The 72089-nt window shown below is 33.2% G+C and overlaps 1 protein-coding gene and 1 pseudogene across 1 annotated transcript; both read right to left on the bottom strand.

Moving 5' to 3' along the window:
* Positions 1–9489: 9489 nt before the first annotated feature.
* LOC117921293 lies at positions 9490–10156 on the bottom strand (annotated as a pseudogene).
* A 3373-nt stretch (positions 10157–13529) lies between these two features.
* LOC117920365 (ubiquitin carboxyl-terminal hydrolase 8-like) lies at positions 13530–45122 on the bottom strand. Its single transcript, XM_034837836.1, has 13 exons — positions 44727–45122; positions 43819–44055; positions 40283–40424; positions 28246–28305; positions 28023–28115; positions 24802–25158; positions 24523–24663; positions 24213–24383; positions 23648–23905; positions 23171–23328; positions 16821–17375; positions 14812–15085; positions 13530–14169 (listed from the first exon to the last, which is right to left on the bottom strand). Exons 1-13 carry the CDS (start codon positions 45035–45037, stop codon positions 14044–14046), a joined length of 2883 nt encoding a protein of 960 aa, XP_034693727.1. The 5' UTR covers positions 45038–45122; the 3' UTR covers positions 13530–14043.
* Between the last annotated feature and the right edge of the window lie 26967 nt (positions 45123–72089).

Here is a 72089-nt window from a genome sequence, read left to right as displayed (position 1 = left end):
GGGAAGAAAAATGGAACTTGAAAAAGAATCAGAGAAATTTGAATAAATCATTGTGAGTAAGGACAATGATAAATCTACTAATCCTTTGTCATTTCCCATAGCACTTGAAAAATAGAGAGTGGGGGATAAGACCTCAGAAATATTGGAAGTGCTAAAGCACATTAAGATAAAGATCCATCTCCTCGATATGATCAAGTAAGTTCTCGCTTATGCAAAGTTCTTTAAGGACTTATGCACAGTAAAGAGAAGGATTAAGTTAAGTAAGAGGGCATTCCCTACTGAACAAGTAATCATTGGGAATAAAGCTCCAGTGAAATACAAAGATCCTGGGTGTCCCATTGTTTCAGTGCAAATAGGGGATACATAAGTGGAGAAAGCTTTACTTGATTTGAGAGCCAATGTCAATCTCCTACCATACTCCATCTACAAGCAACTAAGGTTAGGAGAGCTCAAGGCCATTACTATGACTTTGTCTTTGGCTGATTGATCTATCAAAGTACTTAGAGGAATAGTAGAGGATGTGTTGGTATGAGTTGACCAGTTCTACTATCCTGTAGATTTCATGGTATTAGACACTGAGCCATTATGTAAGGGAGTAACTTCTATGTCTATCATTCTTGGAAGACCCTTTCTAGCAACAACAAATGCCCTTATCAATTGTCAAAATGGGGTAATGCATTTTTCTCTTAGCAATATGATATTGGAGCTTAATGTATTTAACTTGAGTCATCAACAAATTGACCATGAGGAAGAAGAGAGTGAAGCAGCATGCCGAATTGAAACTCTCATTCAAAGACCCACTAACCAAATCTTGCAAAATATGGAACCAATAGTTGATTCAATTTCATTAATTGAATCAGTGCAAAGAAGAAAGTTTTTGAAAATTCCTAAGGAATGTAACATGGAATGAATGGGAAGATTAACTTAGGTGTTTTGGAGGAAGAACTATATGAAAAGTGGATGAAAGAAAGAGATAAGTTGAAATTTCATCATGGTAAAAGGAACAAACGAGAAAGTTCAAACCAAATAAGAGACAAGTTCCTATTTTTGGCCCCATCACCCTACTCAATCCCAAAATTAGTCATAAGTTTAAGGTGAAGACCATTGTCTCAAGTCCCTTAAAGAACAAGTGTGGCCACAGAAGGAAACTTTCTATCTTGTTGATGGAAAGATTCCAAATGGATGACGCATTTTCCTTTATCCAGTAGGTAAAATTAGGTTTTGGTTGTTTTTTGGTTATTGTTTTTGTTTTTTTTTTTTCATTTATTCATGTTTAGGTATTTCTAGTTTATTTCTCCATTAAGACTTTTAGGATTTGAATTGTTAAGCTTTGTTTTCTTGTCTTTTCTTTTCTTATTTAGGATATTTTATTATTTTTTATTTCTTGGTAGCTTTCTAATATTGTTTCCCATATGATTGGTTGATACAGGATTCATTTTTCTTACTTGTCATTCCGATTCTATGATCGTGAGATAACATTTCCACCCTCTTCTTTTCACTCGTTCTATATATTGGGGACATTGTGTAATTTAGGTTGAGGGGGGAAGGTATATTAGCCCTATTTTTTTTCAAAAGTTTGCATGTTATCTTTGGTTAGTTAATGAGATTCTTGATTTGCCTCAGTGACTCATGGTTTATTTTGCATGAGAATGCTTTAAGTAGCATTATTTCTTTAGAATTTGAGAAGAAATACAATTAGAGCTAGAGTAGTAATTCACTTACCTTTTCTTCAGATACCTTCAAGTACAAAAATAGTTAGGTTGAATCCTTGGGATACCTTCAAGTTTTATTTGATGGTTAATTTTTATTTAAGACTCAAAGAACACACAAAGCACATGTACCCTTATGGTATATTGATTAAGATAATTTTCTTTAGCTTAAAAGGAGGAAATAAAAAATATATGTGTAATAAAAATATGAATTTTTTTTTTTTTTGAAAATGACAGATTTAAGCTTGAGCAATTATCCGAGGGAGTAACAGTCTTGTGCCTTCAAGCCTTGGTGCCCAAAATCAATTGGTTAGAAGTCATTGATATCTTGCTCGTTACACATGCTAAACTTAGTTTTGAAAAAAAAAAAAAAAAAAAGAATAAGGGCATGTTTGGTTGGTGTTTTTGAAAACTGTTTTGGAAAATAGTTTTTAAGAACAATTTTTTGTGTTATCAGATACAAAATTGCGTTTGGGAATTGAATTTTGAAAAACAGTTTTTTTTTCTCAAAACCCCAAAAAAATATGTTTGGTTGAGTTAAGAAAAAAAGTGTTTTAGAACAAATAAAATAAAAAACATGTTTGAAAGTTGGTTTTTTTTTAATTGAATGTTTTTTTTTGTAACTCCTCTCGATTAATGAAAAAAGATATAAATAATAAAATTCAACAAAAGATAATAATAATTGGTTTTGTTTTTTAAAGTTGAGTATTTTCTTTAACTAATTGATATTGTAAATATATAAATAATTTTTACATTCACACTTTTTAAAAAATAAAAATGTTTCATTTTGAAAATTTTATGCATTAGTTTTGATTTTTTTTCAAATAAAGGATTATTTTGTAAACATTTCTAAATATGTTTGATTTCAATAATTGATATATTATATGATCAAAATATCATAAATTGGTAAATAGTAATTATTGGATTTTATGAATATATCAAATAGTAATGCATTATACTTAGAAATAGATGATGTATTTTTTTTCTATTTTAAATGTAATTAATAATATAAAAATTAATTAATAATGATATATTTATGATAATTTTTTGTTAAAAATATTTTATAATTTTATTTAAAATTAAAATTTATTTTATATTTAATAATTATATAAAAGATTAAAAAAATTAAATTAAATCAAACTAATTTATTTATAAAAATTTATTAATTTTCACTATTTTACTTATTTTACATATATATAGGGATTGAAACCCTGTTCTCTTTTCTCTCCTTCTTCTTCTTTCCTCTGTTTCTCTTCCTCTCCCATTCTTTATTTCTCTTTCCCTCTTGTCTTTGTTTTTCTTCACATCCAAACTTTTATTCACGACAATTGAACTATTTCTCTCTTCAAAGATCAAAACATTACTCACTAAGGCCAAAATCCAAATTGTGGTTGTTGTAAAGATTCCTGTGTGGGGTTTCAATTTTTGTTTTAATTTTTTCTGTTCTTTTTTTTTTAATTTTTTTTGCATTCTTGGTCTTTTGTGTTATTGTTTATGTTTTGTTTGGTTTCTGGGAAATCCTAGAATTTATGGAGGTTTTGGCTTTCAAATGCATCTGAAAAATCATATGGGGATAAATCTTGAAATACCTGAAAAATATTGAAACGGAAATGACTAAAAAAAATTATCGGATAATGTTGAGTTTTTGGTTGAATTTTTGTTAGATCGATTTTTTTATTTTTTTTATTTTCCCATTTTCTGATTTTTCCCTCGTAGTGTAAAAATTTTCCTTCACAATGAAGAGATGAGAAAGCCCAAGAACACTGATTGAAAACACAAAGAACATCTTATTTCTTTTTCTTCTTAGAACAATGGCAAAAACACGAAAAACGCCATTTTTTTATTCTCTAAAAACTGGGCTTTAGCAAACACGGGAACACATGGGAACAAAAAACACTCTCTTATCAAACACATTTTGGGTGTTTTTTGTTCTAAAAAACAGAAAACTATTTTTGAAAACACTAACCAAACAAGCCTTAAATGTTTAGGAAATTCAACCTTGTTCTTTTTTGAGCTAGGGTGATGTCTGAGGGATAAGTGGCTTATAAAGGTCCTCAATACCTGGTACCTTGGGTGAAAACACAGGAGTTATTGATGGATCCCTATTGAGCCATATAAGAGATTTCCTAAACTAAGAAAGAAAAATCAAAATAAATTTTGTTCCTTCTTTAACTTAAAGAATGATGAAATTTGAGTTTGAGATAAAGTCTTAAGAAGAATACTATGAGGGGACACAAAAATCAAGAGACACTAAGGGGAATGATAAACATGGATGCATGTTTACATATACAAAGATAAGGTGAGAAAACTAAGAAATTACATATCTTGTGTCATCTTGCTCAATTCTAGGAAATTTGACTACTTGTGTATCTTGTGTGTGAAACATGTTATGTTGAGTCACTATGGTTTCATGAATCTCATTACATATTTTTCATTCTTTTTGGTACTCTTTTCATTTGCTAGGGACTAGCAAAGTTTAGGTTGAGGGGGATGATTAAAGCCAAAATATGTGCTCTAATGGCACATATTCGATCTGATTTGTGCACTAAAGAACACTCAAATCACCCAACTTGGCCTAAATTGATGCTAAGGACCTATCCATGATTTTAACTTGCATTTTGGAGATTTATCTCAGGTTCAAGGGAAGAAAATGGTGCAAGTTGAATCACTTTAGATTTTGAAAGATCAAGAAAAGGTTAAATGAGGAAATAAGTAAGTCAAGACTCATGAATCATGAGGAAAGGAAAAATAAGGATATCGTGAGTTTGGAAGATGAGAAATGACCATTATGGAGTAAGAAAGAAGGCAAGAAAAAATGGGAAATAAGGCATGAAGCAAGATTCAGCTACATGGAAATTTAGAACTCAAAATCTTATGGTAGCATATACTCTGACTTTGAGGACAAATTTGGACCACTTTACAAGTCTATTTTATACATACTATATATCATTTTGAATCGTAGGAAGTCAGGAGTCCAAAAATTCAAACAGTTTGCAAATTGGAGTTGAACTGAAGAAGTTATGGTCAATTGAAGACAACTGCGCAAAGCTAAAGGGTCATTTCAAAATGATTTCGAAATTCAACTTATGAATTCAAAATTCAATTTGAAATAACCCCAATTTTGAATTCACTCATTACCACTTTGATGTTTTGCCTCCTCTACCTCGGGAATTGCATCTAGAGCACTCCATCCACACTAAGTGGGCCCCACACGAGTAGAAATCAATATTTTATTATTTTTTTAGTTATTTTAGGCAATTATTTTGTAATAAGTGACCAATGAGAGCGTGTCACATGTTAGGTAATTGATGATATTATATAAATTCTCTTAGTTCTAGGTTTTAGAAATCTTGAATCTTTTTCCGAAGAGTTTGACATTGAATGTGGAAGAAGACAAGAACTTTGGTTTGTTTTCTTTTTCTTCTTTATTAAATATATTGTTTTTAGTTTCTTTTTATTCAAATTATGGATTTTTACCCTATTATGGATTGTGAATGTGACATCACCCCCATGAGAGGCTAAGAAGCCAACTTGGGGCTTGAAACATGAAAACCTAAGGGCTAGGAAACCTATAGGGACAATGTGTAAATTACTATAACAATGAGATTAATTATTGGTTAGGTGACAATTTATCATTTTTTTTTATCCTATCCTTGTTAATTAGTTTAGGGAATGATACGGTAGGTTTCTACCCGATACTACTGATTCTTGGTAATTCTTGATCATTAGGTATCTTGGTCTTCTCTATCGTTATTTGCCCCAAAACAAAGCTATAAGGAGTAGGAAGGGTTAAAAAGCCAAATCTTAAACTGGTAATCAATTTCATTCATTTTATAGTTTTAGTAATCTATTTAAAAAGGAAAAATTAGGTTTCAGATGCAATTTTGAGTTATAGAACTCAAGTTGATCGCAAGCAGCCAAGGATCCCAAAACCCTAAGATCAATTTACTTAAGAAACCCTTGTTATCTCTATTTCTATACCTTAAGTTGGATTGTGGAAAGCCCCAAACTTGAATTGATTGAATTAAAAATCAATTTTTTATTATTTTTAATTCAATTCTTTTCCTTAGTTTCACTTCATTCACATATTATTTTTCATTTTAGGATTTTTAAAAAAAGTACAATTCATTTATTCTAGTATTGATAATTTCCACAAGCTAATCCCTGAGGACGATACCCGAAGTACTACAAAAGTCGTAGTGACTCTTTCTCTAGTTTTTCTTTACTAGAGTTGCTACGTAAAAAGGCTAAGTATTTTGATACATAAGAGAACTTTGGTCATAAACCACCTTCCTTTTTCATCACTTCTGATTCTTGAAAAAGTTTCTCAACCAAGTCATAAAATTAGTCCACAATAGAGTTTCAACTTTCAATAGTCTTCCTTTTGTAATCAATTTAGAAAGACACATTAAACTCCCTATTTTTAAATAATGCATGTGAAGTATCTTCCATCTAATTTTTCCAAATATTTTAACCTAAGCACTACTTGTTAACTTTGAACTTCTAAGAATGTTGAAGAGCTAATGGAAAACTTGGTAATTTTTGAAGCTTAAAGATCTGAATGAGACAAGTACATATGTAGGTAGGGATGACAATGGGGCGGGTTTTTTTGGGTACTAGCCCCGCCTCGCCCCTAATGGGACAGGGTTTAAATTTAATAAACGGGTTTGGGATGGGTATGAGATTTTTTTTAAAACCCGGGACGAGTTCGGGTATTGCCCCATCCCGCCCCGCCCCGCCCCGATTATATATAAAATTAATTTTAAAATTAAATTTAATTTAAATTTTAAAATCAATTCAATTTAAAATTTTATTTTACTATTTTTAATATATAGATAATAATAAAAAAATTTAATAAAATAAGTTATAAAAAATATAATAATTTTATTATTTATAAAATATATTTATTTTAATGTAATTAAAAATTTTTAAAGTAATTTTTTTATTAAAAAAAAAAGGAAAAAAAACTAAACGGGGCGAGTATGGGAAATTCCCATACCTGCCCTGCCTCGCCCCGCCCCATTTAATTTTTTAAATGGGATGGGGATGGGAATTGTTTTTAATAAACGGCGCGGGGTTGGGATGAGTGCGACCTGTTCCGAACCCACCCTGTTGCCATTCCTATATATGTAGGCACAAAATCAGTTTGAAGTAAATTTATGGATCAAATTATTTAAAGTGTAGATGAGGAAGAATTTGATGACATATAACACGTTTGTTTGCATATTATATATGCCACAAATCTCTCTTTCCATTCTTAACATCTCTAAAAGCACAACTTCTATCTACTCTTGTAAATTTTACATAGTTAAATAAATTATTATAATTTAAATATGGCAGTAAAGAATCTGGAAAAAAAATGTATGTAAATTCAATGAGATGGTTGAGTTGGTTTAATGGGAAAAAGAAGGTTTTTATTTTTATAAAATATGATTAATAATTTCTCACTAAATCTCATTAAAAAGCATATCCTTTTATCAAATTTTAGTATGCTAGTCTCCTTGTAGAACTTACAACATAAGGTTTGTTTCTTGCGAGTCAAATGGGTGTTTAAATGAGACAAGTCTTGGATTAGGATCTATGCACTACATATAGGTCGTGCACTTCCCCATAATATAGATTATGGGTTAGTCATATTTTAAAATTATTTAGACTATTTTTACCTACCAAAAAAATGGGTAGAGAGATTTAATTAATTAATTTTGTGGAAAGAAATCTAGTTGGCGACACACTTCTTATTAGTGTTGATATCTTTACCATGAGAAATTGAGAACATATTCTAGTGCATATTAATCAATGTCTATGGAAAAATCAAAATGAGGAACATTTTCAATATGGCAATGTTCACATTACATCTCTTTTGTTTCCTTATAAACCTTGCGTTGAATATATGTTATTTAATTAACGAATTATTCTAAATTATGACATAACAGGAGTCTAAATTAGAAAATCCCAAATTTTGGCTAACATTTAGCAAATAATAATTTCTCAACCATGTCTTTAGTTAGCTGCATTCTAAAAACTTGATTGAATCTATTCCAAGGAAAATGCATATTTTACTCATGATTTTCACAAAAAGTCCATTATTATGGCATGTGATGATGACAATAAGAGAAGTGTTCAGCGACACCATTTGGTATGTGATTCTATTCATGTCAATTTGGGTTTATAATATTTTTTCTTTTCTTTTTCTTTTTATTTATTTATTTATTTTATAGAAATTTCTTCAAAAAAATTATTAGTCAATTTTTTTTTTTTCTGAGGCATTATGAGACAATTTATGAATTTCTGGAAAATGTTAGACAAACAGCACAAGAAATTTAACTTTTCCCAATAAGTATTCCTAACTCCTAGTAGTCGTCGGGGAAAGATGTGTTGTCAAAAGTCTGGTGAGGGATTTTTCTATTGCCAATAAAAAAGATTTTAGCAATGGGTAATCCAATGGAGTTTTACAATCTCTATTGCCAACAGATTAAGGTGGTGTTTGTTTTTTTACTTAATTCTAAATAGAACCTTAATACTTAATAGTATTAAATATTAGGTTGTTTGTTTTTGTAGTATTTTATTTCTATTAAGTATTAAAAAGTAAAAAAAATCATTGTGTTATTTTTTCTATTTAGAAAAAGCCACATATTTTGGCTTTTTCTATTTAGAAAAAGCCACATATTTTGGCTTTTTCTATTTAGTAAAAAGTTTATAATAAGTCATGAAAAAGTAAAAAAACAAACAACCTAAATTCTAAAACTAAATGATTTTCAGCAAAAAGCCAAAAAAACAAACACCACCTAAATCTATTGGAAAATGTAAACAAAACAAAAGCTTTTTAGCAACGGACTATCTAATAGAGTTTTACCATCACTATTGCCAATGAATTAAGTTAGTTGAAAAAAATACAAACAAAACTATCACTCTTAACAACATAGTAAGTTGGTCGCCATAAATAAAGAATAAAGAGGATTTAAGAATTAATTTTCATTAATTTAGTAAAGGATAATGTATGTCACCATCACCAATAAATTATTTTTGAAGAAGATTATTTAAATCAATAAATAAACAAATTAAACAATTATTTATAGTTTTTATGTGATGTTTGAAAATTAATTAAAAAATCCATATAAATTAATATCCCACACTTTATAGTAATTTAAATTATATTTAACCAATTGAAAATAGTAGAAATTTAAACCTGATACACAAATATAAAATAAATTTAAATATTTAAATAACATTATTAAAAAGTAATATAAAATTCAATAATTGTTCTTCCACCACAAAATGTTCATTCAATCCTCAAGGTCTTAAGAATCAAAACCTAAACCCTAAAGACAACATTTATTTAAAATTGAAAAAAATAAGAAGGTGGGATGTATGAAAGAGTTAATACGAGAGAAATTTAAAAAATGATACATGCCGAAGAAGTGATGTGAACTTGTCTTCAATTTTTTAGGGTAATTTTGGGACTAATTCAAATGTACTGCATAAATGACACTAAGATTAAAATGGCAAAAGTAAAGTTAAAAAAACAAAAACATATTTATGTTTTTGGTGATGTATGATTGCATGAGTTCCCCATGCTTTTAACAAATTTTAATTATAATTTTTTTTTTGGATATTTTTTATTAAAACAAACATGATTTTTTTTTTAATATTATTTTCCCTTTCTAGAAACCATGCATGGCCTTATGTTTTCCTTGTCCAATAAAGTGGATTACATAGTTTCCTTCTTGGCAATATAAATCACACTTTTCAAAATTTATATTTCCTATAAATTTCATATAATTCCCGGATTTATAAAATATTACTATTTCTATGAGTTTAGGCTTCGAAGAGCAAAGTATCTACCTGTCAAGGAGTTCCAAGTTCAACGTAGTTTCACTCGGACCCTCTGATCTTGTTCTCATTTTCCCCAAAAAAATGGCCTCATCCCCACAAAACCTCGTACCCGAACCGGCTCCAGTTCTAGAAAACCGGCCCCCATCTGAACCGCCAAGAGTCCCCACCACGAAAACCCGGTCCAAGTCAACCCCGCTTCGCAATCCTATACAGCTTGACCTTCTAGCCACTTGAGAGAGCTCAACGCCGCCGGCAGCCAGTGCTCGGGCGCCAGGCGGAAGTCCGGTGCATCCACGAGTGCGCCAAGCCTAGACTCCATATGGAGGCAGCAGTTATGGCAGTCGGGCCACGTGCGAGAGCCGACGCAGAAGCCGCCTCCATGAAAGCAGTAGAGAACTGGGAGGTTTGCTTTGGTGGGGGACACCGCCGGCTTATAGAGGCGGAGGTGGAGGTTATGGTGTTTGTGGAAATGAGTCTTGCCAGAGGACGGAGCCGTAATCGTGGAAGGGTAAAGTGGTGGAGCGGAGGATGGAGCCGTCGCTGTACACCTGAAGGACACCCTGGAAGTCTTCCACTAGGTGAGGTGCAGAGTCCATTTCAGAAGATCTCTTTCTTGAGAGTACGATGGAAGCGAAGAAACGAAAGTGTATATATAGAGGCGTAGCAAAGAAGACGGAAGTAGTTATAAGATACATGCTATTATGGATGATTTGGGTAGTGGTCAAAATCAAAATTTGGAGCGCAGACATGAGTTCAAGGTTTGTTCAACAAGCCCTGCCATCTGCTATCATAAATTAATAAGGTTTTTTCGTGTCTCTCTCTCTCTCTCCGCAGATACTTAAAATAACACTTTTCATTTCTTTTAATTCATGCATAATTTTAACAAATATAATTTAACACTAAGATTTTCACCTATTCAATTTTCAATTTTCAATTTTATTAAACACCACCTAAGTTTTTCAACTTGTACATTTCAAATATCTTTTAAATTAACTAACCAATTTTTAGGCCGCAGCCATGAGTTTGTTTATACGGTCATCATATCACAAATTAATCCAAGTTGGAGTTAATTTCACTAATTCTATATATGTGAAAAATATTACTGACAGTGATTTAATCCCTAAATATTTCTTTTTTTTTTCATATTATATTAAATATCGTTAATACAATAAATCTACATTATAAATTGATTATTTTATTCCAATTATTTTCTAGTATTAGAAACTTTTTAAATAATGATTTATTTTCCCTTGAAGATACAAAGTTGTTGGTATTGAAAAGTCATAAGTAAGGTTTGGTTTACATCAAGTTAGGTGTTTAAAAGGTTAAAAGTTGATTTTTTTTTTTTTTTTTGAACTAAAAATGCTTCATTTATTTTTATTTTGAAAAAATAGGGAACGGTTAAGCTGTAGAAGCAACACTCAAGCATTGGAAAGTGCTTATCCAACACTCAAATGCTAGTAACGCTCAAGCGCTCATCCCAAATCTGTCAGAATATGACAACAATTTTTGAAAATTCATAAAAACTCTATTTGAAAAATTCGGGATATCGATCCCGACCTATGTAAATCTTACTATAACCCTTTTAGGGTCAGACATTTACTAAGGGATTAAACCTAACTTGTCATACCATTCTCAATATCTCAAAATAGATTCAAAGTATTAAATCTAGGGTTATTAGAAGACTTGCCTTCCTTCAGTAAGGTTGTGGAGAATTCATTGTAGCAATTGGAAATTATTGTGTAACAAATATGGATCAAGTTATAGGTTTTAGATAATAAGTCTTAGGGTTAGCAATCAAATAAAATATATGTAATTCGATCTCATATAATGAATTCATATTTATGGTCTTAGACCCCGTGGTTTTTTTCTCCATAGTTAGGATAGGGTTTTTCTACATAAAATTTTTTTATGTCCCTTGCATATTTCTTTGATTTTGGATATTGTGTTTATCGCTAATATATTCTAAATTAATTTCGGCCGGCATAATAAGCCAAGGAGATAATTTAAACAAATTAAAAAAAAAAAAATTTATTGACTTCATATATTGGTTAGCAACTAAGTAAATGCGCAAATGATTTATTATTGTTCCCTTTAGAGAATCGTAATATTTGTTTTCAATCAAACATGATTTTTTTTTTTTCATTATAATCAAACAAAATATCTATATCAACAATAAAATAAAATTTTGGGCATTAAAAAAAATATGGGATATCTTGTGAAAGGTAAAAACAAAAATAAAATCAAAATACAAAAGAGCTAACTTATTTTGAAATGGCATATCCTGAGGAGATCTTGTAGAAAACAATTTTTGAATTAATTTTCCAACCACATTTTTATATTAGTTAGATTTTTTTTTTTATTAGGAGAACAAAATTAGCATTCAATCCTGTTAATAAACAAGTCACAAATTTTTCCTCTTGGGTTTTTTTTTTTTTTTTCCCCTAATCATGTGTCCGTTAAGTAGAAAAAATAAGCATTTAACCAATAAAGCCATGGTTAATTGCCCTATTTATAAAGCAAAAAACTCTTAAGATCATGAGAAACCTACCCGCGAAAACCAGAGGGGTGCATGTGCAACTGAGAAAAACACTGGACAATATTCTGGTTTAATCAGAGTACCACTCAAGTGGAAACTCTAAGAGAAGCAAGGGGGAGACAAATGCCTCTTAATAGGGAGGGCATCTCCCTCAAATAACTACAACCAAGCAAGAGAGACGAGTGCATCCAGTAGGGTCAGAGGGCATTGCCCCTCAACAAGGCCAACTACATTTCCTACTAAAAATCCAAAAGAACCCTGCAGCACATTGGTACCTCCCTCTCTCCCTATCTTTTTCACACACTTCCAAACACCATCTCTAATAGATATAGGCAACAAATTACAAGAAGCATCAAAATCATCCCCATACCCTACTGCAGCAGCATCAGCAAGGGTGCGGGGGCGGCTTCTACCCTTTGCCCCCACCACTTCTTCAGTTGCCAGCCACTGAGACTGACACTACATTTCCTGCCAGATTGCTACCCATTTTTGTTTGCTTGTTTCTCAGTAAATACTTCAAAACTTGTTTTTTCTTTTCTCCATTCATTAAACCCTAAAACATTTAACATTCATGTTGCCCTGCAATCATACTACAATTACTACCCCTCCCTTATCCTCATATTATCACATGGTTTCTTATGTATCTCTTTAACATTTATGATGGCCTGCAATCATACTACTGTTACTAACCCTCCCTTACCCTCCTATTATCCCACGGTTTCCTACGTATCTCTCTATTTATCCTCCTACCCTCCCAATTGTAATATTTTGTTTTCTGGGACCACAACGAATTTGTGGTTTCTTTTCTGGAATCAGATGTGGTGTGATACATGAATGGCTCAAAGTTTGATTATCCTCTTGCCCATAATGTCATCCACTAACTGCAGTAATTAAAATAGTTTTGCCTTCATCATACACCTAAATTGTTTCTATAATTGACCTTGACCGAGTATATTTCGTATGGATAAGGTTTCCAGCAAGTTATTACCAAACCCAGTTTTCCATGAGTCATTATTAGTCCTTACCAATCCACTGAGGTACCAAACCCTACCCCTCCTGAAGGCAACCCAACAAAGGAGTAATTGGGTTGCACCAACCCATATTTCAAAAGCACCTGCACTTTTTCTCACATAAACAAAGCCTATAAGTCTGGAAATTTTCATTTTTAACTATATATATATAGCTCTTCTACTTCAATTCAGCTCCTATAAACTCAATGTGTTATTAAATTTCATAATTATTTAGGTAGTTGATTACATGTGACATGAATTGCATGTGAAATCATGTTAATAAGGAGCTCTAAATTATGCACATTCAACTATCTTCAGATGGGACTAGGTCAACTTACAACTGAACCTAGTCCAAACTAAACCTTGGACCTTAATGGACCACAGTTTGCAAGTATTGGCTGATTAGGAGCAATCCCAACTCAAAGTACAGCTTCACTATAAGATTAAGATGAAATGTAGATATTTTGAAAATGTTAAAAGAGTGAAGAACAAGAACATCTATAAAGCTAATAAATCACAAGAAACAAAGAGGACACAAAAGATTTGTCCTTGCCCTAACATATGAATTTACACAAGTATGCTGGACATATTCCTATAACTACCCTTTGGAAAAAAAAACTAATGGGAATCTTCATGACAACTCAAGTATTTATTTTTAAGACAGAATTTTCTTTAAAAGCTGCAATATACATAAAACACAGGAAACCAAAAAATTTAAATTTAAAAACAAAAGAAAAGGGATCTTGCCTCTTGGGTAAAATTCTCCCTCCTTCATTGGCTCCCTTCTTAAGCTATATATTAATACTCTGTTACTGCTCCATCCCAGCCAGCTTATCTCCACCAATGGCAAAGATGCTGCTTCCAGTTCAAAGAGATGAATAAATGAATAGGTGTCAAAGAACAGGTACTCCACTTCTTATTCATTCTAGTTTCAAATCGTTGTAACATGCCACTATGTTAAGCACGTATCTGGGATCCTCTGGTAGAAAAGGACATAAGCAGCAGATGTCTTTATTTCATCCTCGCCAATGGGAGAAACCCTGCTGTCATCGAACTCATACCACTGATTACCTCCATGCTAAATGGGAATACACAGAATTAGTACATGCTTATTGAGCACTTCATCATACAAACATAATTTATCTAGTGACCAGGAAGCATTTTAGAAAATATGTATGAACAACAATGCACAAGGCACATACATACATGCAAGAATTATAGACTTATAGAGGAAGGAAAATAACAATCCCAAATTAGGAAAATCTAGGGGTTTGAACATGAATGAGCTTCTCTTGTACAATGAGAAAACTGCAAGAAACCATTCATTTAATGCATCAAATGCACTCTAATTAGTGTTTTAATTGAAAGCATTTTCTGCAGCAATGGTGCATTCACCACACAGTAAATCAATTTCAGTAACAGGACTACCAAATAGAAAAACCTCTTTGATTTTACAACACTTAGTCCATAAAGTATATTTTATGAAGCTCTGAAATATTGTAGACTTCAAAAAAAGTGAGAGACTAATATTATCAGAAAATTGAACTTAAGGAAAAAGATGTCAGACAAATATGACAAAGATGTAATCATCTGGATTATGCTGGCTCTGTATGCAGTGCAACTTTCAGGATGTAATAAATAATTGTAGATACTTAAAAATATGTAAATTTTAGTAACAAAAAAAAAAAAAAATCCATAAAATAGAAGAAACACCACTTACACGAACAAATGCAGTATAGTGACCACTTCCCATGCCTCCATCGTGATTACAGATGGCATACAAGTTGTAATGATTAGACAAATGACTATTCTTTTGGGCAATGTAAGTCGACAGGTCAAGATCATCAATGGGGAAGTCAATAAATGTTTCCAGCTTGTTCTTCCAAAACCGGCTGTATGAGAACCTCTTCAAATGGATAACCAGAATCTCTGGCAATCTCCAAAGATCTAATTTTTTGCTGGCTTGCCGATGCTTCTTGCAGCAAGGGCAGTTCCTACAATTAACATATGATTACAACATCTGCATTAGAAAGGGAATGAGAATATACCCACAGTGCTAAGAAAGGGCAAAAGGAGGGTAGAGGACAAACTTTATGATTGTATAAAAATTGAATGATCATGAAGGAATGGTGTTTATACCACCACAATTTTTTTCCCTCTTAATAAGAATACTATTAAAAAATTTCCTGAATTAGATTTTCTTTAGGTAGGGTCTTCAATCGATCCATTGAACAAACCAAATAGAAATAAGACATGCCATGAGAAGTAAACCAACTGAGTCGCTAAAGGCCAAAGGGAGGTTGCTGCAAGTTTAATATTGAAAAGGCCTATGACCATGTTGATTGGACATTTCTACTAATAGTTTTGAATAAGAGGGGTTTTAGGCAGAAATGACTAGGTTAGATTATATTTGTTTCTCTAGTGATTTGAGACAAGGCAGCCATCTCTCTATCCACTTGTCTGGTTATGGAATTCCTCACACTTTTCATTTCTAGGACAGTGCAAAGTGAGCCTCTTAATAGTTTTAAAGTTGGGGGTGGATGGGCCTATCAAAAACTTAAAAAAAAAAAGAATCCAAGGAGTGGATGGGGAAAGGGAGTGGTGATCTGTCATTATCTTTCTAGCAGATGCTAGTCTTCTCTTCTGTGAGGCTTACCTGGGCATTATGTCATTTGAGGTGGTCCTCGTGTGCTTCAAATTTGCATCCTTTTGAAAGTATATCCCCATGAGTTTGATACAATGGGGGAGGCACTGGAGGTATAGGGATTGGGATGTTGTAGAGAGAGAAGTTTGCTTTAACACATTTAAGCTGTCCATTGGGGCTCCTTTGAACTCATGCAGTTTCGGTTTCTGTAGTGGAGAGGCTCAAGGGGAGGTTGACCTCTTGGAAGAAGAGTACTTGTCCAAAGGGCATGGTTAATGCTCTCTACTTTTTGTTTCCCCAAGGCAAATAAAATTTGTTTGGAGAAGATTCAACAAGATTTTTCCATGGGTATCACTTTGTAGCTAAGAAGCTACATGCAGTGAAGTGGGATACTGTCCATGAAAACGAAAATAATTAGTGGTAGTCTGGTTGAAGGCTTACTAATCCAAGCTTTGCCAGGCAAATGGCGATGAATGTATGCTACTAAGAAGGATTACATTTGGAGATGTGTCATCTGGGTAAATTTGGAGAGAGAAACAATGGTGATGTTTCAGAGAGGTAGTGAAGGCATTTGTAAGAGTATAGAAAGCTATTGGGAACAGATGGGAGGAGTTTTGGCCCAAGATCTGCATTATAGTAAAGGATGGTTAGAGAGCTAAGTTATGGATAGGAAAATGATGCAAGGATATTCCTTACAGCCTATTATATTCTCTTAGGCTGGTTTCCTTAGAGATTGGCAGATTTAAGGGTGGAGAGAAGGACAAGATCACTGGAGTCCTTGTTTCCTGAGAGCATTCCATTATTGGAGATGGAGATGTTTGAGAGTACTCATTCTGTAACTCTTTCATTTGACATTTGAATTATTTTATTTTATTTTGGTCCTCTTTTGCCTATTGGAGCTTTCTGTATACTTCCTATATACTTGGATCTCTCCACCTTGGTTTTTCTAGGCACTCTTTAATCTATTATCTTTCATTTTCTGATGAATAAATAACAACTAAATAAAACACCTCAAATGCTAACAAGATACCTATATATGAAAATTTAATAGCTACTACAAGAGATAAATTCAAGTATGCACTAACCACATATCTTCTGGTCCAAGAGGCTCTTCCTTCAAAAAAGCTTCAAGGCATTTGTATAAAGAAACAGATTCCTGAGGCCTCTTTGCAAATAACTCAGGCTTGCAGATCTCTGGCAACAAACTGAGAAGGCATGTATCATACTTCTCAATCATTCTATCTGGCCAATGAACAAGCACATTCAACCTCCTGGGCAACTGAGAGATGAGCTCCAGCTTATTCATATTTATATTGGAACCCTTTGTTGACCCCTTCTCATCTGTTAAATAAAATGAGAAATTATTACCCAATTGTAGTTCATCCCCTGTTTCGCTATCTGAGTTCGCATCACCATTGGAAACTGTGGAGCTAATGGCATCCTCCATTTCAGTGTCTTCATTAGCAGCATTTCCAGCAGTAATATCATCCAAGGAATCTTCAGTGGGCATAAAAAATGGATCAAGTAATTTCAGAAACTGTTTACGGATATCACGTCCATTAGAACACTCCAACATTCTTACTACAAGAGGAATGCCAAACATCTTCCGACATAATTCTGCCTTCCCATTAATGTCATGTCTGACAACAGAAAGTAAAAACAGTTAGTAAATAAATAAAAGACCCTATTTGGATCAACTTGTGAGAAGCAAAAAGCTCTTTCTTAAGGTCAATAAGAGCTTCTATGCCTGTTTGGCTAATTCGGTCCAAAGAGCTTATAATTTTAAAAATAGTTTAATATAGAAGTCCTGAAAATATTGCTTTTTGTAGAAGCTCTATTTTGGCTTATGTTAGAAGTTCTTTCATATTTAATAAAACTTTTACAACCAATATTGCCTTTTAAAAAATTGTGACTTTGCTTCAGCCAAAAACATGAAGTTATCCCAAACGAGGCCTAAGAATGAGAATTGATAAGTTTCAAATTTAATAGGTAGAGAGAGATAGAGAGAAACAAATTTTAGCACTCTTTTCAAGGGATGGCTAAGAAGCAAAGAGAATGATCAAGAAAAATCTAAAATTATAATCATGTACAGGTACATTTACAATCACAAAAGTCCTACAAACCAGTTCTTTGAATCTATACTTCTGTATAAAATAAAGATAAAAGATTAAAAAAAATAAAAAAATTATGCCTCCTACTTTTGTTTGGGACAAAAAATAAATCTTAGAAGTTTCAAAAAAACAAAGCAAGTGAGAGAGTGGTAAAGTAAGATCACTTCTTGATTGTCTACCTTCTGCTCCCTTACAATTCACAAAACATTCCAGTTTCTTTAATTCCCTTCCAAATGTTGAAGAAGATATTTCTTCCTTTTCCCACCCTCCAACTCCTCACACCTCTTTTCTAGCCTTCATTTTTTTGAAGGGGTCAAAATCTCAGCCTCAAAACCTATTGTCAGCATGCCCAACCAGTTGTTGAAAGTCGCCAAGTTGCTTAAAGGCCAATCCTCTAGAGGAACCTCTTCCCTCTGAACTGAACCAAGACCTTCCCACTCTTCCCTAGATGTATCACACTTGACAGCTTTATTCGGCATCCTCAACCCTTTCAAACTCCACTGAGGTTCCATCCACCATAAACATCCTTAAAAGGCTGCAACCCTCTCCCAGGGGAGCAACTAGAGTACCCACTGCACATCCCTCTAACAAAAGACCATCTTGAATCCCCAAAGAAGAAACAAAAAGAGAGAGAGAGAACCAAGGTGTCTTGACACTTCCACCATGAGGGCCTCATTCGTGTTCATGGGGCACACCACCGATATTGAGAGCTCAAACGCGTCGACAATGAAGGAAGGCTCATTGCCCTCCCTCACATCGCAGAGAGGAAAGCCGAGAATCCCTTGTGGGCTCTTTTCTCCTTGGCTTTAAAAACAAAAGTGGGTTTTGACTTAGCCGAACCCTCTAAAAGGAGAACAAGATGGGCTGATGGGAGCTTTAGCAAGCCCATCCTCACCCAACCCATAAGAAAAAGCACCATCCGGTAAATAAACTTGGCCTACTACCCCTAAGCCCATAGAACAGCCATGAGCCTCCTTCAACTTAGAACCCACATTCTCTGGGCCAGATGAAGCTCATTCCAGGACCTTATGAGAATTAAGAGCAAATAGGCCATCTAAAACAACTTCCCTCAAACTACCCCTAAGGTCTACGAGACAAGGAAAGCCCTCTTCACTACCAGTCCCAACCCCCCACCTCTCTACCAGGATCAGAAAAAAGTTGTGTCTGCCACTCTTGCACCCCTTAGGAGACTCATTTTCAACCACTCCTAAATGCAACCCTCATCCCCTACTTCCTTACAAGTATGTGGGATCTCCCCCCACTCCTTCCCTGACCTCCATCCTACTGCAACCAAGCTTTGTTTTGACCTCCACCACCCATGGAGAGATCCCCCACCAAAGTTGAATGGAGAAACATGAAAGTCTCATCACTACTTGCAAAAGCTTGGGACCACTCTCCCATTTGAGCGAACGAGGATCCTTGCCTACTGCAAATTTCAAAACATTATCTTCATCAACAGCTACAAAACCCACAAAGGTTCCTTACCTTGTTAAACAGATCATTTCCCCACAGCTGCAAACACTTTCACTTGAATATTCTTGAAACAATCAGCTCCTGGAGACCACCTCTTCAGTTGTAAATGCTTGCCCTCGAATTTTCTTAACCCCACCCTCAACATTTAGCTTCTCCTTCTTCTTCAAACTTGAACAGAAAAAGGAATCACTCATCATAGCCAAATGAAGGCTCTCTTTCGATTGCCAGTAATACATTGCCCAATTTTTCAGAGAAAACAGATCTGAACCCTTATTTAAAGAGTCACCCCATCAACCCAAAAGGCACTATTCTGTGCCATAATTTTGTCAATATCCTCCCACCCCATTTGAATCCACATTGTTCCTCTCTGGTAACAAAAAGGAATTGGAGATACCCATTACTGCCACACTCAACTCTTAACCTTCCTCTCCAGTTACTTTGCTTGCCCACCCCTCCCAAAAACCAAAAACAAGTCAATTCGCCTCCTTCATTACTTCTTATTGTTTGGTACACTTCCCAGTTCAAGAATCTTTTACAATTTTTCTCTCAACAGTTGGGGGAAAAGCATGAGATATTAGAGTTGTTTAAAGAGTTAGGTTTTAGCCTAGAGATCTCCTAAGGTGGATAATACAACACTTAGAAATAAACCATCAATTTATTCTTCTATATGTGAGATACAAGCAACCACAAGTAGGGAAGATGGCTTCACTACCATATCAACATCTTTTCCATGTCCTTTCTCAATACACTGACAAAGTATCTGATGCTGTTTTTTTCCCTCTTACTCTGATATAATCTAAGTACCTTTGTTTCCTTGTTTTTCTTTCTTCCTTCTCATGTTCCCCCCATGTATATAACAAAAGTCAAGAACAAAGTGCCCAGGGCACCCATGTATAGCCCTAACAAAAGAGAGCCTAACAGAAGGGGATGCACCCCATGTATATAACAAAAGTGCCCAGGACACCAACAACACCATTGACCCCTTCCTATAGGGTCAACAAAGTCAAGGAAGAGCAAAGTTACAATCTAACACCACATTAGATCAAAAGAACAAAGCATTCAAAAGTGCCACACCAAGCTCCTACCAAAACAGACAAGGAGGGATGCTCCTCCAAAAAACTTTTCCTCCTCTTCCTAACAAAGTTTCAATGCTAACCTAACATCAACTCACTTGAAAGAGTAGGGTAGCACCCCCAACTCCCCAAACAAAGAAGACACTAAGCACCATAAATTGCATGACACCCTAAAACAAATGAGAAAGGACAACATGCTAATGGTCAAAACCATCTTGTTGGATGATCCAATGTGAGATTTTTCTCCAAAAATTGCCTCCCAAGTGAATAAGTTGACTTCAGATGACATTAACAAAACCCAAACCTCCCTTTTCATGGAAAAAGGGACCTGCATCCTTAGACTAAAACAGTCAGGCCTATTTAACCAAAAAAAATGGCATTATTAGGCAATATTTTGAAACGCTAAAGGCGGTCTTGAGGTGCTCTACTCAAATGAGATGAAGTGTAAGCCTCGATGTGGAACGAGACATAAGTCTCAACTTTAATAATAATAAAAAGAAAAAAAATCTTAAAAATCATAATAATTCCAATAAAATCACCTGAAAATTAAATAATAAGAAAACTATACTATATATAATAATCAAATTAATTGTCTATCAGTTTCAATAGCTTCTAATAGCAAGGTTGGATTGGATTCCACCAAGAAGTATTGGAGACATGATGATTATTGCTTTTAGAGGTTTTGGGAATTCAATAAGAGGCAACACACTATGGAAAATTGCTTCTCTCCTTATTGTGGATTGTGTGGCAAGAGAGAAACATTAGGATTTTTTAGGATAAGGAGGGATCAGAAGGGATCTTATGGGATCTACTTCACTTCTATTCCTCTCTATGGGCCTCTTGTACTATTTCTTTTAGAGGAGTTCCTCTTAGTGTTATACAATTGGATTGGCTTGCGGTTTGTGATTCAAAAGTTTGAGATAGTTGGGGTAATCTGTGTATAGTTTTGTTTAGAGGGGTGTCTTCTTACTTTGATAACATTTTGTATTTTGAGGGAAAGATCTCTCATCCTTCTCTTATACCTTTACTATTATTAATATATTTTTATTTCATTTCTACTCAAAGAAAAAAAATGAAAAAAAAAAAAAATTCAACTCTCTCTCATGCATACTATCACTAGTAGGATCCTATAATGAATCATAATTATATCCAGTTACTCCATAATCCTCTCCATCAATGTTAATGTCAATCCATTTTTCTTCTATCCATTAATTACAATGATCTTTTTTCTTTTATTCATTAATAATAAGATAATGATTATATATAAAGTCAATCATTAACAATTCTTTTATTTTTTTTCTTCCCAATCTCTTCCTTTCATTTCCATTTAAAGGGTTAATCGGTAGTCAACTAAACCCTTATTTATTAAAATGTTTAACCCTAATCTTGGATGCAAAACAAAACTTATAAATTCAAACCAAAACCCCATAAAAGCCCAAGTCACTACAAACAATAAATATTGAAGCTTAAACCTCTTAACAAATGTATACAAAAAGTCGATGAAGGCCCTAAACCCATTAAAACCCTTTTAATATTTGAGGCTTAAGCCTCAATAGCCTCAAGGCTATAACCTCAAGGCCATAAGCTTCAATCAGGTGATGCTTAAACCTCAATTACCCTCTATTGAGGCTATAGCCTTAAGGCTAAATTGCATAGCCTCACCTTGAGGCGAGCCTCAAGGCATAAGCCTCAATAGATTTTTAGAACATTGTTATTAGGTAGCCTCCCATCCCAAAACCACCCACCCTCCACCCCTAAAAAATATATCAATTAATTAATTAATCAGTACGACCATCCCTCAGCACCACAGGTTAATGCTCTGGAAAAAAGGCTTAAACCATCCCCAACTACCCATCCAGAAAATTTCTTGGGACTGGCTGCCCTGACCACCTACCCCCTCCCAAAAATCAATGACCCAAGCATTACAACAACGGGAGTGCCAACCAAATTGGTAACAATTTTTTTGAATGGGCAATGCCCACATCATGTTAAGATAAAACATCATCCTAGATCCATCTCAAACAATTATGATCATTCAATGACCAACCCCATATCCTCCCTTCCTTTGAGATCCAAGCCCGCTCCCCCTGTCTAAGTTTACTTTGCCGATGACTCTATCACCTCAAAATAAAAGAATTCTCCAACCACAGTATGCAGCATGCCATATGAGAATCTTTGCTTTCTTAAATAAACTAAACAAATTTTACCAATTCAACATTATAATTCTGTAATTGAAGGACATTATCATATTACTCTTAACAATTTGACATTACACATTGCCAAATCAACCATCGAGCACAAAATAAACCACATAAAGACCAAGGATAGAATATCAATGCACCAAATGTGGATTAATTGAAAGGTATGCAGAGACACATATTGTGAACGATTAAAGAGAAGACAAAACAGGTTTTTTTATAAATGACTTGAGCAATTCTGTGTGATTGCCTGCAAGCAACTGGTTATACACAAGAAGCAATTTCTCAAGTAGCAAAACAAAAATCAATTAATCTTAACATCATGTTATTATCACATTAAGGAGACAATAAAAGCTGCCAGTTATTTATGCAATCACATTCTTGATATTCTTTTATATTGCTAAATTAGAACACCTAACAGGATCCACTTACTATATAGCTATATAGATCCTTTAACATGAAAGGAAGAGGTAGGGGGTCTGCACCAGGGGCACACTGGAAAGCATATTGAATCACTCAAATTAATCAAGTAAAAAGAACAGCATACTGACAATAAGAATCAGAATCAGAATGAACTTACTTTTCTACCCTCTCATGCATAAACACAACCAAGGAGGATGTATCACAATCTTTCGAATCTTCTGATAGCCGATAAGCAACAAGTCGGTCACCATCTCTAATCAAAGCTAATGAATCAGATGGCTCCTCCAGGTAACGAATAATGCAGTTGTTATATATCTACAAAGTACAAAGCATCCCATAATGCAGAATAAAAATAGAAGAAAGAAATGTAGCAAAAAATTTTGAATCTTAATATATGACCTTCAGAAACATCCTGATTTGCCAGCATGACTTGCAAAACAAACATTTATTTCTTGTTAAGGACTTTAAAAGCATCCTTTCTTTTGAACATAATTAGCTTTCGATTCAAAATAATCAAGTAAACCTAAGCTTCACGTCTAAGGCTCAGAGGCAAATTGTAGCATAAATATATGCAGGAAAATCTGTCATAATATGCAAGAAACTGATCCTTGAAAATAAAGATATTCCAATTTACCTCAGCCACCAAAAGTCTTTCATCATTCCTTAAAGAACATGCAATGCTTAAGGCTTGAATAAGGTCTTTGAGCCTCCCACACTTTGGCACAGTAACAGTACATGGATATGGCAAAGTAGTTCCATCAGTGCTCAAGACTGTCACAGTCATAGTCCGCATTGTTGTTGAGGGTAGTGGTAGTGATAGGTACATGAATGGATCAAATGTTACAGACACCTTCTTGCAAACAGGACAAACCAACATAGACCGAAACTGACCCTATAAAATAAGCAAAAAAAAAAGAATGAAATCAATCAAGGAGACAGGTTACCCCATATACTAAAAGCTATGAATGACCAATTTTTGACTGAAGCTAGTAATAATAATTGAGAATTTTTTAGAACATAAACCCCTGGTAAGTTTGAAAAACTAGCAATTTGAAGCATTTGACGTGCTAACATAAAAAATCTTATTAGAAGCATAAATGCCAAACCATTAGATATTTTCAGCATTTAGAGTTATTGTTATATGCATGATTAGAAACCAAAAATCCAGAAGACATGGCAGCCTCAATTCGAAGACTCACTTGGCATAGATTAACTATGATCGAATCATTGCGAGCCAGATGATTCCGCCAATATTCATCCGCTACTTCCTCATTGGGACGCCCATCTGGATCCCCAGCTTCTATATAAGGCTTGCATTTCACACGATTGAGATCTTCATGGAGTCCATCCAACAAAAAGGCGAGAAATTCCTAAGTGGAGAACAGACCATGTTAAAAATTATATTTCCTTCTTATGCAAGAGTTATTAATCTAAAAGACAAGATCTGAGAATATAAGAGGAGAGTTGGGAAAAACTAATTGACCTATAAAAGCAAGAAAAACTTCTCACTTGGGAATCATGCTGATTATAGCCACTGAACTGTGGAGCAAAACTAGAAAGCTTTAACTTGAACATTCTTGGAGCTACTGGTGTTGCTCCTGGAGCCCATAACTTCCTTAATAAATCTCCAAATGCTAAAGCAAGCTCACCCTGACCATGAAAATATGCAATAGATAAACAATGTAGGGCAAGACGGAAACAAAGCAAGAATGGTAAAAAAAGGACAAAACATATTTAGAACAGGAATAATTTATTACCAAAAATAAAGCAAATATATGATCTACATACATTCATCCCCAACGGATTTTCGTAATTTATTTCTTTCCTGTAGTCCCCAAGGAAATAATCAACAAGTTTTGGTGTATGCACCAGGCACTGGATGGCACTGTTCATAAAACACGTGTTCCCAAGATTGTGCAAGCCAGTCAAACCCAAAAAACCAGCCTCTCTATAGCCTCTACCAAATAGTTTAGTATGGGAAAGGGTGAAATAAGAATCAACATTTCCAGTGCTCCCATTCATCTTAAGTGAACCACTGACAAAAGAGCCTTCCATTTTAGTCTGTCCTACCATCATGTCATCTTTCTTCCCTCCTCTACCTTTCATGGAATCAGTCAATCCGTAGACTTGCAATTCCAGGAGAATCTGCTTTGAAGTATGCACAAAAAAAAAAAAAAAAAGCATCAATGGAGTGGAACAGCTAACAGCCATGCAAAAATACTTACAGCACAAATGTGCTTGTATTTCAATTTCTGCCTTTGGAGAAAACACCTTATGCGCCAAAACACAGGAAAACAATGGATTAATACCCAATTCAATAGAGATGAAGTTTATCCAAACTCTTATAGTGCACTGCAATCCAAATGTGTTTCCTAAACATTGTAAGACTTCTATTTTTTCAAGATTTAGAGGGTATTTAGTAAATCTACTTAATGACTTAATATGACATAATAACTAAATTTAAGTCATAAATAAATAAGCATGTTTGATAAAATAACTTAATCTTACAACTTAAAATTATTTTTAAGTATTAAGTCCAAATAATTAACTTCTTAATCTCAAATCTTTATTGTCCCATTGCCCACACTAATGAGAGTATAATTAAGTCCATGACTCATTTTTTATAATAAATATTTTATGGTTATCTTATATATCTACAATATTTTAAATATGGATATTTTATTAATAAATTTATTACTTAAAATTAATGCAAATAAATATGAGTTAAAATCAATGAGGATAAATATTAGTTAAAATTAACAAATGTCAATATGTCAATTTGATGATTTATAATAAATTTAAGTTAACTTTACTAAACAAACTTAATACTTAAAGTAAAAAAATAATAATAATTTTCAAGTTAATAACTTAAAAACAATTTAATTTCCACTGCAAAAGGCACAAGAAACCTCATGGTTACCCTCCTTGAAGTTGGAACATGGTTTACTTCAATTATTTTGAGTATGTGTGACTGTGAGAGAGAGAAAGAAAGAGAGAGTGGGTGGGGAGGTTGGGTGGGTAGTTCAGCAGTTTTTACCCCCAACCTGGTAGAATAAAAGAACAAAGAAGGTGACCACCAAAATGACCAAGGTGGACCACTCAATTCTTTGAGATGTTATGTGGCATTGACAGTTGAAAGAGATGAAGTATGTCTACAAGGAAGAATATAAAATTATGTTTGAAATCTATGGGGTAAACTTTGGAGATCCTACCATGATTTTGAAAGCCTCCAAGAGCATTACAATGTCAAAGGGTTTAACTAAACAGATGATGCAATAGCAGTCTTCAGAAGCCATTCAGAGTTAGCAAATCAAGGCAAAGTTTACTATTCATAAAAATAACTTATTTGTAAATACGTTGCTCTTTTGAAATGGCTTTTGTAGCAAATAGCAACAAGAGAATTTTTTCTATGCATCTTCAAAATAAAATGGAAAAAAAAAATGCCCTTCGCTTTTTAAGTTACTTCAAACATTCAAGGCCCTACTCTAAGGTAAGTCCAACTCCAAAACAGAGACTACAAGTACAATTCACCGAAGAGGGATATTTTTATTTCAAATCAAACTCTTAGGCTAATTCTTACTACTGAAATTCCAGCTAAACAAGTCTTGAACACATAAGCACTAGTAATTAGAGAAGGATGCTACTCCAATCAAATTGACTAATTTCATTAAGTACAGAAAGAATCATCAAGTACACAAATGTACTAGAAAGCATAAATAACTATATTTGAGACATTTACAAGACTATCATAACACTAGATCAACCCCACCCCACCCCTTTACCATCTAAGAAGCCAAAGCCCTATGAAACAGTAACAAATAAAATTGATGAAATAATCAATTGCTATTATCATGTATACTAATTTCCTTTGAGATCGATGACCAAGTGCTTTATGCTCTTTCCACCCTAGTTTCCCAAGACCACTTGGAAAAAAGAGTAAGAAAATGAACCAAATGATTTGCTCTTAGACATAAACTACATATGTAAGTGAAAAACCATAGTTTTAAAGGCACAAAAGTATCCTATAGCTTAGGCGCAAGGCGCATCACAAAGTACGCGCCTGAATGAAGTGAAACCTAACCTAGTATGTATATCAATTTTATAAAATTTGCAAAAATGCATGGCCACCCTTAATATTTATCTTGGTTGCATGAAAATCTAAAATGTTAGGAATAATGAATCTTAATAAGTTTTTCTCATTGTAAGTTGTAAAATTTATGTACTTGAATTTATTCAAAATGTGTATATGCAGAATATGCCATGGAGTATAGATGGTTATCAATGAATAAATAGTGAATATAAGGTGATGCATGTATGCACGAAAGTTAGCCATGGTGTCCAGGAGGTCTTGCGTATCCAAAATGATTAATTCCCCATCCAAACCTCAGGAGCCATGGTGTCATGGACAGTGGACCCAGCACCACCTGATCGTTCTCTATAAATACACATCCTCCTCACTTCATAACTCCACCTCCATTCCAATCATAGCTTCCATATATACTTTTCCAAATATGTTGTAGGATTTAATTCACTTCTTTTTTGGACCACTTGTATTGACGATTTTAAAGGCATCCCTCTTAAGTGTCATTTAGTTGAATTGACATTTGGTGTGTAAACCAATAGGGTTGGACTAACAATGAGAGGAGTTTAGCTAAGTTTGAGGACATTTGTTTATTCTTTTATAATCTATCTTTTAGTATATATCTCCTTGGATGCCGGAGTTCTTTGTTTTGATAAGGTTTGTGTACTTGTGAGGAGGGTTCTTCACCCTTCTCATGAACTCTTTATTCATAATTAACACATCTCTTATTTATTAAAATTTAAAAAATTAAAAAAAAAAAAAAAAAAAGAACTACCTTCCCATTTGAACACACCACCAACACCTGAAGAGATACTGTTGGCTCTTTGTGAATCCAAAGGATGCAATACAAAACACATATGAAAATTTTAAAAAATAATAATAAAAAATTATCAAGTTATTAACAATAATAATGAAATCACCTAGTTACCTCATCTGATCGACTCAGATAATCATTTGCTGACTTAGTTCTGTCATTCATGAGAAGTAAGGTTGTCTGCCCTGAGAAGTCCCAAATGTGCAACTGTCCAATAAATGAAATAAGTGAGTGGTTCACTTCGCTGGAAACATGTAACTAATTCAAATGAACCCTTATTTTTTTTACAATACATACTAGGTGAAACAAAACATTTAGTAAATATTAGTCAGCTCACCAGCTCAGACTCAACTCGGAATATGGTGCTTGCTCTTTCATAAATTTCAATTGGATTGTCCTGAAAATGCACACATGGTGTCAACTACAAAAAGGTGGATAATTTTATATTATCAAAGAAAAGGGAGGACATTCTATTTAAAAAATGGCCTTGGGACAAAACAAGAACAAAAATTCCAAGGATCCTTAAGTATTCAATATTTAAATATATGAGCTTTATCAACCATTAGTATTCAATATTTAGGTATGAAAGTTCTATCAACCAAAACCAGCTGCTGCTACATATAGCCCCCCAAGGCATCAATGTAGTTGAAGAAAAAAGATGATGTCAAGGCGAGAATACCATATTTTGCCTTAGGCAAAACACAAAATTTAGTTATTGGCCTGAGGTAAGCTAGGCAGTAAGAAGTATATTCATTCCTATCTACCTTCCGTCATACTTAATATAAATATCATTTTTCACCATCATTTTAATACTTATAACACTATTAAATCTTCATGCCTGTAGCTGTCTTGGGGAAATAGCAAAATGATAATAATTGTTAAAAACATCAACTATCATCAAACCCCTCACTATATAAAGCATCAGGACCATTCAGATAAAGAGTTCATTTTCCAAATCCATGTTCTAGATTCAAAATAAAATAAAACATGAGAAATTACCATTGTTAAGTACATAATATTTTTTAAAAGAACAGCTTGACTTTCCATGGGATCTTACTGTAAACACTTGAAAACTTCCAGGCAAGGAAAAAAAGTCTAAAAAACAGGCTAACATAGAAATCCAATAACACTCAAACCTATAATTTAGTTTCTAAACATATGTGATGTAATCGATTGAACTCATCGAAAAGCTCCAACTCGAAACTAAAGATCTCCAACAAATTAGAAACTTATAGAAGTAGATATTACCAGAATATCAAACTTTTAAAATTCTATAAAAGACAAACTGAACAAGATACAAATCCACATGCAAAAGACTCCTAACCTGAGAAATCATAATCATTAAAATTACTAAAATGTCCCGATGTGAATTATATAATTCCATTCCCAGAGATGCCAGACCTTCAATTTTTTTTTCCTCTCTAGTCAATTGCTCTGTCACACATGACTAACTAATAAACAAACTGGGAGCCACAAAACAAAACTTGGTCTCTGCTGCTAGCCTTCCTATCTTTCTACTTTCTACTTTCTACATATAGCTATTACCTATTATTTTTGGCTCAAAACCCACAAATCTAAACAACAAGAATTACAAAGTGAGAGAAACTAAAGATCTCCAATAAATTAGAAACTTATAGAAGTAGAAATTACCAGAATATCCAAATTTTAAATTTCTATAAAAGACAAACCGAACAAGATACAAATCCACATGCAAAAGACTAATAAAGCTGGGAAATCATAATCGTTAAAATTACTAAAATGTTCCTATGTGAATTATATATTTCCATTCCAAGAGATGCCAAAGACTTCAATTTTTTTCCTCTCTAGTCAATTGCTCTGTCACATATGACTAACTAATAAACAAACTGGGAGACACAAAACAAAACTAGGCCTCTGCTGCCAGCCTTCCTATCTTTCTATTTTCTACATATGGCTATTACCCATTATTTTTTTGGCTCAAAACCCACAAATCTAAGCAACAAGAATTACAAAGTGAGAAAACCCTCATGGATAAATCAATCAGATGATGATCAGAGGTCAATACAATAGAACACCATAAGGTTTCACAGCTTACATTTCCAGGAATTTAAGATCTGTTTGGCAACATTTTTTTAATACAGTTCTCAAAAATCAATTTTTAATAACAGTTCTTACTTCTCAACACCAATTCTATATTTATTGTTTTCAAGAACAAAATTTTGATCAAGAACTAATTATGAAAAATTGCTTTCTCAATCTATTCTTCATATAGGTATCATGCTCCTCCGCACAATGCAGTGTTTGTGGCCTATTCTCTATGTGTCCAATTAGCTTTTAAAACACTACAAAAAAGAAAACTGAATACCCCTCAACTTTATTCAAAAAAGTCATCCCTTCGTCAAAGAAATTGTCAAAAAAAATTTTAGTCTAAAATTTGTCAACCATGTTTTCAAAGATGGAAACTTGTTTCTAAAAACAGTTGTCAAACAAGACCTTAGTCTTCTTCTCAAAGTTGCCCATGGAAGTCTACTTAACTAACTTGTGTCAAACTAACAATAACTTACAACAATTTCCCAGTTTCAGCTTTGATGGATTCTTATTGTTGCTTTGAACTTAGAGATTATCACAACTCTTAGGGCATCAAGAATAGAGAGGGAACAAGGAGAGATGATGAGAAGAGAATGAGAGATAAGCCTACTCCACTTGGTTGCCTGAGAATCTGCTTTATATATCCTGCAATCATAATGTGACCCATTCCTATAACAAGCACCATAAAACCCCTCTTAAAGTAGGTTCCCCAATGCTTTGGTGAAAACAATTACCTGCTAAATTTCAAGTTTCCTACAAAATATAATTATTTTTAAACCGTCATATCTTTTTAAAATGACAATCAACATTAATATGTTTCATCACCTCATAAAATATCAGGTTCTTGGCAAAATATATATATCCATTTGCTTATCACAAAACTGTTGGAAAATAAGGAATCTTCTTATTCTCTCATTGAAAAATTAATATATATACAATTTTCAAACTTGTACAATAAATGGAAACTAAATAAGATAAGTGACACACTCCTAAACTTCTTCCCACAAATCATCCTACAGAACCTCTAAAATTACAATTTCCCTAATTTACATAGTGAAATAATTTAAATATGCACAAAATCAGGAATAAATCAAATAAACTTGGTAAAATCATAAACAATTGTTGGATTCCAACACTCCCCCTCAAGTTGCTTTGAAGATATCTTCCATTGCCAGCTTGCCAACCAAAGAGTTGAAAGCAGGACCTTGAACACCCTTTGTGAAAACATCAACTAGTTGTAGTTTGGATGCAACAAATGAAGTGCAAATCAACCCACTATCAATATTTTCCTTAATGAAATGTCTATAAATCTCAAAATACTTAATCTTGTCATGTTATACTGCATGGTAAGTAATCCTAATTACAGCCTTGTTGTCGTAGTATAGTCTCATGGGATCCTCTAGATTCACTTATAGTTCCCTTAATAGACCCTTTAACCACATGAGTTCACAAAAGCCAAGAGCCATAACTTGAAACTCAGCTTGAGCACTAGACCGAGCAACTACTAGTTGCCTTTTGCTTCTCCACATAACCAAGTTGCCTCCCAAAGAAGTACAATACCCAAAAGTAGATCTCCTATCAGTAATAAAACCAACCCAATCTGTATTTGTATTAGTCTTAATTCTAGGGTGGTTGTTCTTTGGGAACAATAAGCCTTTTTCCGGGAATTGACTTCAAGTACCTCAAGATTCTCAAGACCATATCCATATGACAAAGAAAAGTTAGTTGTCTAAAGTGTTGGACTATTGAAATGGGTTGTTGTCTTCAATTGATTCAACAAGATTCCAATAAAAGTTTCTTCCGCCATTAGTAGAAGAAAACAAAGGAAGAAATAAGGTAGAGGGCACTAAGAATGATAGTGATTAAGAAAAAAAATTCTAACTCTAATACCACGTTATCGCTCAAATCTAGAAGCATTTGTGATAATACTTTCCACCTTGTTTATTGCATAGGAATACATGAATATATACAAAATAATTGTCCAAACATAGCCTAGAAAACAATACCTATAATTATGCTATCAAGGATAAAGAAGTGAAGCATGTTAGGAAAGGAAAGAATCCTTCAAAATTTTATATACAACTATACAATTGCTACAACTCATATGAGCTGGAAGAATCTTCATAAATTTGCAACACAAGCTGGCAGATTTTCTCGCATTCCCCCTTAGCTGAGGAATAGATATTTCTCATTCCAAGCTTTCTTAAGATAGTTTGGAATGATTGGGTGGGAAGCCCCTTTGTTAAAATATCAGTCAGCTGACCCTCTCTAGGAATATAAATAGTACAAATCAGCCCATTTTCAAATTTTTCTTTTATAAAATGTCAGTCCACTTCTACATGCTTAGTTCAATCATGTTGCACTGGATTACGTATAATACTAGTGGTTGACTTGTTATCATAGTAGATTTTATAGGTTCTTTCCACTAGATTCCAAGATCACTTAGTATTATCTTGTTCCAAAGAGGCTCACAGATTCCATGTGCCATAGCCCTGAATTTTGCTTCTATACTAGATCTTATTACCACAAATGGCTTCTTACTTCCCCAAATTACTAAGTTCCCTCCCAAAAACGTGCAATACCCTGATAGCACTTATAGCCCTCTTTTGTAGGAGAATAGCCAATAAAGATACATTTAAGGGCTCTCAAGTCAAGTTTACTTCTTTGGTAGGCATGGATATGAACAAAGGCTACACATCCAAAGATCCTTGGAGAAGGTCTATTAAAGCCATCAAATTTTGGAAAGAATCTTGAAAGTATTTCAATAGGGCTAAGATAGTTAAGAATCTGAGAGGGTAGCCTATTTATAAGGTATGTAGCAATTACGAGAGCCTTTCCCTAAAATGACTTTGAAACGTTCATTTGAAAAATTATAGCCCTAGTAATCTCCAATAGATGCCTACTGTTGCGTTCAACTAACCCATTTTGTTAGGGATTATCATTACAAGAGGAAAAACAAATGATTCCTACTTTTGGAGATAAGGTGTAAGGTATAAATTGAAGTACTCTCTTCCATTGTTTGATGTTATTGCTAGGACTTTGGCATGAAATTAATTTTTTAGCATTTTATGAAAAATGGGAAAGATTGTGCTAACCTCAAGTTTTCGCTTCATGAGATATACCAAGTAAAGCTAGTGACTACATCAACAAATAAAATGAATCAACTTACCCTATAAATGTTATAAACCTTAATCGGTCCCTAAACATCTATATATAGATCAAACTAAATGGAACAAAACTTTTCTTTTTCCTCAAAGGAAAAGACACATGGTGATGTTTAGCATACTCACATTGGAAGTTTTGATCATTAGTTTTTCAAACATATGAAGAAAAATTCTCTTTAACAATAAATAAATAAATAAATAAAAAGTGGATAACCAAGTCGAAAATGGAATAACCAAACTTGCTCCTTGGTTGGAGTAGGGTGTCCTAACAAATAGGTATGAGGAGTAGGACATGTCATGCCACTTTTAGCTTCAAGGAGATACAATTCCCCCTCTTCTCTAGCATGCCCAATCACTTTCCCTATAAGAAGATCTGGAAAGGAAAAAAACACTCAGATTGAGTAAACTTCACCAAGCAATTTAGGTCCCTTAGTAATTTGAGGAATAGACAACAAATTTACTGATAGTTTTGGAACATGTAAGGCATTTCTTAAGGTTAAAGATGTTAGGAAGACATCTCCTTAACCAACAACATTTACTATGGTACCATCAACAATTTTAATCTTTTGATTTCCTAGGCATGGAATGTAGCTAGAAAAGATTTTCGAAGAATTAGGCATGTAAAGCCCCAAAATCAATGATTTAAGGGCTGGAAAACTGATTTTTTTTTTTAGGCACTCAAGGCTAGGGAATACTTACCTGCTTGAGCAAAATGACCATACCCTCAGGTTTTTCCAGCCTAGAAATGAACTGTTTCAGTTTGTCCATTTCCTCCTTGTTAAGCTCCATTTCTCGGCCAAAGCCTTCTTCCTACTGTTTTCCTCCATTTTCAGCAAGGTTAGCTTGTGATTTATAGCCAAAGTTTCCCCATCTACCCCCATTTCCCTTGAAGAAATCAGGGAGCTAGCCATGGAGCTTCCAACAACTTTCCCTCATGTGCTTATTTTTCTTGCAATAGTTACACCATATAGAGTCTTCATCACTTGTTTTCTTACCTTAGTTTCTATCAAATTTCGCAACATTAGAGATAGCACTTCCTTCATTTCCACTTGGTTTTGAAATGGCCAAAGTAGATTCGTCCATAGTGCTTCCCTTATCTAACATTAATTTCTCCTTCCTCCTCCTCTAATGATTGCAAGGGCCTCATTTAGAGAGAGCAATGGCTCTTTCCCAAGAATTTGGACCCTTAATCAAATTCCACATTCAAACCCACCAAGAAAGCATTCACCCTCTCTTGTTCAATGAACTCTAGATGCATTGTTGCATCCATGTTGCACTTCAGTCTTAAATTTTGATATTAATCAAGTTCAAGCCAAAGACTTTTGATAACGTTGTAGTACTCAATTATGGAAAGAGTACCTTGTTTGATGTTGTGAATCCTATCTTTAGTTCAAAAATTTGGGCTACTTCCCTTACCATAGAATAGGTATGACACATGGACTCCCAAATTTCCTTGGTTGTGGAGAGGAACATGCATATGCTGCTTACCTCAGGTTGCATTAAACTCCAAAGATATGAAATTATTTGAGTCTTCCTCATCTCACACAACAAACCTTCGATCATCCTTGCTCGCCATGGGTCCAATGAGATGGCTCAACTTCCCTTTCCCCTTAATATATGAGTTTACCAACTCTAACCACTCTAAATAATTTCCCCCATCAAGTTTGAAGGATCCTGCCATATTACGGAATTCGCTCAGTGCTATTGATTGTTGGATTGTGGCTTGTCCCAATATTGAGGAATCAACCTCTGAAGTGCTTGACAACATGCGGGCCTGATTTTAAGGTCCAGAAAAAATTAAGGCAATGAAGGCCTAATTTGAAGCAGCAGTTTCTAACAAAAGGTTGTAAACTAATGGAATACAAATGGGAAAAAATAAATAAATAAATAAATAAAAATAAACAACAACTTATTGGCTATGAAGGCAGAGAGCACTAAGAATGATAGTGATTAGGACAGAGAAAATTCTAGCTCTAATTTTTCCTTTTTCTTTTTTTTTAATCAAAACAACAAATGTATTAATTAAAAGTGAATAAAAACATGAGAAATATAAGAAATCCACCCTATGATATACAAACCTGATCAAAAAACCCGAAGAAACCTTCACTATACAAAGAGGGCTATACAAAAGGAACAAAAAAACCCATACAAGTATAACATCTCCTGAAGCTCATCTAGGAACCTCACCCTAGGGTGTACATATCAAAAACCAACTAAGCTAAATTACACTCAAATGATAGGATTTGAAAACGTTAATATAGTAATCCCAAAAAGAAACATAGAAATGAAGCAAATCCTACATCATCTCAGGCATCTTCCAAGTATCCTAAAAAATCCTAGCATTCCTCCCTCCACACAATCCACAACAAAGTGAGACAAGCGATATTCCAAAGTGTCTTGCCTCTAGTAGAGTTCCCAAAGCACTTGAAAGAAATAACCATCATATTGCGAATACTGTCTAACTAAGCCCAGTCTCTCTACTTCTCCTACATAGGATACACCAATCAGTGCTCAAGGCTTTGAACGGCCTTATCTATTGTAGCATGTCATTAGTATTTACCTTCTTTTACGCCACTAACCAGGAAAAGGCCATGATCGTAGAAGGGACTCCTAATTTCCACAAAAATTAGCTAGGTGGAAAGGAATTGAATCCAAAAAATTGGACAAGGCTAAGAAAAAAGATTTTACTAAAAATACTCTTAAAGAAGAAAGTGCCCAAGCTTTCGTATCGAGAACAAAAGGAGATAAATGAACATGGGAAAGTAAAATCATTAGTCTTTCAAGATCCTCAATCTCCACATCAATTAGATTCCAATGGAGGATAAGATCCCAAAACAAAGAGGTGTAATTACCCAAGATGATTGAAATGGATAAGTTTCTAGTTGTGGTAACTTTGAAAAGTCCTAGAAATTGTGAATACAAAGGTTGATCCCTCTACCACAAATCTTCCCAAAAACGAATTTTGGTTTCATCACACACCACAAAGTGTGTACAGAAAAAACTTGGAGAATAAGTGCAATGGCCTTCCAAGGGCAACAATGTGACCATCTAACAATATTGTTAGTGTCCCATAGATATTCAAGATAACTTGATGCCAAAGGAAGGAACTGTCCTTAGGGTACCTCCAAAACCACTTCCCTAACAAAACTTGATTCCTAAGAGCAATCTAGAAAGAGTGCTCTTATTTAGATTGATCCTTAACCCTAACAAACGCCTAAAACCCAACAAAACTAGCTTAAGAGATTGTAACTCTTCCAAGGAAGCTTTAGAAAAAAAAAAAAGATAATGTCATAAGCAAATTGTAAATGAGGCACTCTAGTCCTATTTTTACCTCAAATGAACCTCTCTCCTCCACTCTCACCGCCAATCTACTTAAAAACATCAGCCATAATGGTGAAAACATCACCTCAAATAAACCTTTCTTTCTAGTCTTGTCTCACTTTTTTTATTCATCTCCAACTTTCACTACTAATTTTGTTTGGAAATCTCAAATCCTTTTTAAGGTCAAGTCCTTTATCTGGTTAGTGGCACACAAGAAGCTAAATACTAATGTTTTGCTACAGTTGAGAAGGTCCTACAAAGCTCTCAATCTTGACATCTGTAAGTTGTGTATGAAGCATGGAGAATCAACAGATCATCTCTTCTTACATTGTCCTTTGACAAATAGCTAAGATGGATTGGGTCCCCCCAAGGAGCATTTTTGACATGATGACCATTAATTATAAGGGTTTGGAAAGATCCAAGAGAGGCCTAGTATTGTGGCAAACTGCATATATTGCTTTAATTTGGGTTGTGTGGCGATACAGAAATGCTAGGATATTTAAGGATAAGGCAAGGAATTCTGAGGTTCTATGGGATACCATTCACTTCCCCCGCCCCCCCCAAAAAGCTATTCTATTCCTCTCCTTCCAAACCGTCCAAAAAATAAATAACAGAATGGATCTCCAAATTTTTTTCCTTTTTTTACCCACAAAAGAGCCCTTCCAACTAAGTAGAACCTCCTTTACAGTTTCTGGAAAAACCCACTGGGCACCGAACAAACCAAGGACAATCTCCCACAGCACTCTGGTCACTGTACAATGAATGAGCAAATGATTTACATTTTCCTCTTCGCTACCGCATAAAAAGCATCGATTAGGAAGCTGTCACCCTCTCTTTTGAAGTCTATCAAGGGTAAGAACCTTCCCCCAAGCGGCTTCCCACGCAAAGAACGCTAATTTAGTTGAGACTTTATCCACCCAAATGTCATTTTTGGGGAAAACGGAGACAATGGGACTGATCAACAAGCTGTACGCATTCTTAACACCAAACTGCCCATTTTTTCCTCCCTTCCAAAAAACTGAGTCTTCCTCCAAAGTAACCCTTTGGCCCCTTAAGGCTTGAAGTAAATCACCTACCAAGTCCAACTCCTAATCGTTGAAGTCTCTGAAAAACCTTAAATTCCAGCCTCTTTGACCAGAATTTTGGTCCCACATTTCTCCCACTGTGGCGTTCCTATGGGCAGCCACGGCATAGAGATAGGGGAATCTTAGGGACAACTCAACACCCCCACACCAAGGATCAGTCCAGAATCTGATTCTGGTGCCTTTTCCCACATTAAAAGCCATATTATCTCAGCACCAATCAGATTCCTTCAGAATTTCCTTCCAAACCCCGACACCAAACGCCCCATTTGTCTTCTTAGTCCTCCAACCAAGGTCCTCTTGCCCATATTTCGCCATAAGCACTTGCTTCCACAGCTCGTCCTTGGCCCAAGCGAATCTCCAATTACCAAGCAAGGCTTTGTTCAAGAGGACTAGCTTCCTCAAGCCTAGCCCCCCCTTCTCCTTACCTGCACACACCATCTCCCAATTGACTAGGTGGGCTTTTCTTTCCATATTTCCCCCTCCCCACAAAAAGTCTCTTTGCAACTTTTCTAGCCTTCTTGCCACTATCTTAGGCATACGAAACAAGGACAATTGATACAAAAGCATACTAGCCAACGTACTCTTTATGAGGGTGATTCTTCCACCTTTGGAGATATACTGCCGTTTCCAAAGGGCAAGTTTCCACCTCACCCTCTCTTCCACCCCATCCCACACGGAAGAGGCTTTATTGGGCGCCCCCAAGGCAGCCCCAAGTAGGCTAAGGGTAACTGACCTACCTTGCATCCAAGCTCCACAGCCATCTCAACAATCTCTTCCACATCCCCTACTGGAATAATTTCACTTTTAGCCAGATTAATCCTTAACCCTAAAGCAACTTCAAACCAACATAAAATCCAGCTCAAATGAGTCAAGTGTTCCTTCTTTGCTTCACAAAACACTATTGTGTCATCAGCAAAGAGAAGGTGAGAAATATTGGCAGCTGGCCCACTACCCCACCTGATGTTGCACCCAGAAATAAAACCTCCTTCCACAGCCCTCCTAATAAGAACACTCAACACTTCCATTCCCATGACGAACAAGTATGGGGAAAGAGGGTCACCTTGACGTAGCCCCTTAGAGCTAGAGAAAAACCCAACAGGCACTCCATTCGCCAGAACTGAAAACTTGGCAATTGAGATACAACTCCACATCCAGTCCCTCCACTTAGACCCGAACTCCATTTTTTGCAAGACCCTCATCAAGAAATGCCAATTAACGTTGTCGTACGCCTTCTCAATATCCAATTTGCAAATTAGGCCTGTCTCTCCCCTTTTTTGCCAAGAATCAATCACTTCATTTGCAATTAAGGAGGCGTCCAGAATCTGCCTACCCATGACGAATGCATTTTGATCCAGGGAAACCACTTTTCCAATCACTTTTTTAATCCTATTGGCCAACACCTTAGCCAATAATTTGTACAGCCCCCCAAAAGACTGATAGGTCTTAAATCCCCCGGTTCCTCCACCCCTCCTTTTTTTGGTAAAAGGACCAGAAACGTGTTGTTGAGGCTCTTGAGGAAAGAATTTTGCTCATGGAACTCCTTAAACATCTCTAAAATCTCCTCTTTCACGAACTCCCAGCAGCATTGCCAAAAGGCCACAGTGAAGCCGTTCAGTCCTGGAGCCTTGTCCCCCATTCATGTCCATTAGAGCCGAATGAACTTCATCCTCAGAGAAAGGAAACTCCAGGATTTCCGCTTCTTGCTGACTGATCTGATTCAAGTTTAGACCCCCTATATCCGCCTTCCACTCCGAGTCTTCCATGAGCAACTGTTTAAAGGCTTCTGCAATCCCTGTCCTTACTTCTTGCTCCTTTGACAACCACACCCCATTGATTTTTATTCTGTCCAGGGAGTTCCTTCTTCGGTGTGCAGTTGCCACATGAGGAAAATAACCCGTGTTTCTATCCCCTTCCCTTAGCCATAACTTCCTTGATAACTGTCTCCGGTGTATTTCCTCCAGGTTTACCCACTTAGCATAGCCCTTTTTGGCTTCTTTTTTTAGAGATTTCCTCCTCTATCAAACTCCTCTCACTTTCCACCTGATCCCAGTATTCCACTTGCTGGAGAGCTGCAGATTTATTACATTCCAGTCTCCCAAACACATCCCTATTCCAGATTTATTACATTGCTTAATGTTCAGCTCTTAATTCAACTTATGCAAAAGAGAAATTTTCATTATCTCAAGTTGAAATAAAGACTAGCTAAAAATTTTTGCAAGGAATAAAAGGACTTGATCAAAATTGAAACATGCCACTGCAAGAAGGCTTTCCTATGATTAACTCCAGATGTCCGATTGTATTATTTGCTACTAGACGAGTTTCCAGTCTCTTAATCAACCCCCCCCCCCCCCCCCCCCCCCCCCCCCCTCTTTCAGGATTATACTTATTGGCATACACCAATATCACCCAACAGCCTTCCAAGTAACCCTTTTTTCCTCATCCATAGCACTTCTCTCAAAGAACTCCATTTTCCTCATCCTAGAATAAAAACTGCAACCAGGATTTTTATTTTTATTTTTATAAATAAGCACAGAATATACTAAGGGGCATAAGCTCTTGAAAACAACTCTGGGGATAAAAAGAACAAACAGAAGTTTTTTTGTTTTTTTTTTTTTAATAGGCAACAAACAGAAAAATTTTTGCACAAAGTAACCCATTCAAATCCAGATATCCCATGATTCAACTGCTAAAATCCCATAATGCAAACGCAGAAGGAAAAAGAGCATAGCTAACTGACCTTTTGGCTAATCTTTACAAGTAATGAATTTGTTCCCCATGAAACAGAAAGTCTGATTTGCAAGGGGAATACATCCTGTGTATAAACTTCTGCAGCTAAAATACTTCCCACATCCTTCTCAGCTGCATTAGAATCATTATGCCTATATAAAAAGGAACAAATCAATGCTTAAGATTTAATTTGATTCTATTAACTCCTAAAAATCAATAAAACAAAATTATAATAGGGACAAATGCTTCATCATCCAAATGTGACCAAATGAAAATCCCTTTAGTTATCAAAAATAATTACCAATCACAACATAAATAAATGACACTGGCATCACATGTGTTATGCAAGCTATTCGATGTCAATCTAAGTTAAGATATATAACTTGTTGATGGTTCCCATCAAACATATGCTAATTAAAAAATAATTTCAATTAATTATTTTATTTTAAAAATAAATAAATAAAAGGAATTTCACCTATCAATCAACAAAATTAGCCCTCACCCACTCCACTGCAGCCTCCCAGGCTGCAAAGTATACCTACAAGCTTGTTGATGCTTGTCTAGTCCATTTGAAGCCATGTAAGGCATTCACATTAAACAATCCAAGCAAAAGGTTAGTAACTTTTTAGAGGGAAAAACGAGGGGTTCTTTGATCCCTAGGTTGCCAGCTTGGATAAAACTAATAGGCTTATAGTCATAACATGAAAAAATAGAATGGCAGAATGAAAATATATTAACAGCCCCCCCTCCTCCACAGAAACCTCCTAGGCCATAAGGTATGCCTACAAGCTTGTTGATGCTTGTCTAGTCCATTCACAACCAAATAAGGCATCACATTAAACAGTCCAAGCAAAAGGTTAGTAACTTTTCAGAGGGAAAAATAAAGGTTCCTTGATCCCTAGGTTGCCAGCTGGATGAAACCACTTCTTTTTTATCAGAGGATAAAACTAATATGCTTAGTCATTAAAAAAAAAATAGTCATTAAAAAAACAGAGGATGTTCGTCCATTCTTTTTCTCTCCCTTTTGATAGATAAAGAAGTGCGAAATAAAAAGAGGCGCCAAAAGAGCGACTCAAAGTATACAAGACCTATACACCCACCGTCAAAAAGGCTCAAACAAGAGAAAGATCTACAAAAGAGGAGGGATTACAACAACCTCAACTAGAGCCCAACCAATCAAAGAAACAAACTAAAGTTAGACAACCATCTTCTATAAGAAACTTAAGTCTCCGACCAAAGAAAGCAAACAAAAGATCTTTTTAGTCTTTTGATTGAAAGCACATCATCATTGAAAGGCAATTTTATTCCTTACCTTCCAAACTGTCCAAAAGATGCATAAGGAATCTCTTCTCATGTGGAAAATCATAGTTGGGGACCCGAGACAAAACCGCCGCGACTAGAGGAGCTTGTCCGCCGCGGTACTCGAAGGAATTTCAGAAATCCTAGGAACTCGAGACTAAAGCGCCACGGCGGGAGACACTGAGTGCCACGGCGGGAAACACTGAGCGCCGCGGCCCGATATTTAAAATTTTGAAAATTATTCGTCCTTATCTCATTCTGTTCAGATCCGAATTAGGTGGGACGTCAGTTTACGATACTGGGGCTATAAATAGACGAAAGTAAGGTTTATTTGGAGATTGAGGAGACTTGGGAGAAGGAGGATCTTGAAGACCTAGGAGAAGAGAGAGCTTGGAGAACAAGAAGGGGATTTGCAGATTTCTTGCTATTTTTCTAGTTTATTCATCCCTTTTCTTTATGATTGTAATTCAGGATGTTTGTTCTTCATCTTATGATGAACTAATTTCCTTTGTATAGGGTTGAGATGTATCTCAATCACGATATATGTTTTTGATTGGTTTAAATTAATTCTCTATTTTGCATCAATTTATTTGTGTATCTATTCTGCGCTTAATGCTCTCAATTCTTAAGGGTCCAAGTTTTGATTGATTTTATGATTTAGGTTGATAACGAGAGTTAGAATCTAAATTAGATCCATAGAATAGAGTACATTAGAATGAATGAATAGTAGAGATACATTACCATGTTCTAAGAGATTAATAGTTAAATCTATAATAATTCCATAGATCTTAATTACTCCTTTAGACTTAAATTCACACAGAGATATGTTGGGTTAGTAATTTAAGGAGCAATCTGATATATTTCGAGAGAAAATATTGGTTGGCTTAGGGAATTAAATCTCCAAATAAAGCATAACAGGAATTAGGTCAAGCAATCAATTGCATGAAAAGTGTTTGTAGTGAAATCAAAAGCCCTAGATTGTTTAAATCATAAGAGTTTGAATTTATTTTCTTTAATTGTTTAAGTTGCTTTTTTTCTACAACTTTAAATATTCGGTTGATCAAATAGTAGTAGAAATAATAAATTTTAGTAATTAGTAGCATAGTCCTTGTGGGTTCGATATCCGTACTTAGGTACAATTATATTACTTGAACGATTCGTATACTTGCGAACCAACACATCAATTATCTATGGAATAGATATTGATTAACTTGCTTATTTTGGGCATATGAATTACTCTCCTAAGGCTCCATTTCTTCTTAAAATAGTGCCTGGAAATCCAAATCACTATGCATACTTTTGTGCAACCTCTTGTGAGGTGCTATTTATATATTTGATCTTTGTGTATCAAAAAATTAATTTCCTTCTGCAATAATAAGAAAAATCCATCATGCATGCAGACTTTATGATACACCCCTCCTATCAGTATGCTAGAGTGATATCCTTGATGGATGCTCACTACACAATCCCATAAACTCTGCAATGTGACCAAGTGAATTGAATATATATAGTTGGAAGCTACAGAAAGTGCTCTACAGCACAGATATGGGCTTTATTTATCAAATCTAGAGATATCTCAACTTTTGGAGCATCTCAAATAATGGTTTGAAGGAACTTCTCTACTATTACCAAAGAGATGAGAATAGCAAGTCATGATCATTAGATATATGCTCACCTTTTTTAAAAGGCAAAAAAAAAAAAAATCTGTTAGCAACGCCTAACAAAAAAGCACACCAAAGTACAGAGGACATATACAAAGGATGCCAAAATTTTACAGATAATTCAAAGAGAGAACATCCTCATCCGCATCAGCCTAAAATTAATGCAACCTCAAAATATTACATAATCACTTGGCTTCTTTTATATATAATATAATCATTTATACAAAACATATTAATGGAGGTACAATGGTATGTTGAGGTATGCAATAAGTTTTATATTGCCAACCCCACACAGGATGTCAAAATTAGCTATTGCTTTCAGGTTTTCTCCCTTTTGCTCAATCAACTGTCTAGCCTAAACTATTGGAAGTTCAAATGATAACACTTTCTACGTTCAGGAAGTACAGGTTGCAACAAAACCATATTCAATGCACACTCAGATCAAAATAACTACTACACTTCATACAACTGTGATGTGACTTTGACAAGTCATAACTCGTGAATTTCTAATCACCAGAAGTTAGCCAAATACTTCGCAAATGTTTTAGAGCAAAATTCAATTAACTTCATTTAACTCTTAACTCACCATTTCAATGCCCTCAACCACATTGATTCAGAAAGCAATGCATACTCTTGGCCTGAAACCCCTTCCTCCGCAGCCTCATTCTTCCCATTGTCCTCTTCCCTCCTCAGGTTCAGAACAATTTGAGAGTCAAAATCATTGCTCATGATTTCCATTGACCCAACACAAGTACTACAGGATGCAGTGTACAAAATGCCTTCGTTCTCTCCAAGAGAAGTCCCATGCGCCTCATTCAACCACCTGAAATCGAGAACACAAACACAAGAAACATAGGTACATTCATAAATATAAGAGACGTTTTCTTCCCAATTGCATATTCCAGTTCAATCCACACCTGTTCCCAACTCAATCACAAGCCCATTTTTAACGAGAAAACACAAACAAAGACACTCCTTATACGTTGGTTGCCCAAGAAGAGAAAGGAAATTAGAGTTTTGAAAATCTCACTCTCCCCACTGTTCGGACGAGAACACACGCACAAAAAAAACCCTACCCGCCAAGCTAAGGTAAACTTTTCTTCATTTAAAAAGCCAAAACACCAAATAATCAAAAAAAAAAAAACATCAAAATTTGGTCAGAAATAAAAATAAAAATAACTCTCTTTCCTTTCCCAAGCTTTCTCAGTAGCCAAAGAGAGCTCAGACACTCTAATTAACGGTTTGGTCGGCCATAAAAAGCAAAAGATTAGCGTTTCGAAAATCCCACGAATCACACTATTCCCAGTCGGAGAACACTGAAGAAAAAATTCCAACCGCAGAAGAAAAAATTCCAACCGCAGTTTAAGTAAACTCCACATCACTGAATAAACCCAAACAATAAATAACAATTGGAAAAAAAGAAAAAATCTTCTCTCTTCCCAACGGTTCCCGGCAACCAACCAAACAAAATTCCTAAGCTCCTCCAAAACCTACCTGTATGGAACAAAGTAGACCTTCTCTTCCACCCTGATTTCCTCTTCAGAAACACGATTACTGCGACCGTCGTCAAAGTCGAAGAAGTCGTCCTCCCCGAAGATATCGTCCATGGTGAAGACACTTAGGGTTTTGAAGAGAAGATAATAGAAGAGTGACTTGCAGAATCGGAGAGCGGAGATAGCGAAGTGAGTTATTTTTAGAGACAGAAAGGTGGGTGAAGTACAGAAAGAGAAACGGAGAGACTCAGACGAAGAGGCAGTAGTAGAACCTGCGCTGTGGTGGGGTGAGGCGGAGGAGGTGGCGGTCATCTAGAGAGGACCCAAGACGGTACGTGTATGGTGGGCGTCCACACGTGTGAGCACCACAGTCATGATAAAACGCCACCGTTTTGTTGTGGAGGCAGTGGGTGGTGGGTGGTGGGTTGTCTGTTCATGTAGGGAAACGTCTGGACGTGCCTAAAAAGGGCAGTCATCCGTACACGCAACGACACTAACACAGATTTTGTGAATGTGATTTCAAGTTTTTAATATAAAGATAAGACACCATAAGTTTTGTGACCATGTACTTCATGGTATATTTTTAATAGGATTTTTCACTCTCCTCACATGATATGGACGTTTGTTGCTGCATAATTTAGGAGTTTTTGGAAATTTATGTGCAAAAATTACGGCTAGAGTGAACGTTAATCCATGTGCATCTTCAATCGTTGACAAAACTTACTTTTATTAGTGAAAAAATTATTTTTAAAAAATTGAAATCGACACTTATTTTAATTTATTTTTTAAAAATAAAATAAAAAATTGTGTGACTCTGTATTCATAAAAAGAAGTTTATAAACCAAAAATGGATTTGAACGTCAAATTATTTATTGAGAAGATGCATTAATAAGTTGTAGTATCTTTTTAAATTCATATACGTGTGTAGTTTAACGAATGAATGGAATTATAACAATTAACTAATTAATCATAAATATTTAAAAAGTATGATATAAATATATACAATAAGATAAAATAAAAATAAGTTACAAGAATATATAACACAAATAATAAAAGAATTGTATAAGCGTTTTTGTGGATCCCGCATTTCGGCTCATGCGCTTCCACTAGATGGCAGGTTCGATTTTTATTTGAAAAATTATTTTATCTATTAGAAAATGACTTTGAGTCGCTACTTATTTTTATTTTATTTTTAAAGGGTAAACAAAATAAGAAAGAAAAATCCTAAGTGTGACTTCTTATTTTGGAAAAGGTGATCTACGAAAAACCGGATTGGGTTCGGGAGTCAGGTTACTTATCGGGAAGGTACGGTAAAGACTGTAGCACCCCTCTAAGTCCCTAAAGTCGGGTCTCTACTAATAAAATGAGACTGATGTGACAATTGATGTGGAAATCAATGAATACTCAGGGTGATCATGCACATGGGGGAATCAAAACACTCAATAAAGAATCGACCGAAGTGATAATGGGGCATACCTTGGCATCAATTGATCAATGCGTTATCAAGAAAGAGGGTTAGTACATAATTAAAAGAATAATCTCATGCATGTCATAGAGTATAATGAATCAATCATGTGTGATAATCAAATCAATCAATCATAAAATCACTTATGTAGGGCCCCCACCAAAGCCCGTTTATTTTGCATGAATTAATGTCACAGATTCCATTATTCTGGAATTATGAAAAATTCATTCATGGTTATTAAAATCGAGAGCAGCATAAGATTGTTTGAAAACTAGAGTGGAATTAAAACTATTTGAGAGAAAATTGGATTTTTGAAATTTATTTGAAAAATTAGAGTCTCGAAGATTACTTGAAAATTGGAGTTTTAGAGTTTATTTGAATATCAGACTTTTAGAAATTAAATGCGAGAATGAGAATTTTAGAAATTAAATTTGAAAGAGATTGGAATTTTGAAAATGATTTGAGAGTTCGGGATTTAAAAAAATTAAATTACGAAAATTGGGACCTTGGAAATTAAATTTTGAAAGAAATCATAATTGAAAGTTATTTGAGAAGCATAAACTATGGAAATTGAATTATAAAAATTGGAAATCTTGGAAATCATTCGAAGGCAGAATTTTTAGAAATAATGAATAAAATAATAGTGATAATGATAATAATAAGTAACGGGATAAATACGAGAATTGGAGCATGGTAAACTGAAAATTAAGTTCGGAAATTAGAGAATTGGAATTTCAGAGAACTAAATTTGGAAATCAGAATTTTGAGGAACTATTTAAAGACGGAATTTTAAATAAATGAATAAGTGAATAAATAAATAAATGGAATAATGATGACGAAGTAATAATGATTGGATAAATAATTGCGGAAGTTAGGGGTTTCGGAAATTGGAAATTGGACTTAGGGATTCGAAATTTGATGAATTACTTAGGGACGAAATTTTAAATGAACGAACAACCGAATAAATAAATGAGTAAAATAACGAAAATAATAATGATTGGATAAATAATCACAAAGACGGGAATTTTGGAAATTGGAAGTTGAATTTAGAGATTTGGAAATTTGAAGAATTATTTAGAGAGGGGATTTTAAATAAGTGGATAAGTGGATGAGTGAATAAGTAAATGAATGGAATAATAACGATGGCGAAATAATAAAGATCAAGTAAATAATTGCGAAAGATGGAATTTTTAGAGATTGGAGATTAAATTTAGAGATTGAAAATTTAAGAAATTATTTAGAGATGAGATATTTGATATATGAATAACTGAATAAATAAATGGATGGGATAACATTAATGACGAGAATAATCATTAAACAACGGGATATGAACGGTGGAGTTTTTGAGACTGGAAATTAAATTTGGAAGTCGGGTTCTAAAGAATTGAACTTTTATGATTGGAATAAATAAATAAATATGGAATAATAATGCTAATTAACGAAAATAATATTTAAATGAATAAAAAATGAATAGTGGAATTTTTGAGATTGAAAATTAAATTAGGATGTTAGATTTTTTTGAAGAGTTGGATTTTAATGAATGAGATTTTTAAAAGAGAATAATGAATACATACGAAATAATAATAATAATTAACAAACACAATATTTAAACGAATGAAATTGAATAGCAGAAATTTTGAGATTGAAAATTAAATTTGGATGTTGGATTTTTGAAGAATTAGAATTAGACTTTAATGAATGAGATTTTTAAAAGATGATAAATAGATACATACGAAGCAATAATAATAATAATTAACAAACATAATATTTAAACGAATGAAATTGAATAGCAGAAATTTTGATATTGAAAATTAAATTTGGACATTGGATTTTTGAATAATTAGAATTAGACTTTGAATGAGATTTTTAAAAGATGATAAATAGGTACATACGAAATAATAATAATAATAATTAACAAACATAATATTTAAACAAATGAAATTGAATAGTGGAAATTTTGGGATTTAAAATTAAATTTGGACGTAGGATTTTTGAAGAATTAGAATTAGACTTTAATGAATGAGATTTTTTAAAAGATAATAAATAGATACATACGAAATAATAATAATAATTAAAAATCATAATATTTAAACGAGTGAAATTGAATAGTAGAAATTTTGAGATTGAAAATTAAATTTAGGATGTTGGATTTTTGAAGAATTGGGCTTTAAATAAATAAATAAATATGGGATAATAATACTAATTAGCGAAAATAATATTTAAAAGAACAAGAATGAATAGTGGAATTTTTGGGATTGAAAATTAAATTAGGACATTGAATTTTTGAAGAATTGGGCTTTAATGAATAAGATTTTTAAAAGAGGACAAATAAATACATACGAAATAATTAACAAACATAATATTTAAACGAATGAAATTGAATAATGGAAATTTTGGGATTGAAAATTAAATTTGGGCATAGGATTTTCTGAAAGATTATTTGAGAACGGTATTTCGAAAAATTAAATTAATTAAAAAAAAAGAAATTTTGAAAAATTGAAATGTTAGAAAATTGTCCTAATATCAAAATATAAAGCAATGGTGAAAGAAAAGGCTTGTGATGATCTTCATTTGCAAGACTTCTCCACGTGTCCAAAGTGGAAATCAACCCATTCCCTATGCTGCCAATATACTAAAGAATGCCACACGACTACCCCCCATATTATAATAATGCCATCCAAAACCCACTTTTCATGCAAGTCTCAAACAAACCCACCATGCACTTCCCGAGAGCACCACAAACCTATTTTTCTTCATGAAAAAAAAAAAACAAACTCCACTCCACAACGCAGCCACTTTCTTACCTATCCACCATTCTCACGTGGTACCATGCGCATGGAGTTTCCATTGGTGGAATGGGTTAATGGGTATTGAGATGAGTAGGGAATGGAAGTGAGAACGGTGTAGGTAAGAGGGTATGAAATGGGTGGGTTAATGGATATGGAAAACGGGTTAGTGAGAGAAACATGGGTTCGGTGGTGTGATTCATGAATGGCATGGATGTTGGGAGGTTAGTGGAATAGGTATCAAGAAATGAAAAACATAGATTGGCATAAATGGAATGAGAGATGAAGAGTGGTGAGATCTTATGGGTTTAGTGAGTGAAGAAAACGGGTTGGAGATGGCATGTGGTGTAGAGAGAGAAAGCATGTGAATGAGAAATGGGAAGGATGGAGAAAGATGTGAAGGGACTGGCGGGTGGCCATGCACGCATGGCTCTTGTGCATGCAAGCAGGAAATGGGTATGGTGATTAGGAAAGGTGGGGTGAGGAATTGCAGCCAAGAACATGAACCTGGCCATTTCCGATCTGACCCAAGCGGCACATGATGACAACCTGGGCAATGAAGTTGGCTGCCTATTCCAAATTTTGCTTGCCCGTCAGCTGAATGATCTTCTCTTACGCAGAACAAGTTTTGGAATCAACTGAGCTTTCCTTGGGTGATGTCCCTGGAGAACCCTAACCAGTGATCCACGTTTTCGCTTCCTTTTTTCATCTAATAACCATACACAGATGCTATGGCTTTCCTGCTACCTAGGTCCACACAAATATCAGCAGCTCTAGTCGTAACAAGGTAATCATCTCGACTACAGTACACAACCCTCTCAAATGCATCCACCATCAACTCAAAAAAGAACCAACCATTTACAGGAGGAAAACAAAGAGTATCCAGGAAGACAAAAATAGAGCATTACGTGCAAACAAATATGTTCAACCAAAACCAACAACAAACAATGCTTAGAAATCAACAGAGAAATGAAACAGTGCATCCAGAAAATGAAACCATTCAAGCTCAAGGTGGCCTTACCTGATTATCTGGGACCCCACCTTCCTTTGCTCTTCGTTTCCTCTGTAAAGACCCTCTTTCCCTCAGTTCAAAACTCATTCCTGTCTTCCTGAAACCCCTACTCTCCGTCTTCACTAGCAAACTTCCCCCAGATATCTCTCCTCCCCTGTTTCTCCCTTTTTTCTACTTTTTTTTTTCCCCTTCTTCTTTCAGATACCTCCTTGCTTAGAAAGCCACCACCTGCCCTGCTGTTCACCCATCAGCAAGCATGGCCAGTCATCACCCCCCTACTGTTACACGTCCAATGCAGCTAGGATCCATGCCTAGAGAGGGGGTCCCCCCCACACTTAAAAAAAAAATGCAATGAAAAATGAAAAAAGAAACATCAACTCTCCCCGGGCCCTCACCCTAATAGGGGTCTACAGTTTTATTAGATTAATTAGAAACTAAATATCACAAAAGATTTTTTTAAAAAATTGAAAGAATCTATTTATGTTAAAAGTAATTTGAAATTATTGATTTCAATTTATTTATTTACAAAGTTTCAATTTATTTGCAAAAGATTTGGCTTCTATTCAAATTTGAATTTATTTCTAAAATGAATTTTCTTGTTTTTATTAAGGGAAATAATTGAATGCAATTTTAGTTATAAAAGGAAAAGAGTTATGAAGTCAACTTTTGGTAGGTTTAGTTTTCACCTAGCTCTGGATACCCAGCTTGTTACTGTGTTTTAAAATTATTTAGTTACCTTGTAAATTTGTTTTGATATTTTTTTTTATTCTAGACTTCTTGAAGTTGATTTTAGACACATAAAATACTAAAAAATGTTTTCCTAATTAAGAGATATATTTTTACATTGTTGCACTCACTACATTAACCTAATTTTGAATAGAGGGGTTGTTTGCTTATTTTTAAAATTGATCTATATGCTTTCTAACCTTGCCATTATTTTTCCTGTTAATTAGACATTATGAGAAAGTTATATGATTTTTTGCTTTATTTTATCACACCTCTAGATTGGTTTAAAAATTCAGTTCAAGCATGCTTGGAATTTTGTCCTATTATGGACCTTTTTGGATATTTTTGTAAACTAAGATTAAATAGGGCTTTAATAAATTGTTTAGGCACTTGGGTGATAATCTAGACATGTAAGGATTTTGTTTCTGTTTTTTGTTTTTTTTTTTGTTTTTTTTTTTTGCATAATTAATCTCTTATTCTAGATGATTTTTTTTTTTTTTTTTTTTTTTTTGAGGATTTGTTTTGTGGAGCTTCCTATTATGATAGCATGTTGATTATCCTTTACTTTGTTTACTTTGTCATTTTATCTCAAGTTAATTGGCATCTCATGACTTGAATTTGGCTTTTGTTTTGTAATATAAATATAATAAGGATGTTATCTAATTTTTTCCATGATGAAATAATGTTTTTAGATATTTATTTAGGATTTTTCTTGTGGATGTTGTTATTATGATCATTTGTTGCATGTTTAGTCTTAGTCCCTAACTTTGACATTTCTAACTTATACATAGTTTAGCCTTAACAATGAGTTGTAGGCATGTCTTATATGATAGTTGATATTTTTTTAGATTCTTACCATTTCATTTAGGATTATCTATGTCATTTATATAAGGTTTTGGTATCATTATGATTTCTCATTATAATTGTCCTAACATCTTCTAGCTTTATGCAAGCTCAATGTAAGATGTGTATTCTATCCAGGTATATCCTTGACACCTTTTTATCTCTTTAATTCTATAAATAGACAAGACTTTATGTATGAACATCCTCATGCTTGATATTGTTTTGTTATGTTTTAATCATTGTTTGTTGTCTTGAATGTGATGAAATGCATGTTGTATGTTATATTTGTCAAAGTAACCCTAATTTCTTCATGATAGCACTTTAGGTTGCAACAAAGGTACACTCATATTCTTTTTCCATGCGATTGATTTCTTTGGTATGCTTGTTTTGGGTGTAAATAACATGTTGTTTGGCTTTAGATATAATGAAATTTATTGTCTTTAGTATCCATGATTTATCGATTAATTGTCATGCTTACCTCAACCTAGTTAGTAGAAATCTGTTTTAGGGTTGAGAGAAGTGCTACCATTATGATACCTTCCCGATAGGTAACATAACCTTAGACTTAGACTTGGTTTTACAAAGACACTTTTTTCGAAAATAAGGAGTCACTTTTAGGGTTTTTGTTTCTTATTTTATTTTCCCTTAAAAATAAAAATAAAAATAAGTGTTGATTCCAATTTTATAAAAATCAATTTTTCACAAAGAAAATGAGTCTCACCATCAAGTGAGGATGCATGTGTAAAATGTGGGTCCACACTTACTCTCTTATTCCTTTTCTTAAACTTCCCTTATTCTGTGTTGTCTTTTTTCGCTTTGGTAGAAGAGCTTGAAGAACTCTTGACTCATATATGAACACCTTATGAGCTTAGAGAATCCTCTTAGCCATCTCGAAGGAATTTGGTAAGGTCTCTATGATCATATAAATCTTGGAGTTCATAACAATCCTAAGGACGACTTGTTTAGATGGCTTACCCTTATCACCAAATAATCCTTACAGACTAAAAACATAATATCAAAGTCTTTAGTAATAGACATGTGTTGTTTTTGTAACAAATTATCATTGTGTACCCTTATTGTTTTATTTTCTTTTGAGTTTTGTTAAGACCATTTATCTTTCACTTGTGGTCTTGAGACTAAGTTCTCCTAGTTGTGATGATGAAGTGAAGTCATACCCCACCTTGGCTAATAACTTGTAAGCCTTAGGGTTAAACCTCTTATCAATTATTTTATTAGGAAAAAACTTTTGCTCTATTTGATTTTTAGAGGAATTGACGAATTTTTGCATTCCATTCCTAAACATAAATTTTAAGTTTGGAAAATGAATGACCATATCTTCTTTAAAGACCTAAAAATCCTCATTTTCAAACCTTTATGGTTGTATTTTGCTTTTGTCTTTTATGAAAGTTGGTTGACCTTCCTCTCTTCGAGATCTTAGGACATAACTAAAAATTGGGGGAGTAGTAGTATTTCTTGAGTCTGATGTTGATCCTTATTAGGATTTCTTTTTTTCTTTAATTAGAGTCATCCCTAGCTATGAAATTTATCCTACTACTATTTGCTCAAAATGATGAACTTTTTTCTTAAGTTTATTTTTTCCAATGGAGAGAATGGTTACAAGGAGGACTTCTTGTATGGCGTTATTTTTTGTGTAGAATTTGGTATTAGCAAAGTAGACTCGACTATTATAAATGACATAGCATTGACCTTTACTTTATTTACCCCTCCTCTATAGAACTTGAAGCATTGGTGAAATTTTGAAGGCATATTATTGCATTCTCATAGAGTCATGGCAGCCCAAGTAATGCATTATAATATGTTTTTACATCGATTACATAGAACAATGCGTTAAACTTAATTGACCAATAATAAGGTCTAGACAAATCATGCCAATAGCTCATTATTCTTATTTATTAAAGCCTTAAATCATTAGATGACTTCGTGTTAACTCTTTTGTGGCAATCCCAAGTTTTTTCATCATTGCCTTAGGCATGATATTTACCGCAGATCCTCTATCAATTAAGATATGAGTGACCTTTTGTTCTTGCATGTATTTGATAATGAATTAGGTTCAATCATGTGGCTTTGACCATAATTGAAGGTCTTCATCTATGAAGGTGATGGTTGCACAATATGTTGCACAACTGCGTCCTTTGTTCTGAGGTCTTTTTGCCCCATTTATTTTGGCTGCATTATTATTTATCATATAGTTATATAAGAAATTTGGTATTTGTAAAAAGAAACACCTTTTGATATAAATTACTAACCCTTAAATCCTCTTGGATATCCTACAAATTGATGTACATCTTAGGTATAGAAGGTATAACATAGTTTCTAGGACATATCCCCAAAATAATATGGGAAGTGATGGGAAAACAATCATTAATCTCACTATATCCATCATAGTTTGATTTCTTCTTTTCACTACTCCATTTTGCAATGGGGTCTCGAGTGCACACAACTAGGATATAAAGACGAGATGACTTAAGGAATTAAAGGATATGGAGTATCCTAAAAGGATAAGGCTACATATGTTTATAGTGGGAGTAACTAATCCTAAAGATGAAACTCTTCACTTTGTAAAGTTGATGTTAAGGATCTTGGTTTCACACTTAGCTTAGACATGAAATGGTATAATCACCTAAAGTGGTCCCACTTGCATAGGCTAAGGGCTAAACATAAAGGTATGTTGATCAATGGCTTAAGATAGCCTTTAAAGTTTAAGGCAGATTGATTAATTATAGTGGTCTTTACCTTAGTAATAAGAATCATGACTTGTCTAAAGTAGACTTAATTCTTATGATACTAGGATACCTTGCATAGATATATATAGTTTATGGGCACTATATATTTACCAATCTGCCTTGAATGCTTAGTTCATTTTATTAATGCATGGAATTATATTTTTTTGTTACAAATTTCATGTCTTTAACCTGATCACCTCTTATATCATGTTTGAGTTAGACCTAGTTTTAGATTGAAAAATAATCTGGATATAGTATTGGTTGAAATTAGGTAGAACTAACTATTCCTTATGAACTAACCTAGCAGGAATAAAGAGTGGTATATCAAAGGTGGCATTAGATAAATTAGAAGACTAAGTGTCCCATGATTAGATCTATAGTCCCATTATTGCATAGAATTGTATGGATCTAGATGTATAAGCAAATGTCATTCCTGAATACTTCTATTACACGAGTGTTTTATCTTCATGGAAGGTTAGTAATTCATGGATTTTGATGAGCAATGAGAGGGGGTTTTGGTACTCATTTTTAGAAAAGGGCCTTGCGTGTATAAGAAAGAGCAAGGAAGCTGGTGATGCTCATAAATCCTGTAGATAGATGACAATATACTTATTTAGAATGATGTAGGGATATTGTCATCAGTTAAAATCTAGTTAACTACTCAATTTTAAGTGGAATTTAGAAGCAACACAATATGTGATTGGTTTTGAAGTCCATTGGGACAATAAGAATAGGAAAATTGTACTATATCACCTACACTAACAACATTTGGTCAAATGCATGATGCAGGACTCCAAGAAAAGTTTTACTACATTTAGATTTGTAGTTGTCTTTATTAGGATGGGTGTCCTTAAACATCTAAGGAAATAAATCACATTAAGGTGGTATCCTATGCTTTTACAATAGGTAGCCTTATGTATGTGATGCCATGTGTTAGATCAAATATTTGCTTTTTCTATAGGGATGGTGAGTAGATATCAGTCTAATTGACAATTAGAGTTTTGGGTGGATGTTAAGCATATACTCAAGTATCTAAGGAGAATGAGAGATTATATGCTTATAAGTCTTTACGATAAGTTAGTACTTCCTGAGTGTAGGGTATCACACTTTCAGTCTGATAAAAACTCTTGCAAGTCTACCTTTAAATATGAGTATGCTCTAAGTGATAATTGTTGCTCCTTACAAAGCAACAAAGGGAAATGTTTGGCTTAAGGGTAGTTCCCTTGGCTATATTGTCCAAGATTTTGTTATTCAATAATAAGAGGGCGATAATACAATCTAAAGAACCAAAGTACCACTGGAAGAGAAAACACATAGAGATGAAGTACTGCCTTTTATGTGAGATAAATTAAAAAGGTGTGATGTGGTTAAGGAACATATTCTTTCTGTGGTGTCCAATATGCTTTTAGGATTAGTGAGAGTTTGTTGGGATAAAGTCCTTAAAAGCAAAACATGATCTAACAAAGTTAGACATGAGCTTGCACTTTTCTATCCATCTTTAAACTCATATTGATTTGAGCATTCAACTTATATCACTTGCATTGTATATGACTAGGATGCATTAAGAGTTGTGCAAAAAATACAAGTCAAGGATTCCTTACAAGATGATAAGTTGTTCATAGTCGATTAATGAATTTAAGTAATCTAGTAGAGATTGTAGTGCACTACCTCCTAATTGGAGGGATGACTTATCTTAGTCATGAGTATGTGGTTCCTATGGTAAGTGCACTAGTATGTATGACTACACATTGGATAAGACCTATGATAAATCATGGCATAAAGTTATCGGATTTTCAAGATTCAACAAACTACTATATTGTATGCACTCTCAACCTTGAGAGGATATTGAACCTATGATGAAATCAATAGGAGGCTTTGACTTATGGGTAAGTGTAGACCCTCCATTCTGTCCCCTTAGCACATGCCCTATTAGGTGTTCTTTCAGTACTCCACAATAGTTCCATGGTGGCTCATTGCTACTCATAAAAAAATACCTTTATAAGCCACCTTTGAGACTTTAGTTGAGAGATTTATCCGATCCCTCATTGTGACCATTGGTAGCCCCGAGTTAGATTTAGGATTTTCCTTTTTCTTATTAGGATAACTCTTTTAGGAACACTCTTTGGACACTTAGACTCACCCTAGGTCACTTAGGCACCTTTTTTTTTATCACTCTAGGTCACTTAGGCACTTTTTTTCAAGATAGGTCACTTAGACACTTCTTTAGGTTTGATTCCTTGATTGCTTTATTTTTTTTAGGTTTCGGTGAGTATTGGTATACTTTTGACTTTTGATTGCATGAGATGGTATTTCGATACTTAGTTATGTGAGTTTGGTGTTTAGATTATCATTATTATCAATTGCATTAGATTGACATTTCTTTTCTTTTGATTGCATGCGTTTGGTACTCATATTCATATCTTTGTTTATTTATTTAAATTTGCATGAGGTTGATTCCTTTATTTTTATTTTTATTTTGCACGAATTAATATTTTGATCTTTCTATATATACATGTGATTTATCTTATTTATTTCATTTTTAAATTGCACGATTTCTACTTTTATTCCTAATTTTATTTTTATTTATTATTTATTATTACATGATTTATAACCCTTATAATTTTTATTTTTGCATGAGAATTTGATCACTTACCAAGTAAGACATGGGTTGCATTCTTGAAGGGATCTCCAAATGGGCCATGCATTTATGCACTTCTCATGCCCACATGCATTCAAGAAAGGAAGTAGAATATTCAAAGAGGGACATGCTACCATAGAAGATCTTTACTTTCCATAAGAAGATCTCTATGGGTTGCAATAAAAGGGATGCACAATCCACTTTAAGAAGGCATATTCACATAAATTTTAGTGAGATTTTCTTCATGGATAAAAATGAGGGACAACCACCATTTGAAAAAAAAAAGAAAAAAAAAATGCAGTAGAGGGTGAGAGACTGGTTTGGTAGTGTGAATTTTCTTATAAAGGGTGGAGGATTATGGAAGAGTGAGGATATTTATTTATTTTGGAAAGTGAGATTTCAGGTTGTGAGAAGAGCAAGGAAGAGAGAGCTTTTTCTAGTTTTTGGTTTTATTGTAGAGAGATAGATGGTGGAAAACTTGGAAAAGAAGAAAAAATAGAGGGGAAGAAAAGTAGAACTGGAAGCTCAACTAATCAAGTTGGGAGCATACTTAGGTATGATTGCCATGGATTCACTATTCATCTTCGTTCTCATATAATTCTTCATTTTCTTTTACTATTTCTAGGTGTTGTTTCTTTGGTTTAGGTATAGATATCTAGTTATATGCATGTCTTCAATTGGGTTTTAGGTTGTCCATGGATTTGGATATTGTTGATTCATTTTTTGTTCATATGCGTAATTGGGCTTTGTTGAGATTTTGCTAGAAGCTTTGCTATTGTTATTATTCACCTTAAATCCATTTTGACGTCCCTCATGTCTTTTAAGCCCATTAACAAAATAATGAAATGTGTCTTCATTTGGTTTCTATTTTGCTTGTTTTTTTTTTCTTTATTTCTCCACTATACTCGTTCCTACTCATTTATCCTCTAAATGTACATGTAGACCCTCAATTTTGTCCTATTAGCACATGTCTTTAAGTTCACTTCCAATGCTCCACAATAGTTCCTTGGTGGCCCATAGCTACTCATACTACTTACCTTTTTTTTTAGCCACCTTGGGGACTTTGGTTGAGGGATTTATCTAAGGCCATTGTGCTCTTGGCAGCCCTAATTTAGACTTAGGTTTTCCCCTTCCTTTTTAGGATAGTTCTTAGGTGCACTTTAGGCTAGACTTAGTTAGGCCCGCTTAGTCTCACCCTAGGCCCACTTAGGTACACTTGGCTCATTAGGCACCACCTTAAGCCCACTTAGGCACCCTTAACAACCCTAATCTAGACTTAGACACTGTCCTAAACATCCTATGCACCTTCTAGCCTACACTCACTCACTTTAGGTCACTTAGGCACATTACACTTCACCTAGATTCACTTAGATACATTTTTTTTTATTACCCTAGGCACTTTTCAAATCACCTTAGGTCACTTATGCATTTTTAGGCTCATCTAGGTTCACCCAGGCCTACTTAAATTCACCTAGACACCTTCCAGCTTGCACAGATTCACCTTAGGTCACTTAAGCACCTTTTCAGAATAGGTCACTTGGACACTTCTTTTGGCATAGCCCACTTAGGCGTGTTCTTGATTTTGTTTACTTCCTTTTCCGAGATAGGATGAGTATTGGCTTGACTATTTATTGCATGAAATGAATTTTTATTTTTTATTTTTGAGGGTTTGAGTTTGACATTTAAATTATTAAAATCCGTTGCATTACTTTAATTTCTTGATTTTTTCTAATTGCATACGTCTGATATTTATTTTTATACCCTTATCAATTTATTTGTTTATTTACTAACTTATTCATTTATTCTTTAATTCCATGAATTGACATCTTGGATTTTGTGGTTATGTGATTTGATTTTCTATTTGATTTTATTCTATTTCCAATTACATGATTTCTTATTTCAATTTTATTTTTAATTTTGCATGAGACTTGGAGCCATTAAATCACGGACAAATAGGGAAACTTGGAAGGAATCCGGGTTGCATATAGAAAGTGGGCAGATCATGGCTTTAAGAACAAATCCGGGCTGCATATGATTTGCTTTAAGAAAGAATCCGGGCTACATATGATTTGCTCTAAGAAGGAATCCGAATCGCATATAGAAAGTGGGCAGATCACAACTTTAAGAAGGAATTCGGGCTGCATATGATTTGCTTTAAGAAGGAATCCGAATTGCATATAGAAAGTGGGCAGATCATGGTTTTAAGAAGGAATCCGGGCTGCATATAGAAGGTAGGCAAATCACGACCATTGAAAAAGGGGGGGGGGGGGGGGGGGGCTGTCACTTTGAAGATACACAACACACACTCCACATGAAGGGACAAGATATGGCAGTCGCATGATGAATCAGTAGAAGAAAAACCCATGCAATAATTTTCATTCATACATAGGAGAGCACCACGTACCCACATGGAAGGATAATGCTGCCAGTCTACATTCTCCATGGGTTGCAGCTTGATTTTCCAAACACAGTAGCCACACATTCTAAAAGCAATAAACACCATTTAATCTCCACCACCCATATTCTAGAATGATAGGCACCATAGGATTTCTTTTACTCCATCACATATGGAGTGACTGGTGACTTGGAGAGCATAAAAGGCACGCACAGCCTGCTTGTAGGGGACACGGATCGGATGGATTTTTTTAAATCTTCATGCACAATAGGGATAAAAAACCATGGCTACCACTTTTCGAAAATAATCACCATGCAGCTGCACGATTTATTATTTTTCCGGAGTGGACATGCACATAATTTTTGAGAGAGATCCAGACATAGAGGGATTTTTTCTTTGGCACAGAGAGAGACACATGGAGGACATTCTTTTCTTTGGTAGGGAGATCAAGACATTGGAGAGTATACAAGGAATTTTAGGAGCAGTGGGGGACTTCAGACAGGCATCGGATTGCCACTTTGATTGGCATCAAGAGGGGATTTTGATTTTTCTATAACATAGGTTAGTTCAATTGAGCATTTTTTTTTTAGTTCTTTGGTTAATTTGATTCTTAGTGATAAATTTCCTTAATCTCAATTTGCATAATTTCTATTTATCTCCTAGATTAAATGTTTTTTTTTTTTTTTTTTTTTTTTTTTTTTTTTTTATCATTTTGGTTCATTAGTTTAAATAATTGTAAAAATTTATATTTTTAGTTCCATGCTAGTTTATTTTTAATCTATATGTTAGTTTAAGCCTTTTCTTGATTTTAATTCTTCAACCTAATTAATCCTATTAGATAAAGTACGTATTTTTAATTTTGATTTAATTTAGTTACAATTTATTCGCTTAGTTTAAATGTGTTTATGATGTTAATTTGTTAAGTTTAAACAGTTTTGTGAGATAAAGTTTATTTTTTTTTTCGGATTAATTTAGTTACAATTTATTCCTTTAGTTTAAATGTGTTTATGATGTAAATTTGTTAAGTTTAAATATTTTTGTGAGATAAAGTTTATTTTTTCAGATTAATTTAGTTACAATTTATTCCCTTAGTTTAAATGTGTTTATGATGTTAATTTGTTAGTTTAAATAGTTTTGTGAGATAAAGTTTATTTTTTTCGGATTAGTTTAGTTTTTACTCTTAGTTTAAATGTGTTTATGATGTTAATTTGTTAGTTTAAATAATTTCGTGAGATAAAATTTATATTTTTAATTCTGGATTAATTTAGTTTTAGTTTATTTTCTTAGTTTGAATGTGTTAATGATGTTAATTCTTTAGTTTAAATAATCACGCTAAATAAAGTTTGTGTTTTTAATTCCAATAATTCTATTAAATAGAATTTAATTTCAATTTAGTTTGAATTTAATTTATTTTATAATTTGAATGCGTTCATGATTTTAATTCAATTGTTTGATTAACCCTCTTAGACAAATTCCATATTTTTAATTTTGATTTTGGTTTAATTTTTATTTTGTTAATTTATTTATTTGCTTTAGTTTAAATATATTTGTGGTTTCAATTTGATAGTTTAGCCAATCTTATTAGATGATGTTGATGCTTTTAATTTAACCTAATTATTTTTCTTAGTTTGAATGAGTTTGTGCATTTCTAATTTTTGGTAATTTTGATATTAATCCATCTATATCCAATTTTGTAGTTGATTATAATTTTTGTTAATCACGTGTTATTATTTTCAGGTCTTAAATATGGTAATTTCAATTTTGATCCATCAATACTTAGTTTTAGTGTTTTTATAATTTTAGTTAATTAATTTAGTCAATCACGTGTTATTATTTTCATGTTTTAAGTATGGTAATTTTGGCTTTAATCTATTGACATTTAGTACGAGCTTTAGTTTTTTTAGATAATCAATCTAGTTAATTGCATGTTATCGTTTTTATATCTTCAAGATTGTTGAACTTTGGTCTTTGACTTATCATATTTTGTTAGAATGCTAATTTACCTTAATTGATTCCACATTATTATCTCCATATGCTAAATTTGTTGACTTTAATCCTTGATTCTTCTTTTTTATGTGTTTCTTGAAATCTATACGCTAGTTTTGGATAGTTTGTTTGATTAGGAAGTCATTAGTTTGTTGCCTTAGTGATTGTTGGTCAAATCCTTTTTTTTTTGGGCCACTGGAAACCCATGAAGGTTGGCCTTACTCTCACCACTCTAATCGGCGTGATTTTCTAAATCTTTATTTTGTGATTCTTGTTTCCTTTTGTTTTGATTGGTATTTTGTTTTCAATGTTTTGTCATTTTAAAAATTAATTTCTTTTATTTTAAAACAAAACACTTTTTCTCAAAAGATCCCTTTAAAAAAATCTATTTAAAAAGAAAATTCATTTAGAGTCTTTAGAATCAAAATCCCTTTTTTTAAAAGTAATATGCTACCATATCTTGATCAGTTTGCACCCTTCTCGGTTTTCAATGAAAATTTCGGTTTTGAACAAAACATGAATCAAAGCTTGTGGTCCCAAATAAATGGGATAATTTTAGGCTAAATTCGTGTATATCGACTGGGGAATTGGTGAAACCCCTACATAAGAAAATCTTTTCAAAACTTATTTTTTCTACTATCCTTGTTATTTGTTGTAATCATATCTATCTATTTTTTTTTGGAATTGTATATAATATGTGTGTGATAATTGATGATTTCGTATTCTTTGATCATTTTTGCTATGTTAATTAGATATGCATGTTAGGATTTCTTATTTTACTATTTATTAACTAACCCCCTATGTCCTGAGGAAGCTCATTAGGAGTTATCTATGCTATCCAGGTACGTCCCCTGTGACCTACCTTCTAAATCTTGTAAATATGATTGTCATTGTGAATTATACCTATGTTTGAGGATGCTTGGGATGTCTTGATATATGTTTCATTGTTCAATTATCTATGATAAACTGCATGTTGGGTGATATATTATTTGAACTAACCATTGATGTTTTATGATAACGCTTAAGAAGTGGTTCAGGTACGCACCCTAATTCTCCTTTATTGTGATTTGATCTTGTTTGGCATGCTATTTTTTGAAATCACCTAGCATACTTAGGTATCTACAATTAACCAATTAATTGTCACATTTCCCTCAACTTAGTCAATAGAGACCTTTATAGGGCTTAGAGGGGTGCTACCTCTTTGAGGTACCTTCCCAATAAGTAACCTGATCCCCGGACCTAGACTCGGGTTTTTCAAAGACATGCTTTTCCAAAAATTATGGAGTCATTTTTTTTAGGGTTTTTCTTTCTTGTTTTATTTTCCCTTTAAAATAAAAATAAAATAAGTGGCGACTCTAACTTTTCTAAAAATTAATTTTTCACCAAATAAAAAACAAGTCTCGCCGATCGAGTGGGGGCACACGTGAAAAATGCGGGTCCATAGTACCCATATAGCTTCATGTCACAGATGGTTGTTTGTGTGGGATAGTAGAATGTTTGAGGATTTGAAAACCATTAGGTAGATTATAGTTTTCCTCCCCATATGATGAACATATTAGGCATTAAGCACATCCAGGGAATGTTGTTTTATGGACCTCTTGGTACTGATAAGACACTAATGGCTCGATCAATTAGAAGGATGTTAAATGGTAGTGAATCAAAGATTGTGAAAGGACCTGAAGTGCTAAGTAGTTTTTTTGGTAAAATTTAGCAGAATGTTAGAGATTTATTTGCTAATGCTGAGAATGACCAAAGAACTCATGGTGATTAAAGTGATTGACATGTTTTCATTGTTGATGAAATTGATGCAATTCGTAACTCAAGAGGTCCCACTAGAGATGATATTGGGCCAATGATGAGATGCTCATTTGAAAAGATAGTGAACATTCTTCTCAATACTTTCGTCTATGAAGAAACTAATTATTTGAAGGGTGTTATAGAAATATTGTTATCCAAATCACTAAAAATATATGGATAATAAGTGTGTATAATAAATAAATTAATAAAATCACTACAAGAAAAAAGTCATTGTTGACATATATTATCTTTACTTAAAGTAGTTTATAGCAATATTTTTATTTAAATGGACAACTATGACATATAAAACTTAGTTAAAAGAAATAATGACATATATGAATTCCAGTGATTATTCCATGACTTACGACAATGCAACCTTGACAGAGAATTTATAAGTCAATATAAAATTAATATATTCATATGTCAAGGTATCTAAATAAAGGCAATAATGACATATATGGAATTTGCTAAAATTTTCTTTAATTTATAGTAATACAGCCTTGATAGAAAAATTATAAGTCAATATATATAGTTAAAATATTCTTATGTCAAAGTTGGTAAAAGCTATCTTGACAAATAATTTATAAGTCAATGTAATCTCATTTATAAATCTATCAAGGTTATATTAGTAAATATTGAAAATCTTACTTCTCATTTTTTGCTTTTAATTCTTTTGTTTTATCTTTTAATTCTATCTAGACCCACTCCCATCTATAAGCAACTTGAAAGAAAATCCTATGGCAATAGGCCACCATTGAAAATTTTGTGAAAAGTAAAAATATTTTTTATTAAAATTTATTGAATTGGATATTTATTCTCCATGCAAATATATATCCTTTATAGGGTTTAAATTTTTGCCTTTTTTATGACATTTATTAAATGATGTAACATGACTTCCTTTTATTTTGTTTATTGTTGCAACCATAATAATTATGAAAAAATTCATTATAGTATTTTAGGAAAAATTGGAACTTAAAAAATGGGGTCCTTAATTATTTTAAAAAAACTATGGTACTGTTTACAAGTACCATTATATAATTCATTTGGACAACAAGAGAAGACATATAAATTGTATATCAAATTTCATTAATTATACTCTTAAGATAATGAAATTGTTTTATATTTATGCATAAAAAGTTGGAAATAAAATATGTAATTTTAATTCTCTTATCTAAGTCCTAAGGATGCTTTGATCTCATAATATGCTAGAAACCATTGGTATCAGGTTGTCCATAATCTAACCTTAAATATGAATGAGAATTTCTTTGATATTGAGCTCGGGTTGTGCAAGGAATGCTTACTCAAGGTTCAAGAACATGAATCAAAGGACCATGAAATTAAAGCCAAGTGAAAGCCCCATGAAAACTTCTTGAATAAATAATTAAAAAAGAGAATAACAATTAATGCATTAGTGTTTGTTCTCCTATAGTGTATTCGTGACATATCTTCAGGTTTAGAAGTGACTTGAGATAATTGTTGTGTCAGTTAAAGAAAAACACAAGATTATATATATATATATATATATATATATATATATATATATATATATATATATATATATATATATATATATATTTGAGATGGGATTTCATAAAACTGAAAATGTGGCTCATGAGGTGGAGTGTCCAAGGTTATTTAATTCCTCACTTCTATATTAACCAAAATTTGATATCATATGATGTAGGAGTCTACCAATGAGAAAAAACCCAAATGGAAATTTGTTGAAATCAATTATTTTGTTTCTCAATATGCATCTAAGATGTTATGTTAAAATACAAGATGCAAGAGCTTAACAAACCACAAAGCTCTTTTGTCATTTTTTGTTGTATTGATGATCATTTGTTATGAATTTGTAAAATATAAACAAGATTAGATTTAAAATTAAACAAATATTACTATAGATAACATCTATAGAGTGGGAGTTTTGATCTAAAATAGTACATTGAATTTTTTTTCCCGTAAAATAAACTTATTTCCAAAATAATGTTCAATCAAATGCGTCTGTATCACATAAATATGATATTATATACCACTTATATATAGTATATAAAAAATTATTAATTAATATAATAATTTATATTATTAATTTTTAAATAGGCTTCCATAATTTATTTGTTTTAAATAAATATAATTTATTATATTTTATTTATATTTAAATATAATTAACTAATTATATTTATATTAAATATAGTACCTATTGTTTTAAGAAAATTTAAAAATATATTTTTATATCAAATTAAAAATATCAATTATTTAATTTCATATATTATTATTTTTTAAATAATGAGATAAGTTTATTTAAAATCAAAATGATATAACAGAATAATAAAATATTTTTATTTAAAAAAATTAAAGTTAAATATTTCAAATGAAACAACATAATTTTATATCTATATATATATATAAAGTTAAAGCCCCAGTTGTGACTACGACTTTGACCATTTTTAAAAGAAATCAAAATCGTAGTAACCAAGTACAACTTTAAACATAAAGTTAAAGCCCTGGTTGGTGACGACGGTTTTTAGCCGTTTTAGAAAAATAAAACGATAGTCGTCAACTACGGTTTTATGACATGACAACTTATGTGGTACAAACGCACTATATTGGGCATTATTTTGAAAACAAGTTTATTTTATGAAAAAAAAAGTTAATGTACTATTTTGGGTCAAAACTTAGAGAGTACCAGTATGTGCCAAAAAAACATATATAGTCAAGAAAAACAGTGTCTGAAATGATTGAAAATATACTATTTCTTATACAACAAATGATTCCTCTATGAAATACATAATAAAAACCTCTATGAAATACATAATAAAAACCAATAAAAATTCACTTAATATCAAGCATCAACTTGTTTTTTAACAATAATTTGACCATTAGAAAATAAACTTAAGACTTGTTCAGTTAATGCTTGTTGATCTGTCTCAATTAACTCTAATTGCCACTTTTAGTTGGACTTGACTCTCAACTACTTTCATAACTTCAATTTGATTTATAGTTCATGAACTCAAGAGTAACTACAACAACAACCAAAGAATGGAAGTGAGAAATAATAATTAAAAACTAAACCATTCCAATAAGGCAAAAAGATTACTCCATGGTTCATCCAATCATATTAATAAATTTAGACAAAGACTTGAAAATATAACAATCTCATTTCATTTAAGATGTGATTAAAAAAATCTATCAATGAAAATAAATTGATCAGATCAGAAATCTAAAAAGGTCAAATAAGTATAAACACATGAATTACATTATCCTTCTACACCATATTTTTATATTTTTTGCTTTTATTTTTGGCTATGAACTTTGTTATTATAAATTCGTCCCCTTTAAAGAAAATGTGAATACATATAAAAAAAAAATCACCTCAAGCCTCTAAATATTTTTTTTTTTTGTGCTCTTGTAGCTCAAAGTTCCACTCCTTGATGATTTTTAGGTAAGATATAAAACTATAAAATCTCAAAAAGAGTAGGAGAGAAACCAAAATAAAATTAGGAAAGAATTGGAGAGAAACAAACAATCAAGGGAAAAAGAAGAATTAAAAATAAACTAAACAGTGATTTTGTTATGAGTGTACATTTTTCGGTGATTTCAGATGGCATTTTTGGGTATACTATTTACCATTGTTTGGACAGTTGAAATTGTCATATAGACAAATAGGGGAAAAAACATACAATGGGAGAGAAAAAAACCAGATTAACAGTCATTCTAAAAAACTTGATTGTTTCTTAGAGGATTCTTTTTGGAATGACATCGAATCATTTATTGCCACAACAAAAGGATCAATACTTGTCTCCCAGTCGAGGACTAGGGAACAAATCGCACAAAACCTATGCAAGGAAGGGCCTCTGATTCTTGGATCTCTCACAAAAACTGATTTACTTCACTTGATAGATTTATTAACATCAGATAAAAAACGGGTTGAAGAAAACCCCACTCAAACTTCACTTTCAAAGTCATTTAGCATGCTGGGAAGAGATCTAGTTCAAGTCAACCTTATGTTTCAAATAGGTTGAGATCAAATTTTTTTAGGCACATAATGACGCTCAAACTTGCAGAGGCAACTGGAACATGATGGAGAAGAGAAATATCAAAATTTACCTCATACTGGAGTATGTCAACCTATCATTGACAAGAAACCGTTGGATAGATCTAGAAGTGGAGTATTAGCCCATTGTCAAAAGATTGTGGATGAGATTTTGAAGGAGTACCCAAAATGATACAAAATGAGTGCCTTTAGAATATTATTCCTAGATAGGCATGGCTATTCACTTGATGTACAGAAAGCTTGGTTATGTAAGATTGGCATGACACTTTGAACTTCTTTCCTGTAAAAATATTTACCCCTTTTAATTTTTGTTACCAAGAAACCGAGGAAGAGATCAAATTGTTTTTATTTTATTTTATCTGGACGCCAAGCTTGAAGATGCACGTGGAGTAATCACTGGTGGTGTCATCTAAATATCTTCTTCGTCGAAAAGCCCGACATTCTTCTTCATGACATCCACTTTCGGGTCATCTTGCTCTAGTTGTATGTTGGAATCCCCGTGGTGACTTCCAATGGAGTTGACAACTGAGTTCAACATGATGAGCCAAAAAACGTTCGAGTCGGGCCATCTCGACCACCTCTTCACTGATCATTTGTTGCATATTGAAACTATTGTTGTGTTCAGTTTGAAGGAAAGAAGAAGACGAAATCATAGTGAGGCTGGGCGGTGCTGTGTGGTGTTGTGTTTTCTGTTGTGATGCGCATGTTGGAGAATGATGAAAATGGGGTTTTAATGGAGCTGAGGGTTGTGGTGTTTGATTTGGAAAAGAAACTGAAGCTTGAGTGGAGATATGGTATTTGATTTAGGAGAAAAGAAAATAGATATGGATGATATAAAAGCAAAAGGGCAGCGGGCTTTATGCATTTGCAGGTAGAGAAGGAAGAAGATGAAGCTTGATGGTGATGTGAAGCTTAATGCGGAGAGATTATGGATGACGACTGAGAAAATAGGAGTGAAAATGAGAAAGATGAGAGAAAGTCTTGTTTTCTACTAGTCCAAATGTGTATGTGCGGAGGGATAAGAGGAAGAATGAATGGATGGAAAACACGGAAAAAGTGGCTATCATTGAGACAAAGATGGGTTTTGGGCAGCCCAAAGCATGTGCTATGGCAGAAGAAAGACGGTTGATGAAGTGGTAGGGATAGGTTTTTTTGATAGCCTAAAGAATAGGTTATTGCAGGGGTATGACATGGCCTGATTGTGTTGTACTTGTCTTGAGAAACTAAAAGACATAGGCTTTTAAAAGTGAGTGGTATGGCTCATGGTTAAGTTACATTTTAGGCCATCTAAAATATGAGTTGTAGCAAGAAAAAACAATTGATGGGTGATAGAAATGGGAAGCTAGGCTAACGACCTATGGAGACTATTGATGGACGGTTGATGCATGGGTTAGTTTAAGGTGTGTTTGGCATGTTTAAATCATATGAAAGCTAAGTATAAATATTTATAAAAGCATACAAGTTAAATATTTGTTTTGATTAGAAAATTAATTTATTTCATGTTTTGATGTGTGAATTTTAATATCATATAGACTTAATTATGATTCTTGATATCTAAAATAATTATTATTTTGGCATGTTTATTATAAAAAATAACTCATTTTGTTTTATTATTTAAGACATAAATTAGATAACCATATTAAACTCAAATTTTAATTTTGCTTTTGGTTCATAAAGTATTAAAAGGAGAATTGCTTTGATACATTAATAAACTCAAATCTTTATTTTGAGTTATGATTCCCGTGATGTTAAAAAGGAAAATTATTTCATAAAATAAATCTTAGAATATATATTTAATAACCTTAACATATTATTTCTCAATTTAATCATTTAATATCTTGATTAATACCTCGATTTCTATAATTTATAAGATAAAGTTAACAAAAAATAAAAAATAAAAATTGAATCTTATTAAATCATTCTTAAAAAAAAAAAAAAAAACTCATTCCAATTCATATCAAAACCCTTATTGTATTTCATATTTTAAAGAAATGAAACCAATTATTATTATTTTAAACATGAATTTATTTGTAAGAATTAAGGTTTTAGAATTCTAAACAAACCTAAATATGCTATAAATCAATCAAAAAAACAAAGTCATAAACTAAGAATTAAGGGTCACTGCAGATGAAATTGGGATCCACTTAATCTCTTCAAAATATCTCATTGAAAATCCAAACTAGTGATTGATATAATCTCATGGACCATCAATAAGAGCTTAAAAAACTCAAAAAATGACCACAATTGCACACTAAAGCTCAAAGGATGTAGGAGGACAATCCTATATGGAATGTGTTAAGAGAACAAAATAGAGGGTCTACAATATTCTAAGAAAAAAACATGTTACCATATACATAATCACTTGGTAAGAAATGTTTTCAGTAGGATTATGCTTGAAATGTTGATATAAAAATTAAATAAGATGTAGAAATTCATTATGCTTCTTATATATTATTGAATTTGGATGCCATATTAAATTATAAATAAGAATTCATTGGAAAACAAATATAAATTGTGTTTACTTACTTACTATCAAAGGAAAACTAGATGGAGCTAAATATAATTTTAAAGTATCGTGTTTCCTTTATTTGTATTTTCTGATTTTTAATTTATTTAATCTTTTCGTGTTTTTTTGAAAAAAATTTGCTCTTAAGAAGCTCCCTATATCATTAATGAGAAAACAATTGTCTGATAATGGTGTTAATTTCTAAAAATAATTTTTAGTTTTTAAAAATGAAACTATAGTTTGAATGGTAGTACTATTAGAAAATACTGTTATGATTTACTAACTTGTCTTACCTCATAAAACAAAAGGTTCTCTTTTCAAGTACAAAATGTCGTTTTCTAGATTACTTTATTTTTTATTTTTTCTTATTTAATCTATTTCTAAGCTTTATTTTTGTTTTATGATTCTCTAGGCGTAAAATGTGTCTTTCCATTTATTATAATAATTATAAGAGATGGGTGAATGCATCTCCCTATTTAAATTTAATTTAGGTGTTTAATGGTTAAGTTGTAATACCATTATATATATATTATTTCAGTTCTTCAAAGTATAGTGATCTTCCTCATTGGCCATTTAAAAAAAATCATACTAATACAATAAGCTTTAAAATTTCATTTTCATCTTGAAATTTTTGAATGAAAGTTTGTGTTAAGAAAATTAGGGAAGAGAAAATGGAAGAATATGAAATTTGAAAAAATAAAATAAAAGTTATATTAAAACTTTATAAGTCATTTTCTGCTATGTTATGTTATATATATATATATATATATTTATATTATTTTTTTAAATATCCCATTATTCCAACTGGTGGTCTTGGTAGTGAGATACTGAATGAGTATACGTTTACTCACTTCCAAAACTGTAAGAAGATGACAAAGAGTTCACTGAAAATAAATTGGACATGTTATCCTGACATCTTGCAAGTGTAAAGCCAATGTAGAGAAGGTTAAAGTAGGAGCCTTGGAGGTAGTGGAGTCACGTCATTATCCATGTTATCATCATCCCTAACTATCAAGTGCTAATAGGCTGCAAGTTAGTCATGGGGAAGTAGAGAACTACTTACAGGCTGTAGGTTAGTGGAAAAGTGGAGCCAATGTCATATCCCTAACATCATCCCTAAATTGTTAGCTACTTATAGCAAGTCAACATATTCAACATTATCACCCAATTGGTGGAGAAAAAAAAAACCTCCATAAAAACTAGCTGCTATATATTTAAACGTTTCTGATGTATATAGTTAGAACTATATATTCAGTTAATTATGTAGTTGTTATTACATACATTTGCATCAATTAATAACCAATGTCTAATAACTCAAAGCATGTGATTTCAAAGGTGGTGTTTTCATACCATCTTTGACTCTTTATAAATATGACTTAAGCAAGCTTGAGTCTCAATTTGATAGAATAAACTTGAAGAATAAAGTAAATTTTTGTAGCCTACATCCTAATAATGATAGAAGTAAATTAAAAACTAAATACTTAATTTAAAAGAGATTTAATTTTAATATAAATCCATAAAAATTTAAATAGATCGATATATTCTTATAATGAATTAAAATAGTATTTATTTAAAATTAGTATGAAAGCAATGATAAAAATTTTATTAAAAAAATGACAAATTTTATGGTAAAATTATTTATTAAAAAAATTTGTATCTATAAAAAGATAAACATGAAATATGAAAATTCTAAATTATTGAAAGAAATAGATTATAAAATGAATATCATAATAAATTAAAATGGATATTTTATAATTCTAATTTATTATTACAAAATTCATTATAAATATTTTATTGCTATGTAATAATGTTCCAAAATTTCCAACCAATTGTAGAAATAAAGCAAACCTTTCTCAAACTTCATTGGTATGTAATGATGATCCTATTTTTTAGCCTAAAAGTACAACAAGAAACATGAAACCTAGATGAGAAAAAACAATCAAACAAGGGGAAAAGAACTAAGAGTTTTAATGGAGATTGGTGAGTTCTTCTCTAATATCAAAGACCAATTCAGTTGCTGGTTTCAAGGTATAAAATTTAAGTATGCACACTCTAGCTCTTCATCTATTGCACTTTCCTCCATTGGTGACTCATTCCACACTGTTTGTTTGTTTAAAGATATTCAATCTAGGTACATAAGGATTTTTTTTCCATATCTCTCTTCATTCTTTGCTCAAAAATCTAAGAGAAGCTTTTACCTTTCCAACTACTGTTTCCATTTGAAGTTCTGTTTGTATGTAGTTAAAATAGTTAGTCTGCATCTAAGAAAGCTTTTGCCTATTCCAGCTATTGTTTTCCCTTTGACGTTCTATTTGTTGTTTAAAAGTTTATCTCATTGTACCAAAAATGCAGGTCCTCCTAATCATGGTTAGCTTTTTAATTTCTCAATCACTAGAAGACAATTTCAAGGGACAA

The sequence above is a fragment of the Vitis riparia genome, chromosome 8 (genome assembly GCF_004353265.1).
Source record: "Vitis riparia cultivar Riparia Gloire de Montpellier isolate 1030 chromosome 8, EGFV_Vit.rip_1.0, whole genome shotgun sequence".
In the NCBI taxonomy this organism is placed as follows: domain Eukaryota; kingdom Viridiplantae; phylum Streptophyta; class Magnoliopsida; order Vitales; family Vitaceae; genus Vitis; species Vitis riparia.
The sequence above is the reverse complement of the archived record's forward strand: the minus strand, read 5'-3'. Positions and strand labels throughout refer to the sequence as shown.

Excerpts from the sequence above, each read along its gene's own strand:
- LOC117920365 (XM_034837836.1), bottom strand. The coding sequence starts at position 45,037 with ATGACCGCCACCTCCTCCGCCTCACCCCACCACAGCGCAGGTTCTACT. Across the intron at positions 40,425-43,818 it reads TGGTTGAGGGCATTGAAATG|GCATAATGATTCTAATGCAG; the intron begins GTGAGTTAAGAG and ends CTTTTTATATAG. Across the intron at positions 28,116-28,245 it reads TCCGAGTTGAGTCTGAGCTG|TTGCACATTTGGGACTTCTC; the intron begins GTGAGCTGACTA and ends TTTATTGGACAG.